The 72,089-nt window shown below is 40.6% G+C and overlaps 1 protein-coding gene and 1 long non-coding RNA gene across 6 annotated transcripts; one reads left to right on the plus strand and one right to left on the minus strand.

Annotated features, from left to right (window-relative positions):
• Positions 1 to 5,497: 5,497 nt before the first annotated feature.
• LOC149319148 (uncharacterized) lies at positions 5,498 to 20,705 on the minus strand. Its single transcript, XM_089511173.1, has 5 exons — positions 20,361 to 20,705; positions 18,908 to 19,001; positions 18,074 to 18,140; positions 16,853 to 17,024; positions 5,498 to 5,614 (listed from the first exon to the last, which is right to left on the minus strand). Exons 1-5 carry the CDS (start codon positions 20,604 to 20,606, stop codon positions 5,579 to 5,581), a joined length of 615 nt encoding a protein of 204 aa, XP_089367299.1. The 5' UTR covers positions 20,607 to 20,705; the 3' UTR covers positions 5,498 to 5,578.
• LOC149319149 (uncharacterized) lies at positions 20,406 to 32,255 on the plus strand. Of its 5 annotated transcripts, XR_016280139.1 has the most exons (6): positions 22,102 to 22,997; positions 23,651 to 23,797; positions 24,713 to 24,912; positions 25,737 to 25,793; positions 26,521 to 26,713; positions 29,096 to 32,255. It is a non-coding gene; the product is annotated as an uncharacterized LOC149319149 (long non-coding RNA). The 5 variants fall into 5 exon arrangements; XR_016280141.1 differs by lacking the exons at positions 22,102 to 22,997; positions 29,096 to 32,255 and adding an exon at positions 20,406 to 20,567 and having other exon boundaries at positions 26,521 to 28,618; XR_016280140.1 differs by lacking the exons at positions 22,102 to 22,997; positions 29,096 to 32,255 and adding an exon at positions 20,966 to 21,349 and having other exon boundaries at positions 26,521 to 28,618.
• The last annotated feature ends 39,834 nt before the right edge of the window (positions 32,256 to 72,089 follow it).

Here is a 72,089-nt window from a genome sequence, read left to right on the forward strand (position 1 = left end):
AAGTAGAAGGAAAAAAGAAAGCTGAAAAACTTTAGGAACTGAGAAATAATTCATATTCATCTCAGACTTCTGAACAAAGTTTGGGAAACCATCAGACTTCCCTGATCTCCCATCAGGGTTGCACATCTACCTTTTCTTTTCATTGTTAAGATATCTACTGTATATTGGAGTAAGTACAAGAAATGATGTAGAAATGGCCTTTAAATTAAAACATGCAGAATTTTTATTGCAGCGGACAAATATTCATACCCCCTCCCCAAAAAAACTTTCTTTTCTTTTGTCATTAGGTGGCTCAATGCATATGAAAGTAGCAAGAAATTATAATCTAGTAGAAAAGAGGCTTAAGGAGGCTTTCTAATGTAAATCCTGATATATCCCCTGATGCGCCGTAAGATGAATTGTTCATTTAAGCTGTACACACAAGCCTCAGACTGACAATCTATATTTCCAGTTCATTAGGTAAGAAATACTCAATCTGCCTTTTAGAAAGGGCTGCACTTCTTATATTGATCTTTTATTATTAAGACAGTGGCTACAATCCTGAAGACATTTACCTGGGAGAAAGACTAACTGAGCTTAGTGTAACTTATATCTGAGTAAATATGCATATAACCGGTTTTAAACTAAATCTAAGGAGGATAAGAAAATGGAGGGTTCATATGATCATCTGCAAAAGCAATAGGAATTTTTCCCCAACCTAATCCAATGGTAAAGCACATGTGAACTGTACAGCTAGGTTTGCAGAAACATGCATCTGAAAGGATTTATGCACAAAGAAAGTAGTGAAAGGATCAGGACAGATCATTCCATGTTTTTTAACATTCATATTCCACTTTATAAAAGAAACTAAAGGCTAGTTAACTTTTAAAAAGTTAATAAAATTCATAAACAGTAGTAAAAAGAAGTTCATGTTACCAAAATTCATTTTATGCAGTCAAATCAAGAAGAAAATGAACCCCTTCAGCACTTGGCAGAACTTTACACACACCAATAGCCTGGTGGAACATTTTACATCTCACCTGAACCTGTTTTTAAAAGAGAAAAAAAAAATTCTTGGAGAGACTTCCACATGCTCAGTTCAGTGGTGACAAAGTTTTATGGAGGAGACAGTTCTTCAAACAAATTATTATTATTATTATTAAACTTTATTTATATAACGCTGTAAATTTACACAGAGCTGTATGTACAATCTTTTTTTTTTAATTAGATGGTTCCCAGCCCTCAGGCTTACAATCTAAAACGTCATGACACAAAAGGAGAAGGGAATGGTGGTGAGGAAAGGGATCAGGTCCAGCAGTTCCTCTCTCCCTCTGAGGGCTGGACCAAGGCATATGGACTGGAGTGAGAGCTCTCCTTCTTGCTCTTGGTAGCTCTTCTTCTTAACCAAGGCCAGGCCGGATGGTGTCAGCTGCCATGGAGGGAGGGCTCTTATTCTTGAGGCTAGCCCTGATGGAATTGGGCCTGCATTTTCACTCCCTCCCAGGCCAGATGATGACAGTTGGCATGGAAGATGGGCATGTCTTCTTCAGGCTAGGCCTGAAATGGAGTCAAAGCATTTAGGCTTTGCAGGTAAGAACCAGCTCTTGAAACTGTATCTTGAAACAAACTGGAAGCCAGTAAAGATAAAATAAAATTGGGATATTATTATCAACATAGCAGTGTAGTGGTTTGAGTGTTGGCCTAGGGCTCCAGGATACAATGGTTTGCATCCTCCCAGCTCAGCTATAGACATGCACTGGGTAAACTTGGGCAAGTCACTCTCTCTCAGACTAAGAGGAAAATAACTGCAAACCTCCTCTGAATAACCTGACCAACAAAGCCTTAAGAAAGGGGTTTGAAGACACCTAACAACATTGAAGAAAACTTTTCAGAGATGATAGAAGGAGGTGGAATGTCTATAGTAGTGAGAATCCAATCTATGACTGAGATATATTGTGTATTTTTTGTGCCTTCAGGTCACCCACTGACTTATGGTAACCCAATCAATTTCATAAGGTTCTCTTAGGCAAAGAATACTCAGAGGTGGCTTACCGTACTTACAGGGATAAGACAGGTGTGGGTAAGAATTCTGTAACTTGCAAAAATGTACTGTCTCATGTTCATTCAGAATGGAGAGAGTGTAGAGGTGGCAGGTCTCTCTTTTAGTACTTTATCACATGAGGAAAAGCGGGAATTTAGGTGGACGCTATCCCATGAAAATTGTGTGATCGCAGTGAAGATTTTCACATGACACCATGATTAAAGAGGACTTATCCTGGCAATAACCAGATAATAACCAGCTACAAATCATTCACAGGGAAATCCGTGAATGATTTGTTGCTAGTTATTACCAGGATAAGTCCTTTTTAATCTTCACCATCGATCTCAACCCATGGCGACCCTATGGATGAGACATCTCCAGGCCCCCCTGCCCTCGTCTGCTCTGTTCAGGTCTTGCAAACCCATATTTGTGGTCTCTTTAATAAAGTCCATCCATCGAGCATGTAGCCTTCCTCTCTTTCTACTTCCTTCTACCTTCTCCAACGTTATTGTTTTCCCCAATGTTTCATGCCCTCTCATGATGTGTCCAAAGTATGACAGTCTAAATCTTGTCAACTTGGCTTCTAGGGATATTTTTGGCTTGATCTGCTCCAGGACCTATTTGCTTGTCCTTTTGGCTGTCCATTGGTATCCTCAGCACTCTTCTCCAGCCCCACATCTGAGATGAGTTGATTTTCATCCTATCTTCCTTCTTGACTGTCCAGCTCTCACATGCATACATGGTAATAGGGAATTCAATAGCTTGTATGATTCTGACTTTTGTGCTGATTTGTCTGTCTTTGCATTTTAGGATCTTTTCTAGTTCTTTCATAGCTGCCCTCCCCATTCTTAATCTTCTTCTGATTTCCTGGCTATACTCCCCGTTCCAATCAATGTTTGATCCCAGATATGAGAATTCTTTTACTATTTCTATTCCTCATTGTCTACTTTGAATTGTTTTCTTATGTCTAGTTGTGTGTAAGTTCTCTTATGTTCAACAGTAGGCCTGCCTTTGCACTTTCATCTTTGATCTTCTTTAGTAGTTGTTCCAGGTCTTTGAGGTTTTCTGCTAGTATTATGGTGTCATCAGCATATCTCAGATTATTGATATTTATTCCTCCTATTTTAATTCCTCCCTCTTCTGTGTCCAAGCCTGCTTTCTTTACAATATAGGTTGAATCAGTAGGGTGATAGGCTACAGCTTTGTATGGCCCCTTTGCCCAAAATGCTAACACTTTTGCCTGATTAAGAAACCAGTGGAGCTTCAAAAGCTTGCAACATACATGTGCATTTTGGTTGGCCGAGTAAAGGAATCACTGCTTTGTGGATGTTGGATAATACTGTACTTTGCTATATGGCCAACACAAGGACCCTGGCAATGCTTTTGTATAAAAATCCTACTGATTTGTTTTAACATGAGCAAAGCTGCTGAAACAATTGTTGGCTAGTGAGTCCAGGGTGACCAGATGTCCTCCTCCTCCAGGACATGTCCTACATTTCAGTCTTCTGTCCAGGAGGAAATCCACAATGTCCTCCATTTTGAGCATGCCTAAGAAGCATGAATTTACATTTATATTAGTGTGTTTAGCTTATATGTGGTCATGTGTTTTGAGTATTGGACTACAACTCTGGAGACCAGGGTTCAATTTGCAGTTCAGCCATGAAACCACTAGTGACCTTGGGCAAGTCACACTCTCTCAGTCAAAAGTATCTCGAAGTCACACAACAAACAACCTTTACAAAAAATAATGTGTTAATCCTAGTAGTTCATTTTAATGGTGGAAAAGCCGTCGAAACAACCGTCGAGTAGCGAGTCCATACCCAGGGCCCTTTTTTTCTAGGACACGTCCTACATTCCAGCCTACTTCTGTCCAGGAGGAATTCCACGACGACCTCCATTTTGAGCATGACTAGGAAGCATGGGTTGATATTTCTAGGACTGTTTTGTGCTATTAATTTTTTATTTATTTAGTAATAATACTAATAAAACTTTATTTTTACCCCACCTCTCATTCAGGATCAAGGCGGTTTCCAATAAAAATCCATACGGTGCCACAACAATCCCAATTATTCCCTCCCTTCCCTAAAACAATTAAACTCATTTAAGTATTAAAATAATTATTAAAATTGTTTGTTTGCTCAGGCCCTCCACTTTTCTCCAGTGTCCTCCTTGGCGGTGATGAGGAGGACCCATCTGGCTCCAGCCTGCTGGACTGACCCAGGGATTTCAGCCATTCTACTGACCAGAGGGGAAGCAGGGAGGCTGCCAGGCAGAGGACTGAGGATGATATCACAAGACTGAAATTGGAAGTATAATCCAGTGTCATCCTGAACGGAATCATACGTTTTCAGGTTATTGTGTCTAGTTTTGTACATTGACTATTCTGAAATGTAATATTTCCATCCATTCACCACTTGATTTATGTGCCACCTTTCTCCCAGACTGAGAATCAAAATAGCTTTTAACTCCTAATCTGCATATCTGATGTATTTTAGTATGATTTCATTCCAATCATGGCTACTTTTACTTCAGTCTTTGAAGGGGTCTTACTTCCAAATGTACACTGGATTGGATACTAAACCAGAGGTGAAGAACCTATACCCTTCCAGATGTCATAGTATCCTTCATTTCTGGCCAGTGACCATGTTTAGTGATGTGTATGGGAGGAAGAGTACCACAACATCTAGAGGATCACAGGCTCCTTCAACCTAACCTCAACACTGGATTTATACCAACTATTTAGTAGCTTATGGTCTTATGGTTAGCATTAAGGAAAATCGGGGGAGGGGGGGAGATCAATGTAATTGAATATTTCAATTTAGAATTTTTAATTACATAATTAATCTAATAATTAATTATAACATATTTCATATGTCATAATTAATCATTAGACCTTGAACTTTTGCAGGCTAGAAAGCAGTTCAATTGAAATTCTTTTATATTCATTACATTACACTCCATCCTAGTAAATAATATCCACAGGTGTAAAACACTGGAGCCACCAACTGTTCAAAGTGTGTAACAGTAACTCTGCTTTGTGTATACATATATACATGGGTTTCCTGTCAACTCATGGCGACCCCATGAATTTCACGGGGTTTTCTTAGGCGACGAGTACTCAAGAGGTGGTTTTGCCAGTTGCTTCTTCTGAAATATAGCCTAGAGCAACTAGTATTTGTTGGCAGTCTCCTACTGAAGTATTAACCCGGACAGACCTGCTTAGTTTCAAAGATCCGATGGGATCGGCTTTGCCACTTCAAATTTTGATTTTCATTACAGAGACTGCTAGATACATACATGCACATATGTATGTATAGTGGTACAAACATTTAGCACCAGGCTTTACTGTCTGGAATACCAGTATTGTGACTGAGTTGCTTAAAAGACAGTGTAAATATCTATATGATGTATTCAGCTGGAAGTTTATAAATCAAATATTGTTCAAAATATACCAATTAGTGTTTACATCTTCATAAATACTGCTGCACAGTGTATTTACAGATTTAACTCTGCTTTTCTGGATGTAGCAGAGGAAGAGGAGTATAAGGAAGAATGGTCTCACTGCTGCTTATCATCTTCATTCATTTGGTTAGCCTGCAGGAAAAATAGAAATGGATAAGCATTAAACTATTATTATCTCGTTTTAGAGTCTACATTTAGATTCAGCTTTGGAGACTACATTATTCTTTACTAGCTTTGTTTCTGGGATATGCTTGGTACAGAACTGAAGAAAAAAATAGAAAAAATAGAAATCAGACCAAGATGAAATAGACAATATTTAATTGGCTCGGTTTTCTGCTATGGGCTAATTGAGATATGAATCCTGGTTGAAACCTGATCTACCAAGTCAGTTAACTTCTCCTTAGGTAGGTCTTTACAGCCTAGCTGGGAAGGGATGGAGTACAGTCGGCCCTTATTATACACAGATTTTTTACATACGAATTGAAGCATCCATGGTTTGTAAATGTTCAAAAAAGTATAAATTTCAAATATCAACTGTTGATTTTCCATTTTTAATAAGGGACACCATTTTGCTATGTCATTATATTTAATGGGACTTGAGCATCCACAGATTTTGTTATCCACAGGGATCTTGGAACCAAACCCCAGCGTATAACAAGGGTCCACTGTAATTTCTTAATGCTACAATGTAAAACTCTAAGTAGATTCCCAATCCTATTGATTTTCCTACTTTGTAACAATTTTAGCATCAAAATTCACTGATGTGGCAGCTTTGAAAACAAGCTGACAAAATTATTTTGAAATAAATCACACTATTTCAGCCTCAGGGAATACAAAGGCAACCCTCTTTGAACAAATCTTGCCAAGAAAACCCTGTAACTTAGGTTCTTCATAAATGCTCTTCTGGGAGCTTTTAAAATGAGAAATAGTATAGGTGGTACATGTGTAAAAAAAATTCAGAATCTACAGTAGGGAAATACTTTTATAAGGACAATCCCAAGTGTCACAGAAACTTTAAGCTAACTTTAAAATTCTTCAGGAAATGTACCATATATACTCAACTATAAGTCAACCTTATGTACAGTATAAGTCAAGGACATGTTTTGGAGCTGAAATGAAGGATTTCAATATGACCCAAGGATAAGTCGAGGGTAAACCTTAGGGGCAAGTAAGAAAGTTTGTAAAGGGTGAAGCAGGGCTGAGAAAATGCACATATATCAAATATGATGTAAAGACAAAGCAAAGCAAATTGAGACTACGCTATTAGCAATTGTAGCCTATAATTTAATGTGATAACTTTGCCTAATTTTAATCCCCTCAAAAGCTGACAAACATGCACAAATGTCTTATTCAGATCCTGTAAAGTCTGATTTGCCTCAGTGCTTCTTGGAGGGGAAGCACCAAAGAGCTGCCACTGTTAGTTTTTCTACCCAGGCATTCAAAAAGATCAGAAGTGGTACCGCGGCACAGAATAAAAGGAGTTGGTGCTTCTTTTAGGTGCTCATGGGAAGGACTAGGCTCTCATCTTTTGCCACTCTACTCAGAGGAGTAAGAATTACTTTTGGTAAGAGTTTAAAGTACAGTACTTACATTGACTCATGGATAAGTTGACCCAGGTTTTGGGAGTCAATTTTTACTACAATTTCTAGACTTTTACGTGAGTAAATACAGTGATCTATCTATATGTTAAGCAAAATGAGACAATAAACGGAACAAAACAAAAACAGCAAAGAAAAAAAGTGGGGGGAAAAGAGCAAAACCTACTGAAGAATGAGATAAGAAGCAATCCAACCTTGCTCAGCAGGATAAACAAAGTGTGGATTGAATAATTTGCACTTCAGAAATCATCACTATTGCATTTTTCAGTTTTCCACTTTAAACAAATAGTATACAAAGTGGGTGTCATCTTTAAACATAAACATATAATTAAAATCAATAATTAGTTAAGATCAAAACAATTTTACAGGTCATTTTTCTTTAAAGCAGTGAGAGTGGGAAATGACATATATACAACTTTGAAATGTGTGCTTTCCACAATCTGGGTCCAACACAAAACTTCCAAAGCAGAAACTATGAGACATGGCACTTAAGCAACTGGCATTTACAAAGATGAGTCATGTAAACAAAGCATTCAGCAGTGCTCTAGGTGCTGTTAAGTGATGATGAAGTTACTACTGGTTTGGAAGTAGAAAGAAAACCTTTCACCTAGGCAGGTTGGTTGTGATGGAAAAGCTTTGAAAAGCTGAGACAAATACCTCATAGGTAGGTGATGGTGACTTATATCAGTACAAATGTACATCAGGGAAAAAATAGTAAGGATTATGATAAGTGTAAATCATGTCTAGGGCTTGTGGAGAGCTATAATGAAGAATGAGGCTCCCAGTAAACAAGTAAACAGTGAACAGCAATGATCAAGATTGTTCATAAAGCCCTGGTTCAGTATATTCATAATCATAATACGCAGTCAATGGCAATCAATACAAAGAATTGTGAGGTGGCATGAGTGAAATTTGAAGTACACAGAGATTGTTACCTTTTTGAAAACACCATAAGAGTGATTACTGGAATGAGGTCAATAATTTCAAACCTGGAAGCAGTTTGATCCTTCTACTGTTGTCATTGTTGGGGTGTTATTTCATGGCATATTTGGGGATGTAATGGCAAACTTCTTCAAAACCGGGATGGGAGAGGGAGAATGCCATCACTCCGAGCTCACTGTGATGCTCTAGACTGCCGCAACACTACTGACTTCTTTAGTATTCAACATACCATCAATGTCTCTTTCTTCTTAGTTAAATCTGCAGCTGGCTCTGCACTTTTTAAATGCAGGCTTCAGTGTAATGATCTGTTTTGATCCCAGTCTAAGTCACATGGCTGTGTGACTCAAACACTGAGAAAGTTGACTGGTCTTGGCAGAGCCAAAGGAAATAGATCGAGTAGCTGATCTATTCTGCACTTGATGTACATCCCTAGATCTTGATGTAATAAAATCTGTAGTTTCCAATGCCCTTTCCCAAAAGAAGGTCACCAGCTAGGATGCTCTATATCTCCTTACCTGTCAGATGAAGGCCTCTGGATGGCTACAAAAATCTATTCAGATGACCTCCTACCAAACACAGAAGGCAAAAGGATGTGAACATCAGTGGGTAGTGTGTTCGTTCAAAACTAATGCTTGCAGAAAAAAGCATTGCCCAAAGTCATGGAGTGAGTTTCTGTGACTGAGTGGGGATTTGAACCCTGTTCTCCAGTGTCATAGTCCAGTGCTCAGACCACTATACCACCCTGACTTAAAGAGGAAAAGCAATGCTTTTTTCATGTCATTATAAACAGTGTTTCCTATATGCTCCTGCTGTAGTAATGAGAGGCAGGAATCCCCATGTCTCCTTGATCATTTGCTTTCCATGTGAGGGCAGAATGTCTGACGTCCATCAAAGCTCTAATTTAGATACAGAAACATCCTGAAATAAACCCTGACCAATTTCAGAATCCTTAAGTTGGACTGCAGGGAGAACTTGAAGAACTTCAAATGTTCAACAGTGTAAAAAAAATGCAGTCGCTTATTGAGACCAAAATTACATGTTTAAACATTAGTTTAAGTTCAATCCACCATCCCCATGAGGGTGAAGGGTCTAGAGAAGTGCCTCACGCAAAGATCTTTCTTTTTAAAAAAGGATCTTAGAATTACAAAATAAAAGTATAATAGGATAAACCATTTACATATAGAAACATGAGAGCAAAAAGAAAGTAATAGTAATAAGAAGAAATAAACAAACTTCAATTTTTTTCTTCACCTGCTATATCCTAATCCGAAGTATGACACCTCCAGTTCAAAAAGAACAAAAAAGACCACTTCTTTCTAAAATCTATCAATATTTTATTAGTACAGACTTAAAGTAAAAAATTACCATACTAAGCACTTCTTACAAAAGGTTGATACAAGGTTAACTTCCTAGTATACATCCATTAATAATAGTTAATAACAACTAATTCCACTTGAACAAAAATGTCTCCATTCTTCAAACTTCAAATAATAAACTTCTATCAATAACTATCTTCCCTTCCCTGAAATTTTATATTTAAACATTAAAACTAAGAATTAGGTAAATCATCCACTGTACAGAGCAGTTTTTTTCTATAATGTAACTACAATTCAACATTTAAACCCCTTCATTAAGGTATTTTTTCTCCTTTTAAATCAAACATATGCTTATTGATAATTTAATTAAGAATAATGCATAAATTAATCCAATATCAGTGCAATTTTACGATGATGATTAATTTCCCACCTCCCTGCAAGGCTTGAAGGTGGGGTACAGCATGTTAAAATACAAAACACAATTAAAAACACATAAATCCACAATACTATAAACCATTCAATATTATAAAATACTATAAAATCATTAAAATGCACTCATAAGAATTCATACACAAATTAAAAAGTCATGATTTAAAATTGACTGGATAGGTCTACCAGAAGAGATGTGTCTTTAATGATGTTTTAAATGCTATCAGCATTTTCAGCTGTTGTATATCTTTTGGAAGCTCATTCCACAGTCTGGAGAAGCAGACGAAAAAGTCCTCTGGGAAACTGTTGCCAGTCAGGTCCTGGCCTGTTGATGCAAACATTTCTTACAGGACTGGAGCGTATGGAGTGGATTGTACAGGAGAAGATGATCCTGTAGGTTACCTGGACCCAAATAAGGGTTTTAAAGGTAATAACCAGCACCTTGTGGTAGTTCCCCAGAGACTAATTGGCAGCTAGTGGAGCCATTTAAATCTATTAAAATCTATATTATACCTAATTTCAACATTAACCCCCCCATCTCAAGAACTGACAAAATACAAATTGGTGAAAACCACTCACAATTAACAATTATTATTATTAACCTTTATTTATAAAGCGCTGTAAATACATACATTTTCCACAAATGTCCCACCTGATTTCAACTTCCTCAGTGATCACTTGTCACTCTTGACTCTGCCCCCATGGCAGTGTGACATCGTGTGCTGCACATGGCACATGCTATCACAGTGCTTCTCTGGTGCTGTGTTTAGAAGATGCAGTGCATAAAGAAATGGCGCCAGTGGCTGCAGTGCCCTTTCCAGGGGGCAAAAAGGAGCCACTTTTTGTGCTTTGGAAAGGCCAGACTGGGGTAATGGCATGTGGTTGCTGCAGCCCCAACCTGGTGAAGACGGAGGTGCATGCAGGCCGCCCCTTCAGAGGCAGTCTGCACAGCCCCTTCCTCTTTATTTTACATTCACATTGTGTGTAGTTGTGTGCCTTCAAGTAATTTCTGGCTTATGGTGACCCTATCATGGGGTTTTATGTGGCTGAGAATGTGCCTTGTCCATGGTTACCCAGTGAGTTTTGATGGCCAGTCAGGGAATTGCACTCTGATCTCCCACACTTAAACCACTACAGCACACTGGCTCTCTCCAGCATCTCCCTCCAGAAACTTCTGGTTCTTCATTTGATATCAACACCCTTTATCTAGGAAGACAAACTGACAAGTGGAGCTTTCCTCCAGCTGGTTAAAAGCCAACATCATTTCTTTTCCTGCTGAGCCTCACAAATAGGAAAAGCTTCTATCCACTATTTTCCCTGGGACAATCCTCTCATTAAAAAATTTCAGGGCCCAGGCAAACAGATTCATAGAGTTGGAATGGGCCCTATAGGCCATCAAGTCCAGGAATTCCAGCTAGAGCACCTATGGCAAGTAGATTGTACATGGAAGGAGACCCTACCAGCTCTCTAGGTAATTGGTTCCACTGTAGAACCATTCTGTCAAAAAATTCCTTCTAATGTTCTATCAAAATCTACCCTCCTGTAATTTAAAACCATTATACCTTAGTCGTCCTCCTTAGATAAGATTAATATATGAAGGACTATTAAGTGGTGTGGGCTGCACTTGGCAAAAGATTTAGAAACTGTTCATGAACCAATTTTTAATTTGGAGAGGATGATCAATGACACTTCTACCCACTTCATAATAAACAACTTGATTTAATCAACCAACATTAGATTAATAATATGCTGTTAACTGCCATCAAGTCAACTTCACCTTATGGAAACCCCATGGACAAGAGTTCTCCAAGCCTCCACAACAGCCCCGCTCAGGTCTTGCAAACTCAGACACATAGCTTCCTTTATTGAATTTATCCACCTAGAATGTGGTCATTCTTTTTTCCTACTCATTCTATCTTACCAAGCTTTATTGTCTTTTCTAATAATTCATGTCTTCTCATGATATGGGCAAAGTACTAGTTTAATCCTCTCGATTTCTAGTGAGTTCAGGTTTAATTTTCTCTGGGACTCATTTACTTGTCTGTTTACAGAGCTTGGTATCTGTAGAACTCTTCTCTAGCAGCACATATCAAATGAGTTGGTCTTCTTTAATTCAGCTTTTGTCACTATCCAGATTTTACAACCAGAAAGGTTTGTAAAGGCATGGAACCCCAGATCCATCTGTCTACATAATTTCTTAGGGGCTGCTATACTAGCTAAGTTCACCCAATTCTCAAAAATAAGGGGGAAAGAAGTTACGATTGTTTCTTCAGTCAGAGCCAAAAGCCTACCTAATCATCTTCGCCTGCTGGTGAAAGAAGAAATTAGTCTCAATTCAGCATTCCATGGGAGGGAATCAAGTCTGGGAGTAGCAACAAAGATGACTCTGTCACATATTTTCACCAAACGTACTTGTGAAGATGGCAGGACAGAGAGAATGCCTTCCTCTGGACATCTCAGCATTTCTAACAGGTTTATATAGATAGGTAACTCTTTTGAGACAGTCTGGACTCAAACCATCTAGGGTTTCACCAATCATGATGGGTGTGAACTGTGCCTGAAAATGGACTTGTAGGTTTTTTTTCCCAGGATAATTTTATGTTCCTTCTGTCCAGAATTGGTTAACAGTTTGGCCACAGCAGTTGGGGCCCACTAAAGTTTTGGAGTATCTCCCAAAGGTAGCCCCAATACAGTACATTACTATTGCAAACAAGGCGTATTAAGTCACTTGTCATTATGGCCACATGAACTGTCTCCAGGAATGAGAGTAGCTAGTTTTAACTTTGTAAATGTTCTCCAGACCTGCTAAAAATGGGGCTTAGATGAGCAAAGCTCATTTCAGACGTAGTATGACTACATCCAGTATAGTAGGCTAGATCCCTATCCACTGATCTGTATTACAACTGAGCAGACACACCTCTTGTCTGTATCAACTTTGAATTTGTTTACCATCATCCACTCCACTGTTGTCATCATAGTTGTTCAGCATTGAAATGGCTTCTTTTGAATTAGAGATATATATCATTGCCAGGGTTCTCCAAAATGCTGGACATCTCCTATGGGTTTCAAGTGTATGTTGAGCATAAGTGGGAAAATTGAAACCTGAAACAACAGTGCCTCCAAATCCCACCTCAGAGAGATACTAACCAACAGGAACATATTCTCCCGTCTAGCTGTCAGCGTGTCATTTACCAAGGTGACGAAACAGTCTGTATAATGAATCTAGGAACGTATCCCCTTCAGGAGACTACCCCATGTTCCAGTACATTGTCAAAAACATGGGTATTAAAGAACGTCTAGTAATTATCCAAGTCAGTGGGGTGGATATAGCCCCCCTCACCCCGGCCCCATAAATGCTCCACTAAAGCCTCTTCTAGGTAGACCAGAACCGTACCTTTCTAGAACAAGGCATTTACCATTTCCCTTACCTTCTGCTAGTTCCCTTCAGCATGGAACATGTTTATGAGGAAGGACATTTCTAATAAACATGTGGTGGCTCTCATCTCTTGAAGAAACCTGCCTACATCTCCAGGCTGCACAAACTGAATCTTATTAACGCAAGACAAGCAGTAGCTGTAGCAATGATAGCAGTGATTCCCGAGCTGTGTGAAGTGGGGGATGACTATTATTAATTTTTCCCAATGTTCCAGGGATCAGTACTACATACATGTCCATGGGCTACAAGGGTCTCTTTGTTTCCAAGATGGCTGATGGCCTGTGGACTGGAATTGGTTCCTGGATTACCAATTTAAATAGTATTAAACTCGGTGGCATCCGAGTCAGAGCAGAGCTGAGCAATTTTGTCTCTAGCGTTCTGTAATTTTTCAAAAACACATTAGGGATAGCTAGTGTCAAAAGCACAGTTGAATACCCCAATCCAGAAATCCATAACCTGAATTGTTTTTGCCACCAGCCGCCCGCTTTTGCTACTGAGGCACTGGCTGTGTTACTCCTGCTTGTTCATCTCTCATCTCCTCGGTTTCATTCCAGCCTCACACCTCATACACAAGCGGTGGAGAAACAAGGCTGGATAGACGAACTAGCAGGATTGCTACAGCTGTCATCTGGAAGGCGGAAAAGGGTGGCTGGCAGCAAAAAATCCTGCAAGGCAGGAGAACGAGGATCTGTGAAATGGTGGCAATCCAGAAATCCATAACCTGAATTAGCATACAGTGCAAACCCACACTTCCCACCATTTTGCAGAGCCTTGTGTCTCTCTCCAGCCTAACAGGTATTCCAAAATCCAACAAACAAACAAATCTCAATTTCAAAACACTTTCGAGTCTAAGCAGTTTGGGTAAGTGACTCATCCTGTACACAAGTTCCTGGAAGCAGGATCCTGATGCGATGTAAATTACCTACTACTAAAAATGCAAGTCAAATATTTATTCCAGTTTCTACATTGTATAATCTCCTTCCTCAGTAATCTAATTAGGACCATAAATTGAAAATTGTCCTTTGCCTGTCATAAAAATATGTAAAACTACAATATTCTAATTTAGCAGCAACAGGGCATATGAAAAGCCCTCCCATATTCACTAATAAAAGTGAATTTATTTGTAAGAACTTCTTTGTATTCCAGGCTGCCCTTTGATTGATTTATATTAAGGTATGGAATCAGAGAAGTGTTTACCCAGCTTTCTTCTAAACAGGGCAGGGCCATGTTGTGTTCAAACACTCATTATGCACAGCAATTTTTCTTCTCAGATCCATACTGGAACTATTTTTAAGTCCCAGAAGTGACATGTGGAGTTATGCAGGAACATTAGGTCACATATGGGCCCCAAAATGTGTGACACACAGAATGTACATGCCTAGTGTGATTTGGTAAAATTCTTTTGATTGGTTTGGGAAGTATGAACCATGGAGGCATACAAACAAGATTTATTTCTGTGCAGGTAACATTTTTTTAAAAAGAAAAATGTATTGAAAAGGCGAATGATGTTTCAGTAATTTAGTGCAATCCAGAAAGCTAGTGAGTATACATGTTACATGCATGAGTCTGGGCTACACCACCAACATCTTAAGTTTTAAAATTTCAGTGGGCACTGTTGGTAAATACTTATTTTATTAAAAGATCTTGGCATAGTATCATGTGAAAGGAATGTCAATCCATTTCCCTCACTATTTTGTAGTGATGTAATCAAGTCTTTTAGTGGCTATTACCTCACTACACTCTTATAGTACTGCTATTCTATTTTACTGCTTTGGCTGCCTCCTGTTGCATTCTGGGGTTTGTAGTTGTAGTTCAGTAAGGCCTAAGAGCTCTCTGGCTGAGAATTCTGAGGTGCTCAACTGCAAATCCCAGTATGCAAAAGGGGGCAGTCAGAGCAGTAAAAGTAGAATAGTAGTGCTGTAAGAGTGCAGTGCAGTAGTCTGAAATCAAGTCTCTACCTTCTCAAGCCTTAAGACTGACTTAAGTCAGAGTCAATTGACTTAAGTCTTTACCACTGCTATTTTCTTGTCATAATTAAACTACTGTACAGCAAAATAGCAATTAGGTTACTGTGCGGTCAGTTCTGACTCACTTTAAAGCCTTTCTTAACAGCAAACCAATAAAATGGTTACCTGTTATAGCCAACTCTAGCCCAATGAATTATAAAGAATATCAGTTATGATTTTAAATTAATCAATCGTTTGGCGATTACTGTAGTTTGGCTTTTATGCTGGGAACTATATGCGAGTATTTACAAGTATGCCAGTGTTACATTTAGCACAACTGAGAAAATTCACAAGAGCAACCATGCCGCTGCTGATGGAATACGTTCAGTTAACAAATGCACCATAAGGATATTCAAATATACTTTATGCACTGCTATTGGAAGCTTTCATTTGTGTGCCACTGCAAACCGTATTCCATGTTAAGGAAGTACCATAAAAGTGGATCTAGAACCCTAACGGGATTGTAGGCACATGCCAAGTACCTTCTCCAAAATGCTTGGTACCAGATGTGGTTTGGGATTTCATAATACCTGCTTTTGCAAAAACATACATGAGCTATCTTGGGGATGCAACCAAAGTAGAAAGACAAAATTAATTTATGTTCCATATGCACCTTTTACATATAGCCTAGATGCAGTTTTGTACAATATTTTAAATGTATGCATGAAATAAAATTTGTGTACACTTAACTATTAGAAAGCAAACAAGTTTTGGATTTTGGAGTTCTTTAGATTTCAGAATTCTGGTTAGAAATCAACCTGTAGTTCAATACACTTGTGCCTAAATACCCCAAAGGCATTAGATCCTATCCGATCTTGGAAGCTAAGCAAGTCCAGCCCTGCTTAGTACATGGATGGGAGACCACCAGTGATTATAGCAAAGCTCCAAAGACCAAATGCTACCTTGTTTCTAGAACTTGTAATGAAGGATTATGTGCCATCAGTTTGACTTTTAATTTATGGGAAGTCTATGAATGATATCTCAAGAGGGTCTCGAGTCTTGTAAACTCAGGGCCACAGCCTCAGATAGTGTCTCCTTTGGAGGTTTATAGCCAGAGGCTGGTTGGCCATCTGTCAAGGGTGCTTTGATTGGGAGTTCCTGCATGGCAGGAGATTGGACCAGATGGCCCTTGAGATCTTTTCCAACTCTATGATTCCTTGATTTAATCCATTTGTAATCTGGTCTTTCTCTTTTCAAATGAGCTATTTCAAGGTATGTCCAAAGTAGAATAACCCCAGCTTGGCCATTTTGGCTTCAAATGTTCAGGCTTAATCTGGTCCCAAAGCCATTTGTCCTCCAGCTGTGTATTTCAAATGTACTGAACGTATAATCCAAATTCCATTTTGGAAACAGGACTGAACTACAAATTAAGTGTAATCCTGCACTGTATTAAGCCGAAAAACCTACAACACTAAGCACAACAGAAAATGCATGGATCAATTTATGTTACATATCCCAAACATACAAAACAGTTCGGTCACCAAGTCATGTTCGCTGGTTTGGGGTGATCTGGGAATAAGTCCCACTGAATTAAACAGCACTTCACAGCAAACAGAAGATTTGCTACTGCTGTACTTAACAGAAATGGACAACTTTGGACAGTGTTGTATTATAGATGTAGAACCGGGTATTAAACAGCTTACATGCATGAGAATTTTGAAGAGGCACTTGAGACACTCCACAGACCTCAGATACGTAAATTTAGAAAGCTGCCAGAGTCCCCAAAAACTGAAGGATACTGTATTCTTCTTATCCTTGGTATAGAAGACTGACAAGGATGTGCCACTGCTCCCTTGTAGTGTGTTTGGAAGTATTCTGAGAATAATCGGAGATAATGTATCAGTTTAACATCAAGAAGGAACGAAAGACACCTCATATCAGTTCACAATGCTTGTTTATTTAAAGCTCCAGGTCAAACAACATGCAAAAGCTACTCATCTGGCAAGAAGAGGTGCATAAAACAGCCACTGGAAGTCACAGACACTATACAAAGCGCCAAATGTGCCCTACGGTATTCAATGCACAGTCTGCATAAGGGTACTCCAACTGCAGTTCTATGATGTTCCTGAACCATCAGCTGAAATGGCAACTTTCCATGTTCTTCCAGGTTCTAGACCCACCAACCTCAACAGGCCGGGACAAGTGCAATACCAGACACACATACAGCATTGCAACCGATCCCAACCTGTGCAGAAAGGGGTACAACTTATCACCTTTTCATCGAATTTCACCGCCACAGTCAGTTTTGCATGGATTTGCACAGCAGAGTACTATACAGCTGGATGCAAACCTGCAAAACTAACCAGAGAACAGTGCTCAACTGACATATGGAAAAGAACACATGGAAAAAGCAGGAGAACACCGACGTTCCACAGCTAGCAGTACTTTAAGTGCTCTTAATGCAGTAGATTATAAATCACTACCTGCACTATAAGCACTTTAGTGCTACAGGAGCTGTCTTGCCAAGCCTTCTGGAGAAAGACAGGTTAGCTTAAAAGCAAAAAAACACAAAACATTTAAAATCTCCATATGTAGACAATAACAGGCCACAATCAGTTTTGCATAGATTTGCACAACTACATTCTTCTTGTAGTGCAACTATGCAAAACTAACAGAGGACTGCAAAACATTACTAGGCTTTACGTTCAGCGTAAATGACTGTGTGAAAATACAACTTCTTATGCCAGAAGGAGCACTTAGGGCAGTAGATGCTAATCTACTTCACTATCTGCACTAGATGCACCTTAGAACAAAAAGCAGTCATCATGCAGTGGCTCTGGCAGAGTCACCTCCCAAACCTTTTCGAGGCGGTTGCCAACATAATGCTACAAGTGCCTTCACTGCAGTAGGTTCTACACATCTACCTGCACTGTAAGCACTTTGACATTACTCTGACTTGAACAGGCTCCGCTCCTCTTATCATCTTTTCACCTGGTAAAAGAAAACAAGTTCTCATTAATTTACACTGTCAGGGATGTTGCAAATATGTATGTAGTCATGGTTGCAATTTACACAAACAAAAATGACACTTATTTCTACCTGTTTCCAATTTACTGCTCCCTGGGTCACTGACTGACCTAGCAAAAGGAAGTCACCAAGAGTACTGAAATCCTCTCTTGAAGGAAATAGAAACTGTCCTTCTTGTGTGAAAGACGTTTGTTCATTTGGAGAAATATCAAATATGTTGTGAATTAAGCACACTGAAATGCCCACCAAAGCCATAAAAAGTCAACAGGATAGGCATCAAAGGGTTTCTTTAGGGAACAGTGCGACTTTTAACCTTTCCAGTGAAATTATGCTCATGTTTTCCCTCCAAGTACTGCAGTGAACTACTATATTGTTTACTGAGAGCAGCTACTTGTAAGGTGCTTATAGTCTTCAAACAATCTTACAGGAAAGAAGGCTCTTTATAGTCTGCCCAGTGCTGATGATTTTGAAGTTTATAAAGTATATAGCAAAGTGTTTTAATAAAACATGTGTGCTCAGTCAGAAGGAAATAGCTGCTCAGGCCATTATTACCCAACACAAAGCCCTTGCCATTTAGACTACTACCTTTTCCCCTTGCATCAGAGCCTTCCTTCTTATTGTTTCCATTAAGACAGAGTTTATCTCAGAGTCACCCAGGAGCTTCCTCCTCCCTTCTGGAGCAGACAGGGCCAGGCTATTGTTCGCCAACCTCCCAAGAAAGACAAACTTACCCCTGGGACACAGAAGCAGCCTTGCTCTTGGGGAGGAAACCCTCAGGACAGAGCCATGCGCCTTCTCTCCCGCCGCTCCCTCGCCCGTTTTGTCCTGTCGAGAGATAACAACAAACAGAGCCTTTAAACTTCGAGGGGGAAAGGCAAAGCAAGCCTGGCACACTCGCAAGGGCCGCCCTCAAGACCATGGTTCTCGGGAGCCTTCGGCCAACAGGTAGCCCCTTCTTCTTCTTCTTCTCCAGGAAGGAGCCAAGGCGCCGGGGAGACAATGGCGCCCCCGACCCGGGGCCCGCTGCTTCCCTCCGGCCGGGGCTGGTGCAGCACGTGCTGCTGAGCCCGGGAGAAGAGCCGACCGCCCGCCCGTGGGCGCCAGGGGGCGCTGTGGCGGCCGAGGGAAGGAGGGAGGGAGGGAGGTCAGCGCTGGGCTAGTGGAGCAGCGCCGTCCCCTGCGCTCTCAGCCAGGCCCTTCTCTCCGCTCCCTTTCCCGCCTGGCTCAGCCAGCCCCGGCCGGGAGGAACGCCACCGGGTCCGGACTCCCTCCCTCCCTCCCTGCCTGCACTTTGTTCCCCGCGGCGGGGCCCGCCTCCCTGCCTCCTTCCCACATGGCGGCCGAGGCCTAGCTGCGAACAATCGGCCTCAGCACGCGCAGCCGCCGCCATGTCCCGGCCCCGCCCCCTCGGCAACATGGCGCCGCAGCCGCCGCCGGAGACTCCGCAGCCACACAAGACTCCTTCCTCCTCCTCCGCAACCGTGGCGGGAAAGGGCTCCGGAGGGAGGGAAAAGGAGATAGGGCTGCTGCCGATGCCGCCGCCAAACCAGGCCGGGCCCCTCTGAGCCACCACCACCACCACGCCGCCGCCGCCGCCCCTCCCAGAACAAAAGCCCACGCGGAGCGGCCCCAGGGAGGGCCTTTAAAGTCCCGCTCGGCGAAGACTCAAACTTTCCCCCGCGTCCGGCTGAACAACGCACGCCTCGCTCCTCCCCCCTCGCCCTCGCGGCGCCCCATGTGCCACCGCCGCCGCCGCTGCTTTTGTTCTGCGGAGTTGCTTCCTCTCCTCCGCTGCGCCTTCCCGCCATTACTTACCTTAGTCTCCCTCCGACAGCGGCGCCAGCAGGAGGAGGAGGAGGAGGCGGCGGCGGTTAAGAGCGGCGGTGGCCGCGCGGCCTTTTCAAATCTCCCTCATTCCGGCCCCGCCCGCCCCCCTGCGCGCGAGCTTTGCTCCGTCGCGCGGGAGGAGGAGGCGCCGCCGCCGCCGCCGTTGTTACGCAGAGTGCGCGCGCGCCCGCCCGCCCGCTCTTCCCTCAGCAGCAGCAGCAGCTCCGCAGCCGCCAAACCCACCTCTCCCTCTCTCTCGTCACAGCCAACCTCAGCGAGGCACGCAGCAGCAAAACACCCAGCAACAACAGGGCTACGGCTGTTGCTGCCGCCTCACTGAGCTCCCGACACACTCACCAACAACGACCAACCGCCGGCCCCTCCCTCCCTCCCTTCGGAAGTGGCGGGAAGGAGCGCCCTGGATGATGATGATGATGGCGGCGGCGGCATCATGCGAGCGAGGGAGAGCGGGGGGCGGGGTGAGAGGAAGGGAAGAGGCAGGCGGGCCATGTGGGCAAAAACAAAAAAAAGAACGGAGTGAAGGGCGGCGGCTCCCGCCTCAACGTAAATATCCACAAGCCTCCGCTCCGCCCTCATTAGCATAGAAAACAAAGTGCTTCCGAGCGCCAAGGCGCCCAATCAGCGCCCGGCCACGCCCCCTCCTCCTCCTCCGCCCCGCCCCTTACTACGGACGCTCTCTACTCCTCCTCCTCCTCCTCGCTACTACGCTCCTCCCGCCCCCGCATCCCGCCGAAGCTGAGGGGATCCGGGCGGATAGTGCCCCCCTCCCCACAAAAGCATCATCCCTCCGCCCCCCCACTTCGGTGTAAACAAGTGGCCCGCTTTTAGTCGGAGGGTTTTAACCCGCTCCAAAGCACGGCGTGTTTCTTTTCCCTCATGGGCGCTCAACGGTCGCCGCGGCCGTTAGAAGCGCGAGGAAAAGGGGGGAGGGGAAGGGACGTTTCCCGCCGAGAATGAGTGCCGTTTGGGCCTCTTCGGTGTGGGGGGAGGGGAGGAGGGAACCAGAGATTCCAGTCAGGGAAGCGGTGCCACTCTCGCCCGGCTGGGACTACTCCGAGGGGGCCCCCGAGTGGTCCCAGTGATTGGCTCCTCTGCGAAGAGCCTTCGCACCGTTTCTCTGAGGAAGAGCAGCGTCTCTTTTTTACAACTTTATTCCCGTTGAAGCGGCTCTCGTCCCCCCGTACTACTCTTGGCAAAACTTTCTGAGGGGGCGGGAAGCGCTATTAAACCCTCCGCCGGCCCTCGAGACCAGTGTTAATAAACTAATGCAAGCACTCTGAGGGGAAAATTTAAAAAACCCGAGCGAAAGTTGAGTTCCGAGGGAGGTCGGTTGAGAACTCGAGTCACACACCCCTCTCCTTCGGGTTCCAATCAAGACGAGGAACAGTATATATGATGTGTGTGAGAGAGAGGGGAAAAAGAGGAGCTCATGGTGGCTCCCTTTCTCCCTCCCCATACTTCCCCCACAGAGTAGACACAGTCCCTCTTCCTGTTGTGTTTGCTCACTCCCCCGAGAGGGGCTCATTCATTCTCTCGGCGGGGTTGTTTTTGTTCGCTTGGAGGAGGAGGAGGAGGAGGAGGAGGCCGGCCTCAGCGTGCGCGCGCGCGCGCCCTCCTCCACGCCTCCTCTTCCTCCATGTGAGTCTCTCTCTTGTGTCTTGCGTGCGCGCGCCCCCTTTTGGCCCGCGCATCATCCAGTGCCGGCGCGCGCCAGCCTCGCCTGAGGGAAACGGTCGGTGCGCGCGCTCGCGCTCGCCGTTCGTTCTTCCTCCCCCCCCCCACAGACACAGTTCACGCGCAGCTCCCTCGTCCCGCTTTGAACAAAGTGCTCTCGTTTCTCTCTCATACACACTCCTCGCGTATCTCGGTTCCCCTTCATGACTTTTTTGTAAAGATTAGCCATGGCAGTGGCGGCGAGGAAAGACACACAAACACACGACGAGGCTGCATCCACAGTGGATAGTTAACCCGGTTTGGCAGCGCTTTAACTCTTTTGCGGCTCAAAGGCTGTGGAATTCTGGGAGTTGGAGTTTGTTGTGGGGGGCCCCCACAACAAACTGCAACGCCCAGAATTCCACAGCCTTGACCCGCAAAAGAGTTAAAGCGCTGCCAAACCGAGTTAACTATCCAGTGTGGATGCAGGAGGGGGACCCTTAAGGTTATTACAAGCCCTACCTTTAAAAACAGTAGAGGAAAAGTTTGAAGAGAATGAGGAGAAAAAAATTAGACGCCGCTGATGCCAAGTAATCCGAATGAGATTACTGTGGTATTTATGCAATGCTTCTTTCGAACTCATCATAGTCACTTGAACCTCAAGGATGTTTACGGTTATTTATTTACACTCCACTGTATTTATTCAGGAAAGTTACGTTTTATTAATGCCACAACATTAATGGCTGACGTGCTAAACAATGTTAAAAAGCTGCCTGGTGTTTTTCTATCCATGTTCACCACATCCCATATCTGCAGTGTGTTAACATGACTATACAATAATAAATTCCTAAGTTATTCACCATCTTAAATTGTACATTTGACTTTTACAGTTATTTGTATATGTATACACACACACATATACACACATATGTCCTTAATGCATAATTTTAGGCCTTCCTTATTTTAATGTGTTGTGAGCCACTTTGGTTGTCTCGTTGCAGAAAAGTGGGATAAAAATTAAAAGTTTCATTTTTATTATGTTTTATTAAGACCTGTTGAGCTTGTTTACTTCCAGGGGAACGTGCTTAAGCTCACACTACATGTTAACACGACAAAAGCACCTTTTTGTTGTTATCCGTTTACCTATATAGAGAAAAAAGTTGTGAAATGGTTTTTAAACTGCTTTTCTTGGTGCTTTAAAGGTAACAGTTACACTTCCAGATTAGATTTGATCCAGATTTGAGAGGAAGACAGTGTGAGATACAGGATATGAGGATTTGTGCCACATCCCTTTGGAACTATAAATAGCATATTTAGCAAGTAAATACAGAATATATATATATATAGTTTTAAAGGGGAAAAATTGACACCAGTTTAGTTGTTCTGAAATCATAGAAATCACTCTTTATAAAACACTTAGAACACGCAGCTTACTGAATACAAGAATATTTGCATGCTTTCCATTATAAGGAAAGTCCTGTGAACACAGACTGGGGGGTTGCTTTTCACAATACAAAATTAAAGCACTCTTGTTCTACTTTAATTGCTATGGCAAGATCCTATGGAATCCTGGGATCTATAGTTTAGGGAGAGGTATTTAGTATTCTCAGCTGGAGAGCTGTAGTGCCTCATCTTTTTTACACACCAGAAGATCGTATAGGATTGTACCAAGTCAGTTAAAATGGACTACAGCACTATAACTGTGTAATGTGCAGGGGTCCCATAGGACAAACTGGAACTCCTCTGAAGCTGTTAATTGTGCTGAAACCTTCTTTCTTATAATTTTGCTTATTCATAACCAGGGAAACATTAGCTTCCTTCCAAGGCTGGAAAGTCTAACCCCAGAAAGGGACAAAATGAGGTTTGTTGGAGGGGTGTGATAGCATAGGGAGGAAGAATATGGATCTGCTTCAGTGTACATTTCATGATTTAACTACATGGGATTTTTTTGTTGTTGTTTTCCCCAACCAAAGCCTGTGGAGGAGAAACAGAGCCAGAAAAAGGTCCCATTATTATTTCTGCAAAGACAGAGAAAAACTTGAGATGGATCAGAGCCTCTGGGATTGCAGTGGCCCATCAGCCTTAGGATTCTTCCCTGAGTTTATTTCATACATAGGCAGGTAGGTAAGACAGGGCTGACAAGGGGTGGAGAAATCTGTCCTTTTTTTCTTCTTTGAATCTTTTAACCCTCAAGTTCCTTCAGCCCCGAATATGAAGATGATTGCAAATGATTGGTAGATTCTTCAAAGAGATCAACCAAAATAAAATTCTTTCTCATTTGCATTGTGCACATTCAATAGGTACAAGCTATTCCTGGGATGGAGAGGACTGTGTTCTCCCTGCATGCCATATAAGTGTTAAGGATGAGGAAATCTTCACTAAAAACGAAAACAAAAAACAGTGGTGACTAATTCAGTTCTACAAGCATGGTTAAATAGAAATTCAAAGCTGGAGTTTGATTCAGACATTTAACAACTAAGCTGAAATCTGTGTATGGATGGAGAAATTGGTCAGTAATTGGCTTGAGCTTCTCTCACATTGATTTAAGGGAACTTTGTCACAAATTAGATTGCAGTTCTACAGGATTGTGGTAGATTGTCTGTAGGCTTGTCTTGTAAGTAAGATATCATAAAAATATCTGAAATAGGAACCAAATTCTACTAAAGTCAGTGGATCTTAGGTCTGGGTAAACATGTATAACTAGACAGTGATGAAAACATAGCTATTTTAGCCATGTAGTGAAGTACAATAACATCCAAAATCCACAAAACAGTGATACCTTTATGGGATCAACCAAAATACACAAAATATGTGTTGCAAACTTTCGAAGCTCCACTAGTTTCTTCATCAAGCAAAGATGTTAAAAACCATACAGGAGAAAAATATATATATATGATGATGTTAGTCACAAGCCTGCATTTTGTTAAGAGGTGGCAACTTGGATTTCAATAAATCCTTTTGTCTTGCTAATGGAAATTACCTAAACTTATCCATGCACTAATGGAACTAATAGAACTTTGTTTTATTTACTGTAGTACCCACATGGCCAGAAGGAGAAGAAGGCTGTCTGCATGAATTTTCCACCAGTACTACCTGAATTGAGAACAGCCACACCTTGGCAAAATGCAAAATGTGACTAACGTCATTTCCCCCTCTTCTTTAACATCTTGGCTTGCTGAAGAAGCTTCGAAAGCTTGCAACATGTCTTTTGTGCAGTTTGGTCAATCCAACAAAGGTATCTTTTTTTTTTTTGTGGATTGTGGATGTTACTGTACAAGACAGTCATGAATTTTTAGCTTATGTATAAAACAGTAAGTGATGATGGGGAACTGGGCCATTTTCATTTTAAGTCTTCTCTACCTAAAACTGGCAACTACATTTTTAATAGAGCTCACATTTTCATTTGAGAAAGAACTGTTTAACTACTGTTCTTCCAGTATGAACACAAACCAGGGCTTTGCCTTACTTGGTGTTCATTATTACTTCTCTGTGTCCTGCCTTACAGATACAGTTATAGACTGTGCCACATCAGATTGAAGACAGACAGTTGTATGGATGAAACTGTCATTTTCATAATAATAATATTAATCATAATAAAAATGCCACACCACAGAAATCTAACTTGCAAAGGTGTAAGCTGGAACACTCTTCCCTCTGACATCATGTATGGTCTGCACAGGGCTTTCACACTGATTCTCGTTGGCTTTTTGTATGGAAGAGCACTTAGCCCTGCGAAACCACAGTTGAAATATGCAGTGGTACATTCCAAACACAGTTTTACTACTTCATCTGTTTGTAAGAATTAGCCCTAAAATTAATGATAGTTTGGACTTGTCACTGTATAAGTGAGGTGGTATTCTAACATGAACATGCTTTTTCCAAAAGAAGTTTATCCAAACTAACTGAAACACAGGAATTAATGGTGAGCGATGTTAGCTCCTAATTCAAACACATTTGTTTCATACCTTTCAAGTATGCATTATTTAGATGCCAACCATTTAAATCCTTTCTTCTTCTTCTTCTTCTTCTTCTTCTTCTTCTTCTTCTTCTTTTACATAGGCAATATCCACAAAGAGAATTTTAGAATACAGTAAATGGAGACTAAGTGGACCTTGGGTAAGTCAACTCTCTCAGCTTCAAAGGATAGCAATGGAAAATTCTCTCTGAAGAAACTTGCCAAGAAACCCTATGGTAGGGTTGCCTTACAATCACCATAGGTCAGAAACAACTTGTAGGCATACAACAACTACAACAAAACAAATATTTTTAATGTGTTTCAATGCCCTTATTATACTGCCTACCTCCAAAGAGTTTAAAATGATATATACCGGATCTGTGTCTGAGGAAGTAGACTTATGTCTATGAAGGCTCATCTGCCAAAATCAAAGAGCCTTAGTGGCACAGTGGTTTAATGCCATTACTGCAGCCACTCATTCACAGTCACAAGGTTGTGAATTCAGTACCAGCCAGGGGATCCAGGGTAGACTCAGCCTTCCAAGGATGTTAAAATGAATACCCAGCTTGATGGGACCAATTAGCTTCCATGTTGTAAACTGCTTAGAGACTGCTTAGTTCGTTATGAAGTGGTCTAGAAATGTAGCTGCAATTGCTATTTCTTTCAATTAGTCTTAAAGGTGCTACAAGATTTCTTTACATACTAATTTTACAAACTAACAATGCTATATCTCTGGATATACATGATTATTTTGTGTAATTATCTCACAATTTATGGGTAAAATCCATCTCATGAGTGAAATCCCATCTGTGGAATGGAACTTTTCCTATGGGAAGGGATTCCAGCCCCAAACACACACACAATTGACAAATGATGATTCATTTACAGGAGGACACCACTGGATGAAACTCTCTAAGCTATAGGCTGCGATCATGGAGACCATGACGATTGAAAACCGGGATACGTGTGGCCAAACAACATCAGAGTGTGGTCCCCTGATGGCAAAACTTATTAATGTTGGAGAATGCATAAGCTAGAAGAGGCTGCAGCGGTTAGTGTTTGCCTGAGCCCACAAGGAAAGGCAAGACTCCATCTCCTCCTATACTCACCTTCTTGCAAAGTTAACTGCAAAATAATTTTGCATTTTGAAAGTTTGCTGCAGTGGAAGTAGGCCGGTGACCAAGGGGGAAAGTGGGAGGAGGAGAGAGAAACTGGAATATTCTAAAAGCGGCTTAAAAAGTGGTACAACAAAAGAGATTGTCCCTGCCATATCAAGATAGTTGAAGGACTTGTCTGTAACTTCCAATGTCCTTTGTGGCTCAATATGTGCAGGACTGAAACATGTCTTAGATTGGGTCTTATTCACAGTGCTCACAGTGCACAAAGGCAAAAGTACACAGATGTAAAGTAGTTTTGTGTGCTCCAAACACTTATTTTTCTTTCAACCCTGGAATTACATTAAGAAAGATTCCCTGAACCATTTTGGTGTTTTCAGAATTTCTTATGGAAAACCATGGCAACCATTCCAGCAACTATAAACATAACATTTGTGTAACTGTAGATGCTCCCTTTGTAAGAATGCTCACAATTAGACAAACATTTTGCAGTACTTTTTGTTAGTCAAATGGGGGGGGGGGGGAATACAGCTGCATAAATAAATTGCCATTGCTACACCTACTTATCTGTCAACGCAAATGTTATTTGAGGTTGCATGCAGAATTTATCTCTCTCCATTTTCTTGAAGGGAAAAATTGTCTTAAGAGGTATCTGATTTCTACTTCTGGATTTTGGTAACAGCCCAGTGACAGGAAGGCTGAAGCAATGCCCCCCCCCCCCCAAAAAAAAAAATCTGAGATTCAACTTTAAGTCAGGGAACATCTGGGAAATTGTATGTCCCCTCCATCATCACCACTCACCTGAAACAACTTTAATAAGAGTGTGGAAACCAGAAATGAAGTTGTAAACCCTGAAAGATCTTTCCATCTCTCTGCCTTTATGTTGAGTCCTTTAAGAAAGTTCCTGCCTGCCTTCCTCACACTTTTCTCTCTGTGACCTTATTCTAGTTATCTCTTGTTCTCCTCCACTTTTTCCCCTCCTAAACCTGCTTTTAAAAGAGAGGACAAAACTTTGGTGTTTTCTTCCTCCAGTTCTATGTCACAAATTCTGCATCCTTTAGGCTAAAGCCACAGAAGGAAATCCTTCTTGTTTTTTTCTTTTTAGAAAAATGTGCACGGGCAAATTAGATGAACGGCTTTTGAGGATGTAATTCAACAACTTTCCCACTAGGTCTCATTTGAATAAAAATGAAAACCAAAATCAGTCATTCTTAGGCTGCATCAACACTGTGGAATTAATGTAGTTTGACACCACTTTATTTGCCACGGCTCAATGCTATGGAGTTCTGGGATTTGTAGCTTTATGAGATATTTAGCCTTCTCTGTCAGAGAGCTCTGGAGCCACAACAACCTGCAAATTCTAGGATTCCATAGGACAGAACCATGATTGTGAAAGTAGTGTCAAACTGCACAGATTTTGCAGTGTGGCAGCTGCCTTAAGAATGGATCCATTGAAATGAATGGGAATTAAGCTCATCATGTTTCTTGCACTAACCACTGGAGTGAGGATCCTGAGAAGCAAAGATTCAAGAAACACTCCTCCAAGAGTAGAATTGCCATTGCATGTGTTCTGGGTGCCAAGCTGTTATAAAGGCAATAAATAAAATATTTAAAAAATAAAATTAGTCTGCATTAGTCAGAAAACTTATATTTTTGTAATTTTTTTTAATGTACATACTTTTAAAACCTGCAGATGTTAAGCACCCTGAAAAAGGTATTCTATTCCATATCTGAGAGAAAGGAAGATGTCTCTCACAAAATGTAATCCATCTATGTATAATCTAAAAATATTGAGAAAATTGCTGTTTTGCTAGAGTATTTTTTCTCATATCCAAATGTATAGATTTAATTCATCAATTAAACAGTCAATACTCAAGGGAAAAGAAAAAAGTTATTAAATCATCAAATTAAATAAATTTCACTGATTTGTTAGTGTTTTCTTTCCCTTTTCTTTTTATTTTCCTGTGCTGCCTTTGGAGACTTGACATATTTTTCCTTGTCAAACATCTGCTTTTGAAAATGAAGTCAGAGTGAAACTGAGATACTAAACTCTGCCTTTACAAAATATAAGGGGAAATACTGTAGGTTTCTAATGAAGAGAGATCCTGAAACATGAACAGTCTGTAAAGAGTATGAATATGTGGAAACATAATTACTTCCTGCTTGTTTGAGATTCCCGCCCCTTAAGTTTCCTACCATGGGCAAGAAAACAAAATTCCATGTAAAGGAAACTAGAAAAAGTATTAGAAGTGTTATTATCCAGTGCATGTAAATGTTAGTTTTATGACACGTATGAAGACATTTTAGATTTATAATCTGAATTTTCTTGTATTTTGTTATCAAAAAAGGAACATTCTGGAACATTTGCAGAGGAACAAGATTATCTCCCCAGCACACAGATACACAGTGGGCAAGATTCAACCAGCTTTAAGTCCTTTATTTGTTTATTCCCCGTAACAGGTATCTCTCCCTTTTTTGAACCCTACCTTTGAAATCAGCAGGATTGTGAAGCTGGCATTCAAAACCTGGTTTCTGAGTTGAGCACTCAGACCACAATACGACACTCACTCTATGCACATATCAAATAAAGTTCTGCTCTTTTACTGAGAAAAGGTATAGAATTGAGAGACAGGTGAAAATTTTGTTTGGCTCATTTCAATTAAAAAAAAAACTTTTCAAAATTAACCAATTTCATCATAAATATGGTGGAGAGACTGTAAGAAAATCAGAATATAGAAGAAAATTAAGCAGAAAGGCCTGCCATCCAGGCAGAGGGTTTTGGGCGCTTAGCTCTGAAAATCTTGGCTTTTCATCTCTTATTCAAATATTCAAATGCATTTGTTTTGCTGGATTATAATCACTAGCATTGCTTCCCTCCACCCAGACTCCTCATGTTTAATAGAAATATATGTGATTATTCTCTCCATATAATACTGGAAATGTCCTAATGAATTTGGCCAGTGCAGACTGATAATTTTATGTTCAGTTAATTTTTGATAAGAACTTTCCAAAATTTCTAGATTTCTTCATAAATTAGATGAGCGGAACTTGAAAAAAAATTAAATCTGGGAGAAAGTGAAATCATCAGACTTGGCCATCTCCAACAGAATTGTGTTGTTCAACACATTAAGCAAGTGGACAATATCAGCAGATATATAGCACATGAATTATCCTGTTTTTCCCTTGATGGGATAGACGTATGTTTAACTGTTAATGATGGATCTTAATGCATTCCTCCTGGCTGGGTGTATGCAGCCCATATACAGCCCGTATGCAACCTGTGCTTGTCCCAATGGATTTCAAGGAGGGTTTTTTCCCATCCCTGAAAAGCCACAGGATATGCCTGGGATATATGCAGGCTGCATATGGGCTGCAGGCACCTGGCCATGGGAAAATTTGATAAGATCCATCATTGACAATTAAACACACATCTGTCCCATCAGGATAAGTCATGTGAGGCATGTGGTGTGTGGCGTGCTATATAGAAACGCCATTTCACCAGAGTGCCACAAAGTTACCTGCCATCTGGTTGAGCAGGCGGTGTGAAGCTGGCTTGGGGGCAACATTGGGGCATATCTCATCTAAACGCCATGCCCCCACGCCGCCAGATTGTGCTGGTCCGTTTTGCCTCTTAATCAGAAGAGGTTTACTTAAATCTGGGTAATTGGCTGTAAGTCAGACAAAAGTGCACATGCAAAGGATAGTGTGTCAAATTCAGTAGTGACCCTTGTTTTTCACTAGGGAATTTTTCTATATAAATTTCAATGGGTCTTTTCTGAGTATGCCCACGTCTGGGTACAAACCATGAATTCTGTAGCAACCTTTTATACATGGTGGAATTTTTGTGGTTAGGAGAGAGCAGTGGAACAGTTCTGCCAATGCCTCCTGCACAAGTTTTAGAACCAGGGCAGCCTTGTTGGCTCAGCAGCCCCCAGTCTCACTAATGAAATTAATGAAACAAAACATTTCAATATTCTATTGCAAAGGGCCATTTTGATACAATATTTAAAGCTGTCTCCCACACTGCATTTCCTAAATCGTCAATTTTAAGAGGAAAAAAATATGGTGGGTAGAAAATACATACATTCAGTTTTTAAAATGGCATCCTCCCACTTTCTATGTGTTATCAACAGCACTAGCAAAGTTTGAATTACAGGCTTTAAAACATTCTTTTGTGTTAGATATGAGTATTCTTTTCAAATGCTGAATTACACATTTAAATCTCACCATGTAAATGGGTGCCACCATAGAACTGTTATTGTGGAGAGAGTCTAAAAAGTAAATTTGTTCAATCCCACTTCTCAGATTACCCCTCCTGACTTTACACTTTGTAGTCAGGTACAAATACATAAGTAAAATTTTAATGTTCTGTGTTTTGGTTTTGAATGGGACATACAGGGAGAATTCGTTCTTCCTTTTAAAATAGATGTGAACACGGATCAGGAAAGAGTCATGAAATTATTTCCACATGAAGACCTTATTCAAATTTTATATACCAACTATGCATTTTGTATGTCAAGGCACAAAAGTTAAGCGTACAAGGCAGCCCTAAAGAAACATGCAAGCATGATTATAATGAGCTTAAATACTTGCACTTGTTTCTGTTAAATAAGAAACAACTCAGGTGTGTGTGTGGGCAGGACTTGAGAGTTAAATCAAATGTGGCTATCATGTTTTAAAGCTAAGCTAAAATACTAAGCAGATTTATTGATTTGGAAATTTCTTTTATGACATCCACATGATAATCAAAGCTTAGTAATGATACCTATCAACATTATTTCCTCCTTCAAAAACATGTTAATAAACATTTAGAGTACAATCTTATTTCTTATTCAATAAACTTCTGTTGATCATCTGGAAGAGGATACAGGGTTACATCTTCAAATACAGCTTTTAAAGTTGTATATGGTAACTTAATGTTAAGTTGTGGAAAGAAAAATCAAAAGACCGATTGAAGATTCCAGTGGAGCTCAATGCCATATTCCCACAACCAAATGCCCACAAATCATTTGTACCTGGTGCCATTCATGAATTATAATACATATAACTTCAGTCACCTTCAGCTAAAGTATTTGATATTTCATCTTTCTCTTTAAAAAAAATGAAGAAGAAATCAAAATTCTCTCTCCCGTGCACCAAGGCTTTTTATTCCATTCCAGTGATGCATTGCAGGAAATGGAAGCAAGGTGCTGGACGGGGTTGAATCTCATATATGGACAGGAGAACAATACTATCTTTTGTCTCAGAAGAGGTGATGGATGATGGAGTGATTTCTATGTGATATAGGCAACAGTGACAAATGAGAATGCATTAGCTACTAAATGCCACCTGCTTATTCATTCATGTTTCCCTATGAATATTGCAATCAGAGTGATGGAAAAATAATACAAAAATAAGTCATTGTCTATGCCCAAGTAAACTTAATTGCAAAATCATTCTAAGTGGCCAGTTTTTAAGCTTTAGTGTAATTTAAGGTTTGAGAATTTTTACTAAAAGTGCTTTATTGAATAACTTCATTTCTTTATGCCAAAATGTAATGTCTCCATTATCAGTACATGCAAGGCTGCATTTAATCATACTCCAAAGTATGTGTAATCTTATTAAAAAATGCAGAAGAATAATGAAAAGCTAGTAAAAAGTGGTTTGCATTCTTTTTTAAAAAAATGTGTCTGGTATTTTCAAATCGCACAATCATATTTTTTTTGACAAGTATTAAGTCTGACTGTATTTGACATAATCTACTTCCAGGTAAATTTTCACAGCAATGCAACCTGAGAAATAAACCTTACCGAAAGCAGTGGTAATGAATTTATGTGTAAACATGAATCGGATTGTATTTAAGTAATCAACAAAGCACATATTTTTGATGCTAAAAACTAACAATCAAAGGGTAGTGTTGAGGAAATGCCAATGAAAAGAGAATTAAAATGAAAAGTGACACCTCAAAATCACTTTAGCACACAAAGCAGACACTTTAAAAATACACTTTTTTGGAAAATAGTATCAAAGATGAATTGCTTTGACTATTCATGAGGGCTTGAATTTTTCTTTAGTAGAATCCAGACTGATAGCGATCAGTCTTTCTGAGCCCAGTTCATTAAATTTTGGCAAACTGATGTCTGTTAGAAAATGTTTAAGCTTTACATAACATTTGTTTGTTGCAGTTATTGTTCCATAACATTTCATTCAGATTTTATCTTAGAAACTGAAATAAAAAGGAACATTCTTCCTTGCAATTACATGGCATTTTTTGTTTTTGTTTTTGCCTGCTTGTTTGCTTGCTAATCTCAGTAAAAATAAAAATAAATTAAAACAAAAGCTTATTGTGCATGATAAAGTAGGAACAATTAATTTAAAAAGGGGGGGGGGGGAATCTATCAATATTGTTCAGTCCTGAATGAAAAATAACCACTGTTACTTCTCTTGAAATTGTAAACTTGTTTTTAGTATTAAAAATCTGATAAGTATAAACTAGGGCTTATATTTATACTGTGTCCAATGAAAGTATAGCTCTACAGTTACATTTCTCTTGTACACATCTAAGTCAGCTCACATATGTTTTCTGATCTGTCATGCATGTGTACATGACAAGGAATTATAAAAGAGGTGAATATTTACTTTATTTCCCCAGAAAGCTATTGCCTTGTAGAGGAATTTTAAAACTTTTCTATAGGGAATTATTAGAAGAGGTGGAAAAGGCTCTTTGACTCATGAAAGTTCAATAAAGTGGGTCTTTGGGAAATTATGGGTAAACCTAAAGACTATATGTGGTGTGAGCTCTTATTATATCCTATGGCAGTGTTGTCCATTAATCTGCAGTATTCAGTATACAATTTATCTTTTCAAAAGTGATCTGAATCACATCCCAATTTATGTCTTCTGCCTTCTATTCTAATACTCTGCTGATCTTTAGATGAACAGTAATTGTTTTGTACACTTAAACACAGAGTAGAAATAAAATTGCCCCAACTTTTCTTTATTCCTTTATTTTCTTTAACTTAAATTCTGTCTTTCTCCACTGGAAATCAAGAACTATTAAAAATAAAAATATATATTTTTAAAAGAAAAAAATTATAATGCTAAAATGCAGTTGAATAAAAAATAATATTAAGATGCTATTGAATCAAAAGGCAATCAGTAAAAAAAGTACAGCATCAGGCTGGGAAAAACCTCTTTCAGGGCAAAGAGCTGCTTCCCTGAACAGAATAGTCTTTCTTTGGTGGCAAATTCCACAGTCTAAATATGATTGCACATTTCTTAAATTGTTTTAGGATCTGAAAGTACTTGATTTTGTTTTATTGTTAAAAAAAGATGCAAAGGGTATCAACAGCAATAACAGCAACCATTATCAATATCAGTCATCATAATTATGATCATCAGTTAACCTGATAGTGGTATCTATAGCCTGCTAGAGGATGATATAGGACTTAGGCTAAAGTCCTATTTGGCTCTTCCTTATCCTTGATAGTTTCCATTCAAGCTGATAACTAGAAGAACTTTAAAGAGTGGTGCCTGAATTTTCTTTTCTCCTCGTTCCTTTCTGCTTTTATGTTTTCTCTTTCAGCTTGTTAGTTTGTAGGTAAGCATAACTACCTTGCTTATTCTGGACCTAATGTAGCCACAGAGGACGTCCTTTTGACCAAACATTGGGGTCAACATGTTTTGAATAAATAAGCTGATGAGCTTGGTATGGGGAACAGAACTATTTGATGCTCCCCTGTTTGCCTTTATAAAGCCCTAAAATCACCCTGGTTTCAAAAAATTACTAATGACAATGCAGCAATGAAGCCTTCAAATCCTGGGATTCTGTAGGTGGCAGCCATGATAGTTATAGCGATATCAAAATGCTCTGTGCAGTATGCATAGAGTGTTGGAAGGAAACTGGAATTTGTTTTACTTGCTTGCCTCCAAGTTGCTTCTGACTTATGGTGACCCTAAAATGAACCTACTGTGGGATTTTCTGGGGATGAGAGTGTGTGACTTGCCTAAGGTTACTCCGTGGGTTTCCATGGCCAAGTGGGGAATCAAACTCTGGTTTCCAGAGTCATAGTCTAACATTCACATTACTGTACCATTTTGGCAATTAAATTTCATAATTCCACAGTGGTAAATGTGAAGGTTAATCCTATACATGTTTGTGTAGAAAATGTGTTGAGTTCAGTAAGCATCATTCTCACATAGGAACACTATCTTAAACTGGTATAAGACTAGAATGTTGTGCTAGTCTTAAAATATTAATAGCTAACCATATCCAGCCCAATAAAAGCTGTGGGGCAAGCTTAGTGTTTCAACAAGTACCCTTTGGACAATGTTGATCCATTTTGTAGTTACCAGTTTTAAAAATAGAGCAGGCACTCACATGGATGTGCATTACACATCATAGATCTGTGCTCAGGTCTCTTTCTCCATCACAAACGGCTAAACACTCCCCACTAGTTTTGCTAGATCTCAGAGCCTGCCCTCTATTCTCCAATCCAAAAAACAAAGGGGAGGAATACCATGGTCAAAATATTACCTTTAAAGTGTGTGTATTACTCTATTGCAGTGATGGTGAACCTTTTCGAGGCCGAGTGCCCAAACTACAACCCCAAACCCACTTATTTATTGCAAAGTGCCATGTCCCTCTGGCTTTCTAGTAACAAACTCTGGCAAACTCTGTGCTGGGACGATGGCACATGTGCCCACAGAGAGGGCTCTGAGTGCCACCTCTGGCACGCGTGCCATAGGTTCGCCGTCACTGCTCTATTGGATGGACTTGGCACAAACATGGTTGATGTTTAATGTCTCAGATTAAATTGATGGCATTATTAGGGGCTACCTTTTGCAACATTGTCAAGGCCCACCTCCTGTGACATCGCTGGGGTCATCCCTGGCTCTTAGGTTTTGATCCTGACATCTCAGGGGCTGAGACAGTCCTGTCCTGGCAACCCCCCCTCCATGTATGTTGCATTCATTTCCTCTGTAATAACCCATCTAGCATGAAATTTTGAAACATTGCGTTAGCAGGCTGACCATTGTGGCTTTTAAAAATTAATCAATGCTTAGCGGAATGTGTAATCCCACAATGGATAGCTGCAATTCAAAATACATCAGGCAGTGACCTTTACCATTTGTGTTTCTGGGGATACAGTGTCCTGGCAGTTTATGCCTATATGTGTCTGCTCACATGAAGTATGCATTAGACACAAATGCCAATGCTTTGAAATGTGTGTACTCACTAGGGCTGCAGACCTGTACAAAACATACCTGGGAGGTAGTAAATTCATTTGAAGTCAATGAGGTTTATTTCTGGGATTAGACACATGCACAGGATTGCTGTAATAAAATTTAATTTATAGAATGGGGAAGGATGGGTAAAACCTGAACTAAACTTGTAGGTGTGTGTGCACACTAATGACAAAAAGGCATCCCTTAAGTAAATTCGAAATATCAAATACTAAAAGGGGCAGTTGTTTTCAAGAGGGAATTCCCAGAAAGTGGGCTCACTCCAATATATGATATATATCAGAGGGATGTGTCAGTTAAGAGAAGGATTCATAGAATATTGCATTTTCCCTTTTGATAATGTTTATTTTTAAGAAGTTTTAATGTAATATATTTTTAAAAAAAATGCATTTATATTTCTAAAACTCAACTGTAAACAGTCTTCTAGCTCCTTCAGCCATATTAAAAATATGCTTCCCTTTTTAAAATAATCTGTGAGAGCTGATGTGATTCAGTATAAAGAATTTAATCGGCAGCTCCACCACAATCTTGCAGGGCCATCTCGCATATGTTATGAGCTCTCTCAGGGAATATTCATGCATCTGACAAACCTGCAAGTCATGGTTATTGTGAGGATCAATAAGATAAGGATGTTTAAAAGCACTTTTATACATACAAAAACAGCCTGAACTATTTGTGGCTGATAGACTGGTGGAGCACTTCAGACATGCACTCCTCAAATGTGTGCTACTGTTTCAAGGTGTTCATTTTTATCCCCATTTTATAATCTGTGAAATATATTTTTCAAAGTAAAATATATTTAAAATAAAGACTTCCCACTTCTCTCTGTGATCCAGAGGCTTCTCCTCTTTTTTCCTTAGCCTCTCATATTCAGCCTCTCCAATCTTTATTACAAAAAACAAACAATCATTTCATACCTATAGCAAACAGGAAAGTAAAGTAAGATGTGATGGTGATGGCAGTGATGATGTGCTACTTTTAAAACATTCAATTTTCTTTTTAAAAAAATACTATTGATAAGAAAATGGCGTAAAACTTGGAAAAAATCTGCTTAAAATGCCTCTAAAATATATTTGAAACTAATCAAAGAGTATTTTCACAACTTTACTTGTTACACCTGGAAAATAGTATTATTCCCATTCATGTTGCTACTTTTGAAATGTAGCATTGTTTCATTACCTAAAGATGGAATGAGTTTCTTCTAAGCCATTACTTCCATTACCTTTTTACATATTTTATTTCTCTGTATGTAGAACTAGACATCAATCTTAGCGTGAGGGAGAAATCTCCTTCCTTAAGAAAGTAGGAGACAGCTTCTCAGTATAACCTCCTAATGCACATTAAACTGTATGAGTGTCAAAGTTAGGAAAATCCGGACGTGTTCCTGCTCAGAAATGTGGAGAAGGAGTTGTCTGTGCTGAGCTTCCTCTAACCTGGGTGTGTGGTTTCACCAGTGCCCTTCAAAACTTCCTACTTTCTTTTATGACTGGAATTCTCTAGAGTGAGATAGTACCTTCTTCCTGTCATGAAGCAGTTTTCCTGTTTCTAGAAGAGGCGCTTCAGCCTTGCACAAGTTCCTTCCTCTCGCATTTATTTATTACATTTGTATCTCAACCTTCCTTCAGCACAGTGGATTTAGTTCTTTTCCTGGTTCCCTCCCTCTGTACTATATTGTTAACCTGTGAGGGGAAAATAGTTTGAAAACCACACTAAAAAAAATGAAGAAAGTCCATAACTGGATCTCCAGGTAATATGGGCTGTTGCCAAACCAAGAATTATTGTGCTTTGACACTGCTTTGACTTCATGGCTCCATCCTATGAAATCCTGGGATTTGCATTTTGTTGTGGCACCAGAGTTCCCTGACAGAGAAGGCTAAATGGCTGATGAAACTACAAATCCCAGAATTCCATCGCATTGAGCCATGGTAGTTAAAGTGGTCTCAAGCCGCATTAATTCTGCAGTGCAGATGCAGCCTCAGGTTTCAACCCCACCTGATCTGGACTGAGATCATGGTTCAGGGTTAGGATTAGGGAGTTAAGTTTTTTCTGGATCCAGTATGTTTTCTTTTTCCTGGGCAACAAATAATGTCATGGAAAAGGTACCCATTTAGCCTATGCAAGTGGCATGAGAAAAATCCTTTCCTACCTATGTGACACAGTCCCATTCCAAATCACTGGTCCTGCAGTTACTTTTAGGGTAACAAATAATGTTGGGAGATCTTTTCTTGGATCTTCTAAATCACCATCATTTAGGACCCGAGATTATGACTCACCAAGCTTTGTAGCTGAGGGTTTTTGGTCTTGGCAACAAAGGTTGGTGAGAGTAACCATCCTTCAAAAATCGAGAAGGCACCATTTTGCCGCCTCTAGCATAGAATATCATCATTTTCCAGCCCCTTTTCAGTGGCTGCGGCTATAACACACAGATCTGCAATAAGTGAGACATAAAGGGCTCGATGGATCTATAAACTAGAGTATTTCTGTGTTTAAAACCCATAAGAATTGGCTTGTATTATTTCCACCGGGGTAGACATGGCAGGCTGTTTCAGCTAAAGCAGCAACAAGCTCTGTGTGACATCTTTAAAACGAACACATTTATTATATACACGGAGGTCACCACTTTGGAGAAGAGAACATACTGACATTGCAACATGCAATCGTGCTTTTTGCTGTAACCACAATAATTGACCTTAGACCAAAACCCATGGATGTTCAAGTCCTATTATATACAATGGGGTAGTAAAGTGGTGTCCCTTGTATAAAATGGCAAAAAAAAAAAAAATGCTTTCTGGAATTTTTATATTTTAAAAATATTTTCAAGCCATGGGTGCTTGAATCCGTGGATGTGGAATCCATGAATATGGAGGACCTGACAATATTCAATAACTGTGCTAGCCTCAAAAGGTATCCTAATGTTGCTCTTAAAACAATATGGAGTACGCTGTTTTCTAAATGTCTAAACATTTATGGTGCATTCCCATTATAGGCTGAAAGAACTGATCTAAAGTTAACTATCTGCATCTACCGAATAATAATACTATCTCCCACCGCCACCAAAACCCCATCACTCAGTGTTAAACTATTGGCAGACAATAAATTCTGAGCCTATTTACATTGTTAATTGTTTGAAGACATAACAGCTGCCTTTTATAACTTCTTCTTTTTACATTCATGCTGCCCTCTTGTGGCTATTTGAAGTGGTTTCAAAAGGAGAACCATTACAAGCTACTGCAGTGAAATCTGTAACAGGATATCTTCTGCAGATGAAAAAAAATACGTTTTTGGCGTACCTCTTTTCCTGGCCCAAGTATTACTGTTTGTCATTTTCATGCATGGCTGAAAGCTCTTGTCTGCCCAGTGTCTTCACTGACTCTACAGCATGTTTTGTACTGATTTAAAAGCAAATATTGGATTAAAGATATATTACAGAAATGCACCCTGTGGAATAAAGATGAAATTACAGTGAGCCCTTGATATCCACTGGAGTTTGATTCCAGGACACCCCCCCCCCCTTTTGTGGATACCAAAATCCGTTGATGCTCAAATCACATTAGATACAATGGCATAGTAAAATGGTATCCCTTATATAAAATGGCAAAATCAAGGCTTGCTTGTTGGAATTTCTGTATTTTTAAAGCATTTCCCAACCAGGGATGATTGAATCCATGGATAAGGAGGGTTGACTGCATTGTTTCATAAAATGTTAGCTTGTGGAAGTAAACTACAAGTAGAAAACAGAAATGCTGATGACGTGCATGATGGATAGTATATTATGAAAACAAGCAAAGCAATGTTTTTTGCAGAATAGGTACCCCCAAATTAGGACTATTTCTGTAAAGTAGGAGTGTTAGAAGTATATGCGATGGGTTCAGGTAGCAGAGACCTACAGGATAAGGTCCCTTTAAGGACAGAGAAGAAAGGAAAAAGAAACTGAGAATAATGGGGGTGTTGAGGTTCAATTTTGTGTATTAGCATTGCGGTGCCCGTGTAAATGGGCTTCACAGTTTGATATATGCACATACAAATGACATCGCAAATATCTATATCAAGATCAGCCCCATATTGGGCAGATTGAGGCAGTCAACTCAGACCGCTAATGATGGATATCCTAAAACTATATTAAAATTTATTTATTTATTTATTTATGGAATTTACATCTTACCTTTCTCCCAGAATGTGATTCAAAAAAGGAGTGCAGCTTGTAAATGATTGGTTTTTTAAAGTATGTTCTGTTTGCATTTTATTGTTGGGGTGGGGAGGTAGAGATTTTGTGGGATTTTTTGCCTCATGTACCCAAATTTCACTGGATTAAGAGATTATGTAGCTTGATTTACATAGTGGGCACCATTTACTTTCTTACCTTGTAAAGTGACACATAACTTTGCAAACATTATTTCTTACCTCCATACATCCATCACTCTCATCACACCCAAATGTAGGTATCCATAACTTCAGGAAAGGAACAATCCTGGAAGCTTCCACATAGTTTTACATTTTCTATTCCAGACTTAACAGCTTTCACACCTAACATTTGTTACTCTACCTATAGTTTAAACCTTATTATTCATCATTTTCCTACCCTGAATTCCATACACAGGGCTAAAAAAGGAGAGAACTCCATTGGCAAGTGTTTACAAATAGGGGGTGAGAGCTAACTAAGGGGAAATGTAAATCTCTCCTATTGTGCACAGTGGTCTAAATTCAAATTGGAGCCCATGAATTTACCAACATGGTAAGAATAGTAATATGGTTTCATGACACAAGTATACATTTCATGTGGCATCCTAGTTTAGCTTTCATTCTTATTGCTTCTCAGTCAGCCTTGTATGGTACGCAGGTTCACTTAGGTGGAGGGGCCCGGATGTTATGAGGAACATAGGTGCACTACAATCACTATTACTATGAGGGTGAGAAAAGGTAAGGATAATAGATCATTCCTGAGGATAATTATAGAGACATAGGGCTATACAGACGGACAGCTAAATGCCGCCCCTGTTTGCCCCAGATCATTGCTGCGGTGACCACATGCCATGGCAATAATACGCTCCCTCTTGGGAGCAAAAAGAAGCTGATCAAAGCAGCTTCCTGGAAGGGGCGCCATAGTGGCGCTTGCGCACCATAATGGCATCCCTTTCACAGAGCGCCGTTTGGGTGCTCCACTGCCCGTGCATCATAATGGGACTACAGCTGGACACGTGTGAATGTCCAGCCCTAGTTCAGTGCTACTCCACAATCAGGCCGGCACATTTCCTTTTCTTTGTACATCCCTTGTCCAATGTTGCAAGATTTTCTGGAGCCTATCAGAAGCTGCATTTGGATAATCTCAAGTGACATTCTGAACTCCTGGGCCACTGGACTGGCCCTGACTCAAGGCTGTTTTTTAAAAAAGAAAGAATGTGATTGGTCAATGGAGTAATAATTATCTTCAGAACACAGTTATAGCAGATTCACAAAACTTTAACTGATAATGACTATAGCCTCTGGAACCCTGGATTTGTAGGTTAGTGTGGAACTTAAAATTCTGTTCTAGAGAGTTCTAGTGCCTTTTTATAGAGAATTCCAAGAATTCCAACAAATTATATATTTTAGGATTTCATAGTATAGCACCCATATAGCATGACACTGCCATAATTGGGTAATGCAGATACTCACAGGAGCGGGTCATTTTGCCCTGTGTAGACATGCCCTAGGACCACGTGAGAGAGAAAAACAAGAGGGACTTCATCAAATCTTGGCACGGAGGAGTGACAGGTGGGAAGGGCTAAAACACAGTACCATAAGGCAGTGGAGACACAAACTGCTGCTTTTTCTGGTAGAATTTGCAGGTTCCTGCAGAAGTGCCTAATTCACTCACAGTTACAGTTTTGATGTAATTTTGGTCATTGGCCATTTTTGCATTTAGAAATCAGATTCAAAGTAACCATTTATTTTTGCACTAAATTCAGTTCTAAAATATATGAGACCAGAACACCGGGACCAGGAAGAAGCATCTGAATACTATTTTGCAAAAGTCCCACTGATTATTCAGGGAATTTATTGTATGAATTTTTAAATTATTTTTTCCTGGCCAAAGCAAAACAACAACAATATATATATATATATATCCTCACATGTGATGATGTGTTTTACAAGAAGTAACTGCAGCTTTCAGTGAAGTGTGGACATTTCTGCATATTTTTTGCACACTGCCAGCGACTGGTAAAGGCTGGAAAATATTTCAGTAAGCTACCACTGGTTAAGCCAATTAGTCATCTTATCTATTGAGTATGAATATGCAAGAGAAATTGATTTTATGGAGACAATTCATGATTTTGCAAAAAGGTCATGATTTTTGCAAAAAAATAATAAAAAAATGGGGGGAGCAGAGAAATGAAGCTTTAAAATTAGTTGGCCTAATGTTTGCAGCCGTGTGGATCCATGAGAATATAGAAGTGAAAACTGTGACAGGATAATTCTTTTTTAAATAACCAAACAGTTAGATAATAGTTAGCAAACTTGCAGGGTTCTCAGTCTGTGTATTATTTAAATAATAGAGAGAGAGAAAAGGGAGTAACTTTTCAGAAAAGTGGGATATGTAATAGTAATTTCAAAATAAGAACAAACTCCCCCCGCCCCCCCCAAGAATGGAAAGAATATGTTTAAAATATTTTTAGATGGTTGAAAAACATGTTTTTCAAGTGTTAAGAAACCCTGATAAGAAGAATCCTGGACTGATGAGAATCTGTGCAGTTCAGGACTTTATTCTGCACAAACTTTGCAAATGGTTGTTTTTCTGGGGGGCGGCATGGGCATGCTGGATGGGGGCATGCCTTGGATGGAGCAGCCTGCAAGGGCACACATGTGTCCCTCCTGCCCCGAAGAAGGCCAGCCCAATGTCACACTCCTTCTGGGTGTCACCAGGTGTGGTCCGCCAAGTGATGCCACTGTACTGAGGTATTTTGATTTCTCTGCAAAACAACACATCAGGCTACAAAACCACTATTTTGTAAGATGGAGCCTTGACAATTAAAGTGCTATCAAGTTGCTAGAACTGTGTAGTGCAGAAACTCTCTAAGTAACTACTGGGTGGCAGTTGAAATGCAGGTTATTTAAACAAGAGTCAGTCCCACTCACATTCCAGATTAGTTGCATTTGTACTGCAAAAAATTCAGCCTGAGATTTGGAAAATAAAATGAGTGTCTATATGAAATATTAACTACAGTGTAGCAGAAATCAAATATCTACCAATACAGCACTACTAACTGACAGCTAAATGCTTTTGTTATTGTGTGAACCTTCATGTATAGTGCACCTGCGTCATATGTGGGCATGCCTTATGTGACTTCCAGCATCTCCATTCTTTTGAATATCGTCCCTGAAAAGCTATCATTTATTGTATTCCAAAGCAATCCACATTTTGACCCCTAGATGGCAATATATTACAAGAAATACTTCTAATTTGGGGGTAATATAAAGTGTCTGGATTTTTAAAAAGCAGTTTTTTATTTAAAAAAAAATAAAAAGAAGTAGTTAGCATTCTTCTGTTATCACACTTTTTATCTTGAGAAATTAACTGACCTGCGGGTTATTTCATGAAATTTCTGGTCAAATAATGTGTCAAGGCTAGACACCATGAGTGTGGTAGTATGCATACCCTCAGTATACAGAAAATTATTTGGGAGAAGGTGGGTAACCCTCATGTACTGAGATTAAAACACCAACAATATCACATTGTGTGAACGGTGGGGTATTTTCTGATCACAATGAGAATTCCAATGCATTGAGGTCTAGGCTCAGGTATATATTATTGTTATTATGTCCTATCCAGTTTAGCTTCAGTTTATGAATAAAAAACCTCCAGGGATTCTTTCCAGAATCCTATATGACCTATTATGTTATGTAATCTTACATATACTTAGCTGAATTCCAGGCCTTTTAGTCTAAACAGAGGAATCCTAAAGAGGGAGCCAAAGGACTAGGACTTAACTCTTTGAAATTTCTAAGTCCAACAAAGGTAAATCTTTTAAAAATTAGGACTGCACCTAAAAGTTTCCCGAATGCAATAGCATAAAGGCTTCTGGAAAAATTCAATTTTCCCTGCCTAAGAAGGAGGCAGGTAGCCTCACAAAGAAGAGAGGTAGCCTGGATTCAAAGGACAGATCTTTTTCTGTTGCTAATGGGGTTTAAATTTATTTCCTGGACTTTATGACTCGTTGTCTTCCAGAACCCCCATGGGAAAAAGGGAGGAGAACAGCAACAACAAAAAGATCTCAACAAAATGTAGATCTGTAACGCTAACATCATATCATACACATAACGAGATACAGACAAGAGCACAAAATGTGCATCAGGACTGATGCACATTGGTGTGTGATGTGCATCATTGCGTGGGAGCATCTATGCACAATGTGCATTAATGTGCAATGCACAGCACTGTGCAGTATGATTCAGTGCACATAATGCACAAATGTGTATTGTGCATCAATATGTATTGTGTGCTGATGCATAGGGCACACTGATGCACATTGGGCACTTTGCAAACTCTGCTATAATGGGGATTATCAAATAAGGAATGTCACTGTCCTGTCATGTTCCCTACTTTCAGATGGGATTCACACTTATCCCATCCAGGAAATGCAAATGACTTTCAGAATCTAAATCCTATTATTATTATTATTATTATTATTATTATCATGCAAAAGACTTTCAGATGAAGTTGCACAGATCCCATCATTAGCCAGCCATTAATATGTCATTAAAGTGAGATTGGCCAGCATTTTGCATTAATGGAAGTTTGTGTTAATGCAACTCTGGAGACCAGGGTTCAATTCCCAGCTTGGCTATGGAATCCACTGGGTGATCTTTGGCAAGTCAGTCTCTCTCAGCCTCAGGGGAAGACTATGGCAAACCTTCTCTGAACAAATCTTGCCAAGAAAACCTCATGGTAGGTTTGCCTTAGGGTTGCCATAAGTTGGAAACCACTTGAAGAAACATAACACATACATAACAGAATACTGACAAGAGCACAAAATGTGCATCAGGACTGGTGGGATTGGCACTATGATTTGAAAGCCTTTCATGTCATCCCAGTCATGAATGGGTTAAGGACAGGATCAGGACAGATCCCATCCTTATCTCGTCTCCATGTGAAAGTCTTCATAGTAGTGTAACAGCAGCCCTGTTGGATATGGATGTTATACACATGCACAATTCTAATTCCTGCAGATGTGAATCGACTTACAGAGATGTTAGGCCTCAATAGGAATCTGGCGTCTCTTATTAACAACCCTGTTCATGTCTTACCAAAGAGCCATGGCTTCTTTGATTGGGTCATTCCACCTGTAAGCATACAATAGAAATACTTTGTATTCTCTGAGTATTCAGATGTTCCCTCAATAGAGGAAAACTCAGCTTTTCTCCAAACTGCATCAACTTTCTAACAATCAAAGCACATCATTTCACTGGATTCTTCAACTGAATGTGATTCGGGGAAATGAAAATGTTCTGTCCCAGTGCATGCAGATGAATGGCTTACTTCTGATAGACAGAAATAACGTCATCATATGTATGTAAAACTCCAACATGTTTTCTCCCACATGTATTTTATTGAATTATATGCCATTTTCTGAGAAATACTTACTTTCTAGTCTCCCAATCCCTCAGGATAGGGTAAAAATGCAAATAAATTAATAAGCTTAATTACCTAAGATCTTGGTAGATGATTTATTTCTACACTATAGTGTCTGAGCTAATAGGACAGAGCCGATGCGCCTAAATGGAACATTGTCTGAGGGAACAAAATCAAGAGCCACTTGTATTCATACTGTGACTTTTTGTGATTGGTTATTATGTTGCCATTTAAAAGAAGAAATACTCCTATCTTTTATTCATTTATGGAAGCAGAGCTGTGATTCAGGGCCATGTTCCGCTCACCACAGGCATCTATCCAACAGCCCAAAGGTAGAGGCAATCGATATTCAATGACTTCAATGAGCTTTCAAGCCAGTCCTGTGCTCAAATGGATAGCCCTGTTCCAACACTCCTATGGAAATTAATACCAAACCCACTGTGGAATTTAATGGGGGAAAGGCTTTTATTTATTGACACTTGTAAAACTATATAGGAGAGTGACTTGACCCACACTGTGCCATCCACATCTCCAAGCATATTGTAAAAGCATTGCTATCACATTTTTTATTATCAGTGTGTCAATCACATGAAACCTAAAACGAGGGCAAAATGTGATCCTCCAGATTTTGTGAGACTGCAGTTCCCAGCATTGTTTACCATTTTCTATGCAGGCTGGAGCTGGTGGGAACTGCACTCCAACAACACCCGAAGAACCACAAAATTATCAACCATTCTTTAGAATGATTGTTGTTAGTTGAGATATTTGCTTGCTTATTGCTGTAGAAGTTGAAGAAACCCATCACAGATTAGAGAGGAGGCTTGAAGGTTGTTTGTCACTAGTCACTAACAGAATTTTTGAATGAAACTTAGCATAATGTACCAGGAGGCCATGGACCTCAAAAACGGTTAAGTTTATCACACAAGGCTCCATGGAGCGGAAGGAGAATGGAACAAAAGGGGCCAGGAACAATGGGGAATGAGTGGGAGACGCATTTTACTGCACACAGGAATGCTGGCAGAAGTCCACATTCTGTTCTGTTCCATTCCCATTCTGTCCCAGAGAAGGCAATTTTTGAGAACTGTTCAGAACAGTTCTAAAAAATCACCTCCTCTGGGACAGATTGGGAACGGAACAGAATGAATGGGGACTTCTGCCAGCATTCCTGTGTGCAGTAAAATGCATCCCCCACTCGTTCTATTCCCATCCTGGCCCCTTTTGTACCATTCTCCTTCCGTGCCTGGAGTCCTGTGCGGTAAAGTTAATGTTCTGAAGGTAAAATGATAGAAGAAGTGTTATAACTATTTTCCTGTTTCAATGGGTGGCATTAAATCTTTGCCTCTCAACAGATTAAAGTCTAGCTCATACAAATCAGACAAATCAAATCAGACAAAAATGATTAATTAGGCTTCTTGTCAGGGGTCCCACAAATGGAGGTGCGCAGTATAGCACCTAGTTGCAAACACAGATTTCTTGCTGGGTTATGATTGTCAATGCCAAGTAAAGCACTCTTATCACATGAGAAAAGAAAGCCAAATGGAGAGGGGAAAGCCGCTTTCTCTGTGCCTCTTAACATGCTGTCATAGCACTTCATTCTCTCCCTGAGGGAGATGGTCATGAAAGCATTCCTTTTATCACACTGGAAAAATCTGTTTGGCAAAAGGCACACTTTTATGACCATCTTCCTTGGGAAGAGAATGGAAGGGCTATGATGGCACAAGGAGAGGTACAGAAAAAACCACTGGTCTCCTGCTTCATTTTGGCTTTCTTTTCTCATGTGATAAGGCTCTCAGTTTCATCTGTTCCTGAAGGTTCTGCATTATTACAGATAACTCTGAAATGACAAGGATCTTGGTTGATGCATATCACAGTGAACTCTTACTTTTCTCTGGCTGAGAAGAACTGAGATGGCTTCTTACAACTGATTTTATTTATGGAGTGAATTTGAGCAAAGGAAGGAGATTGGTACATCACTGTGTTCCAAATTTTGAAGCACCAGGAGAAACAAATTGTTTTTTCTTTGGTTTTAAAACTGCTTCTGAATATCTTTTAAAACATGCATTAAATCAAATTCAGACAATTCTGCACATATTGGAAGATATGTTGTGAGGTGCAGGAGAAAATGAAGCCACAGATAATGGCTGTCCTCCAAGGCCAATATTTCGAGAGTCATGCTTGTAGTTATAAGGCATAACCACCTGGTGGCTAGACTGGTGTGTGATACAGAGTTCTTCAGCTCCAAATGCATTTTATTCAAACTCTCCATGAACTCATGCAAATATAAAGAAATGATCCTCCTTTTCAGCAAGCCTTTACATTTTCTACCTTTTCACATTTTTGAAGTGCACACCATTTACTTTCTAGGAATATGTAGTGAACGTGTTTTACTTCATTCATTCCTGCAGTCTTCAAAGCTGTAATTGTAACCTCAGAGAAATTGAAATCAACAAAAGTAGTTTAGAAAAAAACTTAATTTGATGTCAGTGAAGTTAGAACTGAATGAATACAGATTGTTCATGCAAGCCAAACAATATAAACTTGGTTTAGTCTCAATATGTAAAATCTCTGGATTTAAAATCATGTCTATTTCAACAAAAATTGGTGTTTGGGGTATATTGGTCACTACTACACCTTTTAAGAAAGCAATTGGGCACTTCAGTTAAATGTTGGCAGTATAATATTGATAATATTCCTCTGTGGTATTGGATATGAGCCCTTTCTGACTGGGTATATTACAATGTATTAATTCTGTATTGGACAAATCTTTGATATTTGTAAATGTGTGTGTGTGAGTGTGTGCGTGTGTGTGTGTATCCACATATGTGCAGTTCAGATTTTTATATATGCACACGTGAAATTCAGGTCATATATAAGCATTTGCACAACCCACATTCATATCCTTTGCATTTCAATCTCCATCTTTGTCCCTCTTCTATTTCCCCTCCTTCTTTGAATTTAGGTCTTAAAAATCGAATAAAGTATTAAAAATAAAAAAATGAAGAAAATCTTAAACATATAAAGTATAACTCTTCCCTGTTTAAAAACACACACAATAATCTTTGTTCTTATGTGGAATATAAAGGAAATGGATGCCCTGGTTCTTATTTCTGTGTGAGGGAAGCCCATTTACACGAAGTGTCTGAGTCAGTTCCTCTTTATGTATTTATTGCAACTGGTGAGAGAAAACTGCAGTGACATGAGGTCTGAACAGAAAAAAAACACCAACTGCCAACGCATGTTATCTCCTTATATCACTAGCTTATTCAATTAGAAGTTATAAATCAATTTCATTTCAGTTTATTGTGAGCCGGGGTAGGTATAGTCTTTGGCATAATAACACAAAACCCAGTTCTGGTGCTTCCTGTACTTGTACATATCATCAACATTTAAAGCCTTTTCGTAGGCATTGTTTAGCTCAGCTCCTATAAGTACATTGCCTGTATTTACTTCTAGGAAATCTTTCCCTACTGAAAAACTATCCAATCCCATGCCAGAGCCTGAAGAAGGGTTTTCCCCCCATGCAATTTCCAGTTGTTCCCACCCATTTTTGTATAGAGCCAGTCCAAAGAAGTAATTTTTCCAAGCTCTGAATATAGGGCAGATTCCTCATTTGAACATGATATCTGTATGGTATACTCCAAAAAGCAGCTGCATTGTTACAGTTTATTTATTTTATTTTTTTATTTTGTATATCCCATCTTTTCTCCAAGAGGCTTAAGGTGGCATACATGATCCTCCTATTTTTATTTGTGCAACAAGCCCCTGAGGTACGTTAGCTAGAAGATAGTGTCTGGTTGGAGGTTATGCCTGCATGGATATGTCTAGGTTTTGAACTTGGGTCTTTTCACTTGTATACTGACACATTCATTTTGAGGCAGGAGAACTGTGTTAATGTTAAACTACATAATCCCATGGTCCCTAACCATTGTTCATACTAGCTGATGCTGAGATGAGCTGTATCCAACAACACCTGGAGAATTGTAGGTTACCCATTTCCAGTGTAACCAATATTCCTCAAGAAACGATGTAAACGTGCAGGTTCTGCTGCTAGCATGAGGAGGACATCTCATGCCTGTGACGTGGTGCATAGGCCCAGCTCTGGTATAAAAGACTGATAATACGTTTAACATAGGGCCTGAACAGACAGGCAAAAATAAAACTGCTTCAGGTCACTTTGGAGGTATGCTGTTTAAATGCTGCATGTGTCCTAAGAGTCCGGAAGCCACTCCAAAGCCATGCTCTAGTGCTAAGGACTAGTGCAGTTTTGGCACAACTTCTGGTCTCTTAAAATACATGTGTCATTTAAACAGCATACCTCCAAAGTGACTCGAAGCGGCTTTATTTTGGCCTCTCTGTTCAGGCCCATAGTACCATTAAAGTATAGATGTTCTGTACTTTATGGTTTTTAAGTGTTTTTATTTTTTTAAATTGTATTCTATTTTTAAACAAATGATCTGTTTTAAATATTGAAATAGTTTAATTCTATTTTAATTGTCACTTTTGTAAGTTTTTAATTGCACTGTGCTTTTAAACTGTAAGCTGCTTTGAGTCCCAAGTTTAGGGGGAAAGGTGGATACTACTACTACTACTAATAGATTTAAAATATATCTTTACTTTTTTATTTAAAAGCTGTAAACACTATGCTGGCTGGGGAATTCTGGCAGTTGTGAGAAAAAGTAATTTTTTCAAGCTCACAATTTTGAAATCCAAAGACTTTATCTCTTGAAATCTCTCTCCTTTATCTTATTTAGGGACTTTAGGGGTTGCTTGTTAAAGGTCATAATCAGAATTGAAATGAGGAACCCTCAGACCCACGTAGTTTTACAACCTGAAATGCATGAAGAGGATGTGGTAATTGGTTACATGCCGGTCAGAGCCATAGCAAGACCTCAAGGACCACCACATCCGAATGCTGGTAGCCGTTATCACAAGAGAGACAGATGGTTACAGTCAAGAAAGATTATCTTATTAGTGCCATTCCACTCAGAGGAAAATAATAGCATTTCTGAATTAAATTAAATTAAAACAAAATATAACTACAATATAAGCTTCCCATGACACCATACTAGAATAACCATGAATGCTTTTCATTGCAAAGGAAAACCTTCCATTGTTGTTTCATTACGTTACTAGTGTTACAGGATATTACTAGTGTTAGAAAAGTAACTTGAAAACAAACCAACAATGGGTCAAATTCCAAGTAACACTTCTCTTGTGGAAGCAAATGTTTTATATTAGAGGCAGACAACCCAAATCTTTCAAAAACCAAGCCACTGAGTTTCAGCAGCAAGCCAGCAAAAAAAAAACATGATGAATGGTTTTCAAAATGATTTGGCTACCAAGCTGTGAGTAACATAAGATGCTAGTAATTCAAGACAAATTCAAGACCAATAGAAATATATGACTTTTTCTTTTTCTATTGCTAGATATCAACACTTATTATAATTTGTAGTTGTTATTAATTCTCTTGCACATTCTTTACAGGCAGTCAAAACAATGAGGATGGTTTCACAACACCATTAATTCTTTCCTAAGGGCATTTGTATGTTAATAAACTCACTGAATTGGGTGTACAGTAGTAGGAGAAGTAATAGTAGTAGAGGAAGAGAAAGAAGAAGAAAGATAAAAGGTGCAATGCCCTGTGACATGAAAGGTCAGAAGAGCTCATTACATGAAAATTATATTCTTGTGCCTAGACTTCTGCTTTCAAGAAGAACTTGTAAGAACATATTTTTCCATACATTTGTACTAGAATCTTCAGCAAAAGATACCTTTCAGTGTATTTGCACTAGGGATGTAAATCTCCCCACTTAAAAATAATGATTTTTTCCCTGATCCTAAAATATTGCATTTAACCTTTTCGCTTATTGCTGCTGCTGCTAATGAAAGGAAGAAGAAAAAACTTGTAGCGCCTGGCAAATTATTCAAGATGTCTTTCCATCTTGAAATATACTTTATCACTGAGGATGAGACAATTTGTGACTAATATTAACAACCCTAATTAGTACATATACAGTATGAGTCCTTTTGGATATGATGGCATACTATACCATTCACACAAAGGTATAGTTTTGTAAGGTTGCACTTCAAAAAATCTGTCCCTACAAGTATTTCAAAAAATCAAGGAGGATAACTGGATACAAAGTAGATAAAATGCAGTGGTTTGGATCCAAAAATAATCATTTGGTTTTAGTCACCTAAGATTTCTGAAATAGAAGTCATGTTATACCACTTTTGAAAATAAGGAGAGGTTTGAAAGTAGATTTTGATATGGCACTTTGAATTTCCTTTTCTACCAGACTTTTCCTGGTTTCTTTGCAGCCAGATGTGTCTAAGATTCAAGACATACCTAGATGAAAATTTGGACTATCATGCAATAAATGCCTTATCATTCTACCAGCTTAAATGAATTATCTACATTATAGCACAATTGTGTGTGCTTTGTTATGATAATTTATTCCTGGGTACTGGAATAACTATGCTTCTTACAGAAATGTTTCTTTACCAAAACTGATGATTCTGTGAGAACCTCTGTTGTTCCAGTTATAGAGAAGTAAAGAAGCACAAGTTCGTGACAATATTCGTTATATGTAGAAATGTGACTAGGGAGTGGTTATTCTCCTGGCCAGACCCTGACGTGCATATGTTCAAGATGTCCCCCTCTTCTGAGCTAGAATTTGGTACTATTCTAGGCTTCCCAAGGGCTTCATTAGGTATTGAAACTTACATACTTCACTGGAGTAAAATAGTCTTTATTGATGTTAAATAAATGCAACAGTTGTCTTGTAGCAGACGATGGTATCCTGATCAAGACCAGGATTCCTTAGCAGTAGATGGTAGGCTGCCTCTCTTAACAATGATCCTATCCAGGTTACTGCAGGACTACCAACACAGGCTTTGCAAAGTTGCTGCCACACTAAAGAATTAATGTAGTTTGACACTTCTTTAATTGGCATGGCTCAGTGCTAAGGAATCTTGGATTTGTAGTCTGTTGTGGTACCAGAGTTCTCTGACAGAGAAGGCTAAACATCTCACAAAACTACAAATCCCAGAGTACCATAGCAATGAACCATGGTCATTAAAGGGTTGTCAAACTGAACTACTTGTGCAGCACAGATGCAGCCACTTGCCTCTTAAGGCATGAAAAATATCTGAGGAATAGATATGAGCTCAAGCACCACACTTTAAGCAGTGACATTCTAACAAGGAGAGTCTTTTCAAGCAGATACGGCCCATCTCAGTCTTCTAGAAACTGTAGCAATGAGGTGACTAAAAGTGAGCAGCCAACAGAAAATTTACTCCTACACAGCTCTCACAGCTAGTCCATGATGAGGTCTCTGCGTGCGAGTATGGATTTTGATGTTCTAATAGAAAAGATGGTGATCTCTGGCTCTTATCCTGTGGACTGCCAAGCCAATATAAACTGTGGGCTTAGATTTGCTAAATGTAAATAATCCTTTAATGCTTCTTGAACAGCTGTCTGTGACACTGGCCAAGAACTATAGAGTCCAACTTCCTGTTGGCAGTATCAAGCCTACTACACCCGCAGGGTACTATATCTGGAATATTCCTGACATGTTATGCAAGCCTGAACCTTGGTTATTCTGGTGGCTGTACTCCCACCCATTTATCATGAGATCTCAGAGTAGCAAACAGATAGATAGCATAAACAATTTAAACAGTTCTGAATTAAAATTGGTAAATAATTCAATGATAAAACATACTAAACCATGCAAACTAGTTAAAATGCTAAGGGAGTTATAAGAGTTTGAAAAGAACGTGCACCTGCTTAATAGTAAATTAGGAGCAGCCATAGAGAAGGCTCTCTCCCACATTCTCACCAAATGTACATGTGAAGGCAATGGAGTAGAGAGAAGTGCCTCCCCAAAGATTTAGAGCTCAGGCAAACTTGTATTGTAAGATACAGTCCTGCCAGTACCCTGAAACTGAGCTGTATAGGTCATAACCAGCGCTTTGATTTGTGCCTGGAAGCAGACTGGCAGCCACTGGACCTGTAGCAACAAAGATTACAGCACCTACTAGAAATCTGGTGTAAATCTTTGGATCAGCTGAAGTTTCCAAACAGTCTTCAAAGGGAGTACCATGTAGAGGGGCTATCCAGACAGGTCCAAAGGTCCATGATCCCCTGCCTTTGCATTGTCCTGTTTGGATGATGCAGGCCAATACTGCTGGGTCGCAGTCAGGCAGACCAGAAGCTGATCTGGTGGTCCCAGTCTGATCCTAGTCCAAAGGGGCCTCAGTGTGGGTGAAAATGACCTGCTATTTCCCACAGAGTTCCTTGGAAACTCTGCAGCAGCCCCTAGCAGACCAGACAGCCCCATGTGCCCCATACCTTCCTCTGCTATTGTTATTACTGAGAAGACCCCCATCACCATGGAAAATGGGGTGCTGGGTCATGTGAATGCAGCTAGTTACCTCATTTCCACATCAGATGCAGTGATGGGGGTTTCTCAGTATGGCTACAACAGAGGAAAGGGGGTCCATTGCATGGTGGTAGGAAAGCATGTAAATACCTGCTCATGCCCACACTGGCCTGGGGACCAACTTGGATTAAGACATGGGACAAGATTGCACTGGCTTGGAACATAACCTATAACAATGCAAACATACCCCTGGCCAATGCAGAAACCTGAATATCAAAGTTTAGGCCTCAAATCTAGGAATTCACTCAAACTCTGAACCTGTGTCTTTACAAGAGGTGTAACCCCATCCAGTATAGGCTAAATCCTTGTTCCTTGATCTGCCCATCCAACAGACACTGGTTTAGACCTGATCTGTTTCCTTGGATTTAGGTGGAAAGGAAAGATGGAATTGGATATCATCAGCATATTGGTGATGCTTGACCCCCAAACTCTCCTCACATTTTCATATATATTAATAGCATGGAAGACAGAGCTCTTTGGGATTCCACAGTTAATGGGCAAGGGATGAAACAGGAGTTCCTCAGCACCACAATTTGGGTTCACCATTCCAGGATGGCATGCAGCCACGGTAGAACAGTGATCCCAACCCTATGGTTGATTGTATCAAAAGTCACTGAAAGATCTAGCAAAACCATCAGGGACACATTGTCCCTTTCCAGTTTCTGGTGAAAATAAACCACAAGCTGTTTCTGTCCCATAATTAGACATAAAGCCAGATTGAAATGGATCCATATATGACATTTAAACCAGGAATCCCTGGAGGTGGGAAGTCATCACATGCTACTGTACCTTGTCCAAAAATGGAGTTTTGGAAACTGGCTGATAATTATGCAATAGAGTGGGATCCAGGGATCAAAACAGTACCAGCCAATTGCCTATATTTTCATAAGGAACCTTTGAATACCCCCACATCCGCTCACAACACAGTGGTGTACAGGTGCAGTTCTGCCTTCCAACCCATGATCAGAACAACTTTGTGAGCTGCAAATGTTTCTACATTCCAAGCATATCCTTGGAATAGCCTCAGGAATTGCTAGGAAGCTACCAACCTCCCTATGACCATCATGATCATTGCCTCCATCTACATTACGTACACTGGCAGAGACTTATGCTCCACTGGCATTAAACAGGTTATCAATCTAGGCAATATATACTGGGGAAATGGAGATCTGGATCACACATAGGGAGAAGATATGCATTCTGGTATACATCTGGTATGACATCAATACTAGGAAAGATTCTAGAGCAGATCATTAAACAGAGAATCTGTGAACATCTAGAAGGCAATGCCATAATCACAAAAAGTCAGCATGGTTTTCAGAGAAACAAGTCATGCCAGACAAACCTTATCTCATTCTTTGATAAAATTACCAGCTTGGTAGATGAAGGGAATGCTGTGGATATAGTATATCTTGATTTCAGTAAGGTCTTTGACAAAGTTCCCCATGACATTCTTGCAAACAAGCTTGTAAAATGTGGGCTAGACAAGGCAACTGTTACGTGGATTTGTAACTGGTTGACTGGCCGAACCCAAAGGGTGCTCAACAATGGCACCTTTTCATCCTGGAGAGAAGTGACCAGTGGGGTCCCACAGGGCTCTGTCCTGGGCCCAGTACTGTTCAACATCTTTATCAATGACTTGGAGGAAAAAATTGGGGGAATACTTATCAAATTTTCAGATGACACCAAATTAGGAGGAATAGCTAATACTCCAGAGGACAGGATCAAAATTCAAAATGACCTGAATAGACTAGAAAGCTGGGCCACAGCTAACAGAATGAACTTCAACAGGGAGAAATGTAAGGTACTGCACTTAGGGTGAAAAAATGAAATGCACAGATATAGGATGGGGGACACCTGGCTTAAAGAGACAACATGTGAAAGGGATCTAGGAGTCCAAGTAGACCACAAGTTGAACATGAGTCAACAGTGCGATGCGGCAGCTAACGATTGCTTTTGCTGTTTATATTGTTTTTAACGTCTATGTACACCGCTATGATCTAAAAAGGAATAGCAGTATATAAATAAAAATTATTATTATTATTATTATTATTATTATTATTATTATTAACAAGGCCAATGCGATTTTAGGCTGCATCAATAGAAGTATAGTGTCTAGATCAAGGGAAGTAATAGTGCCATTATATTCTGCTCTGGTCAGGCCCCACCTGGAATATTGTGTCCAGTTCTGGGTGCCACAATTCAAAAAGGACATTGAGAAACTGGAGCGTGTCCAAAGGAGGGCGACTAAAATGGTGAAAGGTCTGGAAACCATGCCCTATGAGGAACGCCTTAGGGAGCTGGGTATGTTTAGGCTGGAGAAAAGAAGGTTAAGAGGTGATATGATAGCCCTGTTTAAATATTTGAAGGGATGTCATATTGAGGAGGGAGCAAGCTTGTTTTCTGCTGCTCCAGAGACTAGGACCCGGAGCAATGGATGCAAACTGCAGGAAAAGAGATTCCACCTCCACATTAGGAGGAACTTCCTGACAGTAAGGGCTGTTCGACAGTGGAACAAACTCCCCCGGAGTGTAGTGGAGTCTCCCTCCTTGGAGGTCTTCAAACGAAGGCTGGATGGCCATCTGTCGGGGATGCTTTGATCTGGATTTCCTGCATGGCAGGGGGTTGGACTGGATGGCCCTTGTGGTCTCTTCCAACTCTATGATTCTATGATTCTATGATCTGTATGCTCTTCCAAAAACAAAAGCTTGAATGAATGGAGTTCTAGAGACAAACAAGCCCAGCCCTCTTCTCTTTCTTTCTTTCTCCTCCACCCCCATGAATGTTACCAGAAGTTTATTATTCCTTTTATAGCAGAACAGCTAGAGTTCAAATAAGCTCCATTATACAATCACCTATTAGTCTCAGAGCATCTCATATCTTTATTCATTTACACTTTCTTTACTAATTAAAGCCACTCCTTTCACAAAAGAATGAGGAAAAAGAAGGAAATCTAAATGAATGCAGAAAGCAGATCTCTGAGGTTTGTTTCATAGCAATTAGGACCACTCTGTTGGAGTTGTTGTGCTTTTGGTTAGCCACCACTGAGATAAGTGCTTCCAATAATGTATTTTCTTTACTAAAATTAAGGGGGAAATGTTAGAGATCATGGTAGGAGCTCCCACTGCCAATAAAGGGAATGTAGGCACATTTGCAGCTTACAAAGCCCCCTGCTTCAAGTCTGTTTATCAGAGTATGGTTATACTTACAGGTACACAGTGAGAGAGCATGTACCACTGACATATATCAAACTAGAATCCCTAGAGTTCCTTTTAGAGAAGAACTTCGCAAATCTTCTTTGTTTTGTGCTTAAAATGTTTTCTTTCCAATACTATCTTATATGGTATTTTTGAAAAGCAGAGAATAACTTTCTTTCTTTCTTTCTTTCTTTCTTTCTTTTTTTCATGGGGGTGCAAATAGTTTTCCTTCAGATAAACATGACAATAAGAATGAGTAGCAATAAGTGGTGGAAAAACTTCAAAGCTTCTATTAATGGATGCCTAAAGAAATGGAAGAAAATGATGTTTGAAGTTTGGGGAGTTATTATGTAGAACGTCAATGCGCTGCATTCATCTCCCCCCCATGAATTGTTTTCCTGGAACTAAATCATAGAGCCATATAAAGTAAGTTCCTACAATTGGGGAAATATCAGAGCATCTGTTTCAAACAGAAATTGGTTACAGTTTCAGATATGGTTCTTAGACCTCCCCAAGTAGTGAGTGTTGCTTTAAACTTTAGAAACACTTTAATTCCCATTTCTCAGAAATAACTAACTTTATGATAGAAAACACATTCTTATCCTATATTTCCTCCGTCTCCTCCTCAACAATGATAACAGAGCATGAGGTAGCAGTTCTGAAACTGTATGATGTTATAGTTTTACCCTGCCTGTTTTGAATTTTCAGGGTATTTAAATTGTTTTTGGTTCCTGTTTTTAACTTTTCTGGATCATTTACTATTCTGTTACTTTTACTGTCATTTATCATATGCTTCTTTAAGTAGGGTTGCCATAAGTCTGGACCTCCAAACTGGGACAAATGTAGGACAAAATTTTCAAATGGAGGGCACATTTTTTTAAAATGGAGGACACACAAAAAAGTTTGATGGTTTTAAAAAAATGTTAATATAAATACATGTTTCTTAGGCATGATCAAAATGGAGGACATTTGGGCATTATTCCTAGACAGATGGCAGAAATGGACTTTCCCTTTCTGGCCACCCCCCCCCCCCATTCCAAACAGCACATTTGGGCATTGAACATGGCTTTACTTAACATGGCAATCTCTTGCATATTTCAGAGGCTTATTCCATAACCAAACTCTTTGGGTTTCACACTGAATACATCAAGGTGGTTTAACAAGAAGTGGGTTTGCCCTTGGATTCAACTGTTCTTCTCAGAAGTGTGTACTTGGTCAAGGGACTTTGGTTTTTTTTCCCACTGTGCATGAGTTTGTAAAAATGAGAGTAACTTACATTGGTCGTGCCTCAGAAGCTGGCTCATTTCATCATCATCACTATCCTCTTCCTCCTCCTCCTCTTCTTCCTCCTTGTCCTTCCTGCCTCCTTCCTCCCTCCCCCTTCCTTCCTTCCTCCTCCTCCCTTCCTCCTTCCTTCCTTCCTTCTTCCTCCTCCTCCCTTCCTTCCTCCCTCCTTCCTTCCTTCCTCCCCCTTCCTCCTTCCGTCCTACCTCCTCCTCCTCCTCCTTTCCTTCTTCCCTCCTTCCTCCCCTTTCCTCCTTCCTCCTTCTTTCCTCCCTCCTTCCTTCCTCCCTCCTCCTCCTCCTCCCTTCCTTCTTCCCTCCTTCCTTCCTCCCTCCTTCCTCCTCCTCTGCCTCCCAGCCCAGGCCCAAGTGGAGGAGGAGGTGGGTGGCTGCCTTGGCGCGCTCCCCCCCGCCCGCGCGCCAAGGCAGGAGGCAGGCAGCCACCCACCTCCGCCTCAGCCTCCTCCTCTGCCTCCGCCTCCCGGGCCCAAGGAAGTGCCCAGCGCGGAGGCGCGCCAGGCGGAGGAGGCGGTGGGTAGCTGCCTGCCAGTGCCTGCTGCCTTGGTGTGCGCACGCGCGCAGGGAGCACCAAGCCAGGCAGGCACCTCTGCCTCCTCCTCCGCTTGGGCCTGGGCTGGGAGGCAGAGGAGGAGGAGGAAGGAAGGAGGAAGGAGGGAGAAAGGAAGGGAGGCTTGGAACGGAGGAGGAGGAGAAGGAGGTGCACCTCCTGCGCACACCCGCGCCCCCTCCCCACCTCCCCGCCACCCTCCCCCCCACACACTGCCTCCTCCTTTGCTTCCGAACGGAGGAGGAGGAGGAGGTGGGTGGCGCAGCCACGCGGGGAGGCAGGGGAAGGTGGGTTGGCGCCGCGCGGGCCCCAAGCCGGGGGCAGGGGGCCAAACCGGACCGTGACCGTGACGGGGCCCCCAAAAGCGGGTTTGTCACGGGGGCCACCGGGTTATGGCATCCCTATCTTTAAGTATTTTTGTAATAGAATGAAGCACAACAAGCAAAGGGAACGACAACACTTCCTGAGACCATCCCAGCTAAGGAGCTTATCGCTCCACTTAAATAACACGGTTTACCTCATCTGAATTCAAGCCTAAATCAGGAGGTAGCTGGGCCCTACTGCAAGGATTTTGCCACCAAGCCGCTGGGCAAGTACAGCCCAGCTGCAGTCCAGGTCCCAGGTGAGCTCCAGGGGCTTTATTTCAAAACCGGGAGCTTTCCAACTTGGAAAAATGGCCACTGGAGTTCATCTGGGACTTGAGCTGCAGGCAGCAAAATCCTTGTGGTAGAACCTGGCTGCCTCCTAATTTAGGCTTGAATTCAGATGAGGTAAGCCAGGTTATTTAAGCAGAGTGGAAAACTCCTAACTCAGGAAAATAGACTATCAAGCTGTTACCTCAAAAAGTGGGAGGACTTGAGGTCCCCACCAGCATTGTCAGCATCTCCTTTGAATGTTGAGAATTCATTAGTTCAAAAAGAGGCATGCGAGGAGTGGGTAACTTACTAGAACCTTTTTACACCATTACTAACCACAAACAATAGCAACAGCACTTACATTTCTGTAGCACTTCATACTGAACTAAATTGTCTCTAAGCGGTTTACAAAGTGTAAGTTAATTGCCCCCAACAATCTGGGTACTCATTTTAGGCACCTGTAGAAGCATGCAAGGCACTCCAGTGCTGAGTAAATGAGATGTTGTAATTTAGAAATGTGCAAGGGAGCACTCAAACACACACCAACTGATTCAACAATAAGACTCATACAAGGCTACAGAAAGGGAAGTCAGATAGCAGAAGATTAAGGGTTAAGAAGGGAGTATATTTACCAATTTAGGAGAGAGAGGACCATTGGCATAGCATCTGAGGCAACACCAGGAAAAGTGAACGCTGGTGACTTGGGCAGCATCTGAGGATACAACGAAAAAAGTGAGCACTGAAGACTTGGACAGACCCAAGAGTACACCCAGAAAAGTGAACCCTAAAGACTCAGACCCTGTACAGACTGGCAAAAAGTGCAGGCCCTGAGGGCATGCTCCAAGCCCTACTGCTGCTGACAGGGTGCCACTGTAGCAAGCGCTGGCCCATGCAGAGCACACCACGATGACACACCTCTGGCACAGTGACCAAATGGTGCATCGCCAAAGAGACATCATCATGCCATGCAGAGGCAGCTATGGTGCCCCTTTGAAAGTACAAAAAGGAACTGTTGTTTTGGCTCCTTTTTGTGCTCTACAGAGGTTGGATCAGTGCCATGGCATGCAGTTGCTGCGGCACCAATCCAGCCAGTAAAGGGATGGCTTTATAGCCTCTCCGACAATATCTGAGGTACACTGGGGAAAGTGAACAAAATGTTTGAAATTTGACAGGTTTTATAACCCAAAACCTGTGTTCAGGGTATGTGTTATGTACCCAAAGGTGTAAGAAAGGCTTTGATGATTTCCCCAAGGAATGGACAAATTGGTCAGGAAAACGTAATGATTTTTAGCACCAAGGTGTTAATGCACTGATGTGAAACAACCCTTTGATGATCAAACAGGCAGGGAAAATGTAAAGACTTCAGAGATGGAAAACAGGGTATGGTCTCAGTCTGTTTTGACAAATGTCTTCCTTTGTATCCTTTTCCATAGGAAGTGCAAAATAAGCAGGTAGGAGGAATATGTCATGCTTAGCATAACCCATGGTGCTTGTCTTATCTAGGCTGGGCATGCCATAGGTCAAGTGATCCAAACTCTGGTGCATTTTAGCTTCCTTGGGTCAATGTGATCCCACATCGTCATGACTTCCAGTCCTGCTCCACACTACATATTAATTATGAAAATCCAATATTCAGCTGGAGGGGTGATAGGATATTTTGACAGGGAGCACGGGTGGTTGGAGCACCCACCATCAACTCCCACCCTGGCCAGATGCTACCTGGATCAGAATCCCCCAAGAAAGATGTCCCGACTGGCCCGAGAGGCCAGGGTGGATCCCAGAAGCAAGAGATCTCAGTAGAGAGGTGGGGAAGGAACCAATGTGGGCGGGGTGAGATTTGAGTGTATTCTTTGAGGATGGAAACTGGGGCTCAGGGCAGCCTAGAGCTCTCTTGAATAGGAATTGGGACCACAGAAATGCTAACAAACCAGGGGGATGGATGATACACCAACAGAATCTCTATTCTGTCCCAGGCACACACCTTCAAATAGATACACTAAAGCCTGGTAGACTGTGAAATAGGACTTTGAACCATGGGGATGGAATCATGATGGACCATTGCAACTCTATATTTCTGCCCCTTGGTTTCATCAGCTGCTGTACAGAGAACTGTGATGATCAAAACAGAGAGAGAGTTCGAGAAAGAGATCTATTTACTGTTCAATAGTTCAGATTAGTGTTTGGTTCTTAGGTTTTATGTAATGGCTGTTGTTGTTGTTGTCATTGTTGTTGTTTTACTGTGTGTTGTTAGTTTGGACTGTCCTAAGTGGTCTGTAAAGATTAGAAAGGTAGAGTACAAGATTTTGTATGAATCTATAAATACGAAGGCGGGATACAAACGGGCAGGGGAAGACGTCTTGGAGGTGTATTCTGCTGAATACGGAGCCTCCAGACCGCCCGCCCCGGGGGCGTGGCTCAGGAGATGGGGCTTCCACATGGAGGGCAGTGAAGACGCCTCACCTGGGGCTGTTTCTGACCCGCAGTTTCCAAACCACCGCCTCGGAGGACGCTGCAAAGAGAGAGGCAGCTTCCTCACGGGCGGCCAAAAACGGGGCTTTTTTTTCCCTTTGCTGGCTGGCGGATGCGCAGCTGCGCAGCTGCAGCGCTAAGCAGCGGCGGCAGAAAGCCTATGTGCACATTTAAAGTGCCCAAGCCCCTTTAAAACTTCCCCCCCCCGCTCTGCCCAAGAACAATGGTGGTCTCCTTCCAGCTGGTGATCAGCTGGTGTTGGCATCCTTGTCCTCTTCCACTTTGCCAGTGTCACCAGCATCATGGATGCCTCCTCTCCTTTGGTCCCCGCGCTCCTGCTGAATCTGCAATGCACAGCCACAGCTGTTGCCGCTGCCACCGCTGTCCCCCTGCCATCCCCCATCACCTCCCTTGTATATATGTAAATATTTACAGTTTTAGTGGTTTTTATTGTTAGGTGAAAATGGCACAGGAATGTGTGTAGGGGCTCACTTTAAAGTCCAAACTTTCCAAGCAGCGCATGCGTACATGTTGCTCTAGGGTTAGGGTTAGGGTTAGGGTTACGAGTCTTAAAATGCGCTGCAGCTGTGCTGCAGCTTCCACACCTGCATGGCAGCTGACGCTGCAATTAAAGCCTGACTGCAAACTGCGCATGTTCCAGGACCCCGACTCATTATGCGACGCAGCTGACTCGGAGCTTTTAAATGGGCAACTTAAATTAGCGGCGTAGCAATTCTGGCGTACCGGTGCAGCAGCTTACAGACGGAGCTGCGCAGCTGCGCATCAAACGGAAAAGAAGCGGAGAAAAGCAGCACCTTTTTAATGCCGCTTCTTCCCGCTTGGGGCGTGTTCATGGCGGCATTCAGGTAAGGCCCGTCTGAAGGCTCTACCTTCATGACGTCATGAATACACCCCTTTTTGCCCGTCTGTATCCCGCCACAGTATAATGTAGTGTAGATATATGGCTCAGAGCCAATGTACCCAATATAACTGTTCTTTCCCCAGTCAGTGCAAGCTAGGATAGAAATGACCATATCATTTCTAAAATTAAATGTGCCATCATCTCTCTGCCTTATAGCTACAGTATGTTATACTGATGCATGTTATATTGAGGCAAACTGTTAGTTATCATGCCAGAATTCCATCTCTCTCTTCTCAAGAGAATTATACAGTGTTTGACTTCAGAAATGTGTTCCCCCTTTTCCCTTCCAAAATTTTAGATGTCAAATATTATTACACTGCTGTGGTGCATATGTCATATTTTATAGCAGTATAGTGTAGTCAAGGGCATGGTCTATGAAGCAATGGTGAAGGGATGTTGAAACTCGAAGGACCCTTTATTTTCAGATCAGATACCCTCTATCTAGCAAGGCAGGACATGTTATTAGATTAAATGTAATGTAGCAGAAATACTTTGGTGTAAACCATGTTCACAGACAATGACTACAGCAAGCAATGTACTATCCTTCAGTTATTGTTGAATGAACATAACTGTAAATGAATCCAAGAAAATGTGTCCTTCTCATTCACAGAAGACAAAAGAGGGAGTCTCACCACTTGGGCATGGTAAACTAATGCACTAGAATTCTACCCAATAGTTTTCCCAGTAATCATAGTTGATTATCTTAGACTCAGTGTGGCATTTGATGATAGCTCTTCATACAAAATCCACTGATTTTCAAAAAGCCAGTGTGTTAGTGAGACTTTTAAAAACATGTGCAATGTCAAAGAACTTGCATTGACCAATTCATCTTTTTTACACACCTGCCCATGTGTATCATTTATGGTTTTCAGTCACAAGAACCTCTCTCTCTCTCTTGAATTTTGGATTACTTAAATTACACAAGGCTTCACATAATAAAACTTTGCATCCATCTTGTTATATTGGCTCCCTAACAACCAATGATACCTGCCAGCTTCCATTTCAGTGGCCAGGGACGTAGCCAGGATTTTAGGAAGGGGGGGGGTGTCCAGACTAAGTGCCACCATTATAATGGGGCTTGGGCGCGGCGGCACAGCAGCACACACCATTCATTTTCCTAATGGAAGGGGGGGTCCGGACCCCAAGACCCACCCCCCCCCCGGCTACGTCCCTGCAGTGGCCCAAGGTATTCATTCTGGAGTTTTGATTGAGCTTGAAAGGAACTATCCAAGGGATGAATCTGGTTCCTTTCATAAATCTTTTAAAGTCGAGGCTGAAAATCTTTCCATGAAGTTAGGGTTGCCATATCCCGGCGGCCCCCGTGACAATCACGGTTTCGGGGGGCTCCTCCCGGTCCCGGTCCGGTTTGGGCCCCCACCCGTGCCTTGTTCCCGGTTTGGGGGCCCGCTCCAGCCATTGCCGCTGCCGCTAACGCGGCTGCTGCGGCGCCAAGACACCTCCTCCTCCGGCTCCGCCTTCCTCCTCTTCCCTCAGCGGGCGGCAGAAGCGCCGCCGCCACCGCGCCCCCACTGGGAGGGCTTGCGCGCCGCCCAGGCCTCAGCAGGGGCCAGGGGCAGCGTGCGCGCCTTCCCCGCTTCCCTCTGCGCGCGTGCGCGCCTGCCTTCCCCACGCGCCTGCCTTCCCTGCCTCCTTCCGCGCGCGCGCGCGCACCTGCCCTACTTCCCTCCGCACGCGCGCCAGCCTTCATAAGGAGGAGGAGGAGGGGGGAGAGGAGGAGGAGGAGGAGGAAGGAGCCGGAAGAAGGGTGCCTGAACTTAGGCCAGGGCAGAATTGGGGCAGAGGAGGAGGAGGAGGAGGAAAGCTGAGTCAGTGGCCATTAGGTCTGCCTTTGTTTTTGGGTTTTTTTTAAATTATTTTTAAAAATATAAAATACTTATTTTATTTAATATTTTAAATTTTGATTATTGCTTTTTATTTTTATTTTATTAATATTTATTATAGCTTGTTTTTATTTTATTTTATTAATATTTATTATAGCTTGTTTTTATTTTATTTTATTAATATTTATTATAGCTTGTTTTTATTTTATTTTATTAATATTTATTATAGCTTGTTTTTATTTTATTTTATTAATATTTATTATAGCTTGTTTTTATTTTATTTTATTAATATTTATTATAGCTTGTTTTTATTTTATTTTATTAATATTTATTATAGCTTGTTTTTATTTTATTTTATTAATATTTATTATAGCTTGTTTTTATTTTATTTTATTAATATTTATTATAGCTTGTTTTTATTTTATTTTATTAATATTTATTATAGCTTGTTTTTATTTTATTTTATTAATATTTATTATAGCTTGTTTTTATTTTATTTTATTAATATTTATTATAGCTTGTTTTTATTTTATTTTATTAATTTTTATTATTGCTTGGTTTATTTTATTAATTTTATTATTGCTTGTTTTATTTTATTAATTTTTATTATTGCTTGTTTTATTTTATTAATTTTTATTATTGCTTGGTTTATTTTATTAATTTTATTATTGCTTGTTTTATTTTATTAATTTTTATTATTGCTTGTTTTATTTTATTAATTTTTATTATTGCTTGTTTTTGTTTTATTTTATTAATTTTTATTATTGCTTGTTTTTTATTTTATTACATTAATTTTTATTATCAAATATATACACCCCTGCCTTGTTTATTTTTTCATTATTTTTTATTATTAAATATACGCAAGTGCATTTTTTGTGTATTTATGGTGCTTTGAATGCTAACAAGTCTGCCTTTCTTGGCCAATTATAGTGGTGATGATGATGATGATGATGGTGATATTGATATCAACAAGCCTCTGACTCATGCGCAGTGAAGAAAAACCACAGTCCCTTGCCCAAGTACACACTTCTGAGAAGTAAAGTTGAACCCGAGGGCAAGTACATTCCTGCCATCTGTCTAGGAATAATGCCAAAATGTCCTCCATTTTGATCATGCCTAAAAACATGCATTTATATTAACATTTTTTAAAAAAAAACCTCATTTTTTGCGCGTCCTCCATTTTTATAAAAATGTGTCCTACATTTGAAAATGTTGCCCTACATTTGTCCTACATTTGTCCCAGTTTGGAGGTCCTCACTTATGGCAACCCTACATGAAGTGGAAGCCTCAAACTGGCACGGGGTACAACTAGCACTGGACAAGCTTCCCAAAGCTACCCTTGTATTAAGACAGAAACTGAGAGAACATAGTTAATTGTTCTGAGCCAAATAGAATCCCATTTCTGTTTTGAATTGCTAGAGGGAATATCCTTCCCACCCTCAGTAATGCACTAATCCCTATGAGTTTGTCCAGACATCATGGGGCCTTCTTTCATTCTTGGATTTTGCCTCCACAAATAGAGTTCTCCCCAATAATAATGTAATTAAATAGAACTTCTTATGGGGCCAAAGTTGGAATGGGAACAGAGAGAAGGACTTGAACGCCAGCAGGGGTGAACTCCCTCTCCCCACCTCTAATTTTCGTCTCCTATACAAACTAAGGTTCAAAACATACTGCATAAATAATCCAGTTTGAAATTGCTTTACCTGCCCTGGCTCAGTGCTAGGGAATCCTGGGAATTGTAGTTACTTGTGGCACCAGAGCTCTCTCACAGAGAAGGCTACATGTCTCACAAAACTATTTCACAGGAAAACAGACATGGGTTACATGCAGTTTGTATTCATCTCTGATGGATATTACCCCACTGCACCATGCACAGGCATTAGTCAGCCTATATACAACCCAGGCTTCTCTGGCAGCTTTTCAAGAATGGGATTTTCCCATTCTTGAAAAGCTTCTGGAGAAGCCTGGGTTGCTTAGGGGCTGCCTACTGCCTGGGTATGGTGCAGTGGGGCAAGATCTGTCAGAGACGGATACAAACTCTTTTTTGGGGGATATGTACAGCCTGCACCTGTTTTCCTGAGCAATAATCTCCAAAAAATATGTATCTTAAATTGCATGCATGCAATTAATACTCACATTGGGATGGATGGATCAACCTTGTAATTCTGGTTTATTTCAATTTCTCATCCCTCCCATAGTCTACTCCAGTCTATTCTATTTGTCCTAAAGTCTTTGAATTTTTCTAGTTCAACATTTGGTCCCCCCCCCCCCCCCCGTTTTCAAGAATGATCTTTTGAAGAGTGCATAAACATTTCTATGCATTTTTGTGTGCATTCGACCTAATGAATTAATTTTTGTAAACAATTTTGCCTAGTATATTAATTTTTGCAAGCAGGTTTTTTTGCATCCACCATACACATTGTACATAATTCTTTGGTAGTAAAACTCTAATGCTGGACTCAAGGGACTGAGTTTTAGTTCATGTATTGGTCTGAAAATACCAAGCTACATATTAGCACATTAACACATGAACCAAATGAATTTCTACTTCATCCCTGTCTCACTTTTCATTTAGCTTTCAGCTGAGTAGCAGAAACTAATAATATGTAGCATAAGGGCAACCAAGGCAGGTAATGCTTCCTTTTCTCTGAGGCAGGATTGGCCTTGTCAGCAAAAGCAAAACAATCAATCATTTTTGGCGTTGGTCTTTGCTATTAAGGATTCTATTTAAATAGCAGAATGGCCACACAGGTTCCTAGGATGCAGGCAGCTCAGGAAACAAAACATCTCTAGACTCATTTGCTTCTTAGGCCTAACCCCTGTGACCCTGACATGTCCAGATTTTGTTGTTACCATGTATTTTGGCAGCTGGGGTTTTGGAATATTATTTTCTGACTGCTTTGATGTATTTACTGTTAGTGGAGTCATCTTGGGATTGTACATTGTGATTTAAAGCCTTTCTTGTGTGCTTTTCCAAAAATATGATTCAGAAGCTTCATAAAGGCATTCAAAAACACTACAAAAATCATTTGCCAAAAAAGCTTAGTTTTATGTTATACACACACACATCTTAACAATAATGTATTTTTTCAAGCTCCTGACTGTACATATCCCCTAAAAAAGAGTTCCATTTGCTATATTTCTGAACTCTTCCTTTCAGCAGTAGGTGGCAGCAATTATCAAGGGATTAAGGCTGAGTTATCTAATAGCTACCATCCAAAGGAAAATTTAAGAAGAGGGAGCTAATGGACTGAGACTTAACTCTTTTACTTCCAGCAAAGGTAAAATTCTTTTGTTTGCAGCACAATTGATAGGTTTTACCTGTATAGTACCTGAAGTTTGTCCAAATAGTACAGGTTCTCTGCCTAGGAAAAGAGCAAAGTTCAGATACGTAGCTGTGTTAGTCTAGATTATCAGTAAGTGAGGGGATTTTGTAGCACCTTTGAGACTGTGCAAAAGAAGCTGTAGCATAACCTTAAATAGACATGGTCTACTTCCCTAGATGCAGATTCCTTGCAGCTGAGGAAGTAAACCATTGCTACAAAAGCTTATGCTACAACTGCTTTAACACAGTTAGCCTCAAAGGTACTACAAGATCCCTTTGCATACTAAGAAGGAACAGTTAGTTTCACTCAGGACAGAGACAATCTGAGTCTCAAGGGAAGTTACATTTTTTATTGCTAATGGGGTTGAAATGTTCTTGCATGTCTTTTATTGCCCATTGTCTCTGGTCCTCACATGATCAAGAGGGGGAGTAGCATTTGCCTGCATTGAGATCCCTCCAGAGCAACTGAACAACAACAGAAACAACATCTGATACAAAGTGTAGGTCTGTGACGCTACCATTGTCACCTTTCTTCTTCTGTGTGATTTTAAAACATGTTTTGCCTGGAGCTTGAAAAGCTTGCATGATGTATAGTTGGTCCTCTGCATTTGCAGCTTTGACTTTTGTGGATTTGATTATGTGCAATTTTAGTTAATACTGTATATTCTTCTCTTTTGGAAGCTCTAGGTCTACTAGCACAACTCTGCCAGAAGTTGACCACAGAGTTGTGCTGGAGAAGCTAGAAGCTCCTAGAGAAAATACATATTTAGGCATTTATAGGTCCTCCAGCATGATTCTGTGATCCACTTCTGGCAGATGTGGACCACAGCGTTGCACCGGAGGACTTAGAGATTCCTAGAGAGGTGTTCATAGGTAAAAATAATAGGTTTTTTTATTTGCATTTTTTCCACATTCACGAGGGTCCTTTATCCCTAACACAAGCAAATGTCAAGGGATAACTGTATTTATTTGTGTATTTCTGTTGGCAGAGAAAGGTATTGATTCTTTGTGATTATTATTATTATTATTATTATTATTATGGCATTTTATTGTGTTTGACTCAATAGCCAACACGGATTCTCCTAAATATGTTTCCAAAGGAAAGTATATCTGGCCTCTATTGCTAATATGCTTAGCAGTGCCTTTTTTCACATTGTAAGGTAAATGTCAAGAATATAAAGATATTAGACTGACTTACACTGGGTAGATTTCACACCTTGTTTTGTTTTGATTTGGAAGTCATTTCAGTGATTTTATTGTAGGTGAATGCTGTTTAAGAGACATCAGTAATGAAATGAGGTCCAGAGTTTTCAAATAGCTAGGTTTACAATGGTCACCTGCTTGTTTGGCTCACGCTAATTTTCATGAGAGTGATGTACTGAAGCCTGCCCCATTATTAGGTTGGGTGAGGCATTCATTTATGGTTCTAGATGCTGGAGTGTTGAAGTGACAGATACATCTCAGAAGATTGGGTGGGGGGGGTAATACCGAAATTATACAGTACAGTATAAAAACTGTATACCACACAGCTTGCTCTTTGTCCCTTCAGCTAGCCTCCTGACTCTCCAGCACCCAAAAAAAAAAAAAAAAAAAAAAAGATTCAGCTGATGTTACAATCAGCTTGTATACATGGAATAAGACGGGATAGTTTCTTGATCTTTGTTTCAAGCTGCAAAATGTCTTCATTCATCTCCAGGTGCAATCCAGTCCTTTTAAATGGCAGTGAAGTATGGTAGCTATAAAGCTTGTCTCTCAAATCCACATAATACAAATTAAGAACTTTCTTTTGAAACTTAACATAATTTCCCCACCTCAAGAGTAAGCAAAAACCAAGCACCACCACAAATAAAATCTATGCCACTTTTTCCATAACAGAAACCCACAAAAGCAAGTTGATAAAGATTAAGGAGATTATCCCATTCAAAAATAAAGTGTCTTACTCCTGCCGGGATACAGTTGTGTTATGGGATGCAATAGGGAATTATCACACTAAAAAATGCTGCCAATGAAGCCGGGCGATTGCATCCCAGCTCCCAGACATACTTAGCCTGCTGCTTTTCAAAAAGGGGAGCTTCCTGTGTTTGCAAACTGGCAAGGTGAGCACAGCTGGGAGCCAGGATGCAGTCACCCAGCAGCATTGGTGGCATTTTTAGTGCAATAAAGAGGGTTGCCCAACTTACTGGGCCAGCCACGTTGCCATGCAGGGGGAGGAGCTGCTAGCTGGTAAAGTGGCCCGTCCCACAGAAGCCCAGCAAGCCTTGCACCAGGCTAGCTGGGTTTGGACTAGTTAGTGGGATCAAAGGGAGGCAGTACTTCCTCCCCTGGTGCCAGGACTACAAGTCTCAAAGCGCACCAATTGGTTGGCACAACAGTCAGGCAGTGCCTGTGATTGGTCAAGGTGCCAGGAGAAGTGGGGTGTCAGCCTATCCTGGCCCCTGGTTGGTGCATCGGCCTATAAAAGGCCACATGGCATGGGAAGCCAGTGCCATTCTTACTCATTTCTTCCCACCCTCCCTCCCTCCCGTTGATGAAAGGAGGCTATGCTGTCACAACTTTCCAGGGGTAATAGCATACCTCTTGGATCTGGTGGCCATGGTTTCAAGGGGCTGCATAGCACTGAATCAGGAGTCCAGTGGGGAGCCAAGGGTGCTGGGGGTGTTGCGGTGTTGCCATTGCAGGGGCAGCACCAAGTCAGCATCCTCCGGTGACAAGGGGTGGTGATGTAAATAAGCAATCAAACGGTTACCAGAGATGCACATGGGTGATTAACCGGTCACCACTTTTGTTATCCCACAGCTTGGCTGTGACCAAGCAAATGGGTTCATCAATCAATAAGGGATTGGTTGATGACCAGTCCAGACATCATGCTTTGGCGAGCCAAACCCACATCACGGTTGTTGTCAATAAAGTTTTGGCCTTTTCCTTCCAATTGACATGTGTTTTGGTATTCTTGTGGTGACTCCCCTCCATGGCAATTCCCGATTACATCCTCTAACGTGACTGTATCCCGGCAGGAATAAGTTGCTTTATTTTGAATGGGATAATCTCCTAAATCATTGTCTGATTTCATATAGTCATTTCCAAGAACAACAATAATGGTGCCAGGAAGGCTCTTTGTAGAAAATACAGGCATGCAACACATATTCTACATGGAATATCAGCAGCTGCAAAAGGTGAGGCTAATTTAGGAGGCCCACTCATTGTTCAAATACATTCAGGATTAAGGAGGGTTTCCAGAGTCTTTGCAAAGCAGACAGAGAAGCTGCACAGATAGAGTTGGCTGTCATATACTTAAAGGAATGTTCGTGAGCAAAAATGGTAAATTGCTCATCTGAAAAGAAGTCATCTCAATCAATTTACCTTCATGCACTCCATTCAAACAGGACCATTCAAAGATATTTTGTCATTTGATGCAAATGTTAACGGATTAACTATTAGCTGCATCTTATTTTAACAGTGGTGGCAGACAGGCATTCTTCACTGCACCTGTTGAGTGCTATCCTCCAACATCTTGTCCTACGTTCTTCAGAATCGGTCACCTCACTCATACTGTTAGTAGGATGACCCTTGCACTAAACATCAAGCAAGAGGAAGTACAACTCCCATAGATGCTTCACTCCTTCTATTATGTTGCAGTGTAAGAAACTATGTACACTCTGTATTTGCATTACACAATTTTAGTGGTATGATACCACTTTAACTGTCAAGGCTCCATCCTTGCTAGAGAGCTCTTGTGTGTGTTCTCCCAAATTCATAGAAGGATAAAAGTGGAAATGACAAGGGACATCTAGTTCAACTCTCTGCTGTGTAGAAAGACACAATC

The sequence above is a fragment of the Sceloporus occidentalis genome, unplaced genomic scaffold (assembly GCF_023333645.1).
Source record: "Sceloporus occidentalis isolate IW3139 unplaced genomic scaffold, rSceOcc1.0.p SCAF_2, whole genome shotgun sequence".
NCBI classification, from domain to species: domain Eukaryota; kingdom Metazoa; phylum Chordata; class Lepidosauria; order Squamata; family Phrynosomatidae; genus Sceloporus; species Sceloporus occidentalis.

Bases quoted from the DNA above. Each gene is read 5' to 3' on its own strand.
- LOC149319148 (XM_089511173.1), bottom strand. From the start codon at position 20,606: ATGCTAATGAGGGCGGAGCGGAGGCTTGTGGATATTTACGTTGAGGCG. The intron at 17,025-18,073 runs GTAGATGTGTAG...GATTATTCTCAG, and splicing joins TCAAAGTGCTTACAGTGCAG to AATACTTCCAAACACACTAC. The intron at 5,615-16,852 runs GTAAGCTGTTTA...TTTTTCCTGCAG, and splicing joins TCTTCAAAATTCTCATGCAT to GCTAACCAAATGAATGAAGA.